Source organism: Bidens hawaiensis, unplaced genomic scaffold (genome assembly GCF_021521415.1).
Source record: "Bidens hawaiensis isolate Kalapana, Puna unplaced genomic scaffold, B.hawaiensis_p1.1 tig00069869_1, whole genome shotgun sequence".
Lineage (NCBI taxonomy): Eukaryota > Viridiplantae > Streptophyta > Magnoliopsida > Asterales > Asteraceae > Bidens > Bidens hawaiensis.
The window spans coordinates 1-52,511 of record NW_027502285.1 but is presented as its reverse complement, the minus strand read 5'-3'; the positions used below and the strand labels follow the sequence as shown (position 1 = coordinate 52,511).

At 35.9% G+C, this 52,511-nt stretch overlaps 3 protein-coding genes, 1 non-coding gene and 1 pseudogene across 4 annotated transcripts; 3 read left to right on the top strand and 2 right to left on the bottom strand.

Annotated features, from left to right (window-relative positions):
- The first annotated feature begins 15,646 nt into the window (after positions 1–15,646).
- LOC143605491 (3-ketoacyl-CoA synthase 4 pseudogene) lies at positions 15,647–17,293 on the top strand (annotated as a pseudogene).
- Positions 17,294–17,805: 512 nt separating this feature from the next.
- On the bottom strand, positions 17,806–22,490 carry LOC143605489 (sugar transporter ERD6-like 6). The gene is made up of 18 exons (XM_077081582.1): positions 22,280–22,490; positions 22,098–22,160; positions 21,256–21,345; positions 21,079–21,138; positions 20,940–21,005; positions 20,782–20,847; positions 20,617–20,692; positions 20,403–20,467; positions 20,228–20,320; positions 20,047–20,130; positions 19,881–19,965; positions 19,592–19,638; positions 19,437–19,499; positions 18,625–18,684; positions 18,475–18,540; positions 18,333–18,392; positions 18,143–18,257; positions 17,806–17,926 (listed from the first exon to the last, which is right to left on the bottom strand). Exons 1-18 carry the CDS (start codon positions 22,478–22,480, stop codon positions 17,814–17,816), a joined length of 1,473 nt encoding a protein of 490 aa, XP_076937697.1. The 5' UTR covers positions 22,481–22,490; the 3' UTR covers positions 17,806–17,813.
- A 3,189-nt stretch (positions 22,491–25,679) lies between these two features.
- TRNAI-AAU (transfer RNA isoleucine (anticodon AAU)) lies at positions 25,680–25,753 on the top strand. Its single transcript has one exon. It is a non-coding gene; the product is annotated as a tRNA-Ile (tRNA).
- Positions 25,754–32,496: 6,743 nt separating this feature from the next.
- Positions 32,497–33,105, top strand: LOC143605492 (uncharacterized). Its single transcript, XM_077081584.1, has one exon. It carries the CDS (start codon positions 32,497–32,499, stop codon positions 33,103–33,105), a length of 609 nt encoding a protein of 202 aa, XP_076937699.1.
- Positions 33,106–45,218: 12,113 nt separating this feature from the next.
- On the bottom strand, positions 45,219–50,297 carry LOC143605490 (bifunctional nuclease 2-like). Its single transcript, XM_077081583.1, has 10 exons — positions 50,113–50,297; positions 48,752–49,042; positions 47,841–48,011; positions 47,448–47,497; positions 47,292–47,348; positions 46,996–47,061; positions 46,823–46,897; positions 46,611–46,729; positions 46,387–46,478; positions 45,219–45,280 (listed from the first exon to the last, which is right to left on the bottom strand). The coding sequence occupies exons 2-10, from the start codon at positions 49,035–49,037 to the stop codon at positions 45,228–45,230; spliced, it is 969 nt and encodes a 322-aa protein (XP_076937698.1). The 5' UTR covers positions 49,038–49,042; positions 50,113–50,297; the 3' UTR covers positions 45,219–45,227.
- Positions 50,298–52,511: the final 2,214 nt, after the last annotated feature.

Sequence of the window (52,511 nt, the reverse complement as noted above, 5' to 3'; positions counted from 1 at the left end):
CCTATATCGATGTTCTGCCTTCGTTCAGGAGATGAAAATAAGCCCAGATCATAACGACCTTCAGAAGCATCAAGTCCTTTTATCTCTGACATGATTCTATCCGCAATACAACTTACTCCAAACTGATATTGGACCTGTTTGACAAATAAAAAAAAGTTAAATTTCTTTTTAATAATTCATGATGACCGCAAAGAATACTCATGCTCATGGATTAATTAGAAAAGAAAAAATAATTAGTTTCAGACCAATTAAAAAAAATGGCCTCTGTGTAAATTAATCCCAAAAATAACCAAATAAACATTTGCTAAATGGTTACAACCTTCAAACACTAGAAACTTGCAAGCCTTAACAATCAACTATTTAAAAACATCATTCGAGTAAAACTACGAGCTAAAATCTCAAAATTTCACACCAGATCTGATCCCAAAGAAACTTAAACATTAAAAAAGAAAAATAAAATGAAATTTCTTATACACATGTCAACAACCAAAAGCCCTTTCATATCAAAGCAAACAAACACAAAATTAGTACCGATCGAGTAATGTTACTTGTAAAAGCACAAATATCGAAGGATTTAGCCGATCAACACCAAAAAAGAGGTTAAATTTATCAATCAATAGTACAAGTAAACAGTCCGATCATCTTCTAGTAATTTATGTTATAACACTATAAAAAAGTTGAAGCAAAATATATATAAACCTTGAGAAGGAGGTTTTGGAAGTGAATTAGCAGTAGCGGAGAAACCTAAATTGGCAATGGAAGTAGCAATTAAAATGTGAAGGCTAATAATAATAATATATACAACATTTAAGCGTTTGGAAGACGCAAATTGTCTAATAATAGCAAATTGAGACGGTGATCAATGTGACAAGTGGAATCAATCCGAATGCAACCTGGCAGCATTGTAAATAATCATAATCATGATGATGAAGTCGTCAAATTAAAAGCACTTAATTACTCTTGAATTTAGGCTTTGCAAGTACTGCAGTTTCATTAAACTCATCATTTCCCCGAAAACACGCTGGTTTACGGGGAAATAATATTATTATTTCAGGCGGTTTATATGAAAAGTGTGGTGAGTAACTGGACATGGATTAACAATGGTGGCCGGTGTCGGTTGGTTCTCCGGTGAGGAGACTAGTGTGGGCGGGGAATTGGGGTTTGGATTATTATTTTATTATTATATAAACATCACTTTCTATGGTATTTTATATTGGTACCTTTGTAATTTAATTTGATGTTTTGAGTTTCATCTAACTAGCTTGGTATAAACGGTATTCGTCTGATACAGCTAGGGGTATTTATTTGGATGAATTTTTTGGATCGGACTATTCGGGTTTTGTTTGAGAAAAAATGAAAACGACCCATTTAAGGTTGGGAATGGTTGGGTTTAGTATTTGGGTACGGTTAAAAAACACATCCCTAGATCAGCCTATGTTTCACTGAAATTGTAGACTAATATGTTGTTCAGCATGATAGCCGTTACGTTTAGGCTCGTACATATTTACAACATTATTGTTTGTTTCCAAAAACATAATTTTAGTTTTTAAAGATTAAAGATGTGCATCAAACAACTATATCTCCACATATCTTCAGTCCTAACTTTCCTTACTAATTATCTGAAAATAGTTTAGAAATACGTTAGCACAATTGATGGTGAATAACGCTGACTAATTAGAAAACATTTTCATAATTCTTTACAATTCAAAGCTCTACTTAAAACTACTTTGTAGAAATTAAGCGTCTGAAGCCTTATCAACTAAACATATACACAAAACCATTCCCCTAACGACATACTTGACTCCGGATTTCAATGAGTTGGGAAGGACCAAGTGTGGTATGGTATGCCCACCGTTAAAACACATATGTAAAGATACAGACAAACATATACTTTTACCTGAGTACATTGGCGAAGCTTGGACTTTTATTTTGAGGAGTGGGGGGGGGGGGGTCCCTATGATGTTGTGCCCCTGTCTAAGTGCCAACGATTAGTTTGTTCATAAAGTTTCAGGGATTTACGTGTCCCATGCAAACTTTGACTCGTTTAAATGATTTATAAAAGGTAAGGGCATAATCACTTTATAGTATATGTTCTTTAATTTGCAACATAGTATGATTCCTTGATTATCTAAAACTTTGACTAGTTAGAAGTAGGTTCATGTCAATTATCTAGGTTGTCTTGGGATCTAGCGTCAGACTCCTATGGTTCAACACTATAGTTTCAAACCTAGTATAAACGCTTATATCTCAAACCTATAGTTAGAATTAGGTTCATGTCAATTATCTAGATTGTTTTGGATCTACCTTCAGGCTCCTACGATTCGACACTATAGTTTCAAACCTGCTATAAACGTTTATTTTGTTTTTATAGTTTAAAATTGTTTTTCCCCAATATAACATATAGGGCTTTACTCTTTTTGTTTGATTATTCTTTAAAAAGTTTACGATGAAGAAACATTCATTTTATCAAAACTTTTGTATGAAAAGGTAAGTTTGTCTACTGAAACCTTTCAAAGTTCGACTATACCCCCGGCTAAGATCCAAGCTAAATAATGTATTCACAAAGGCAATAATCTATACCTTCATAACTGCTAATGTATTCAAAAAAGTTATATTGGTGTTTATTAATCTCAATTATCTTCTTTTGGTCGTTGTCACTCCAACTAACGAATTGGCTGCTGACGGTCCCAACTTTTAACGTATTTGTTCCCAATGGTCCGCGACTAATGAAATCCTCACCCGTTAGTTGCAGGTCGCCGAAAAAAAGTTTTGTTGGAAAAGTAATTTTTTCCCAGAAAAACCACCCGAAACACCGCCACCACCACCAATTGACTCACCACCACTTGAGCACCACCAACCGATTTCAACATTGGTTCTAGGGTTCCGATGACCTCGATAATTTGAGTTTTTACTTTCCTAAAAGTCTGATACAAAGTTACAAAGATGTTTGGTACAAAAATGTTGAGTTTTCCGAAAAAAATGTGAGTTTTCCGGCCAAAAATGTTTTTTCTGGTGACCTGCAACTAAAGGCGTTATGATTCTGTTAGTCGCGGACCGTTGGGAACAAATGCATTAAAAGTTGGGACCGACAACGACCAAAAGGCGATCGTTGGGATTAATAAAAACCAGTCTACCTTAAAAAAAATTATTTATCCTGACAACATGTCGTCGGGAAACGCTTTCAAATTATTTTAATGTTTTTCTGTCTTTTAGTTATTCTTAAAGATCATTTTATTATTTATTTATGGTTATCAATCCTGACGATGGTTAGTTAATTTTTTATTATTTATTTCTTATATAACATGTTTTAAAAAAAAGAAAAATAAAATATAAACATATTATTCCGACAAGAGATTAGGTAGTTAATTTTTCATTATTTATTTCTAATATAAGATGATTTTAAAGAAAATAAAAAATAAATATATACACTCTATTCTGACAGCATGTCGTCGGGAGAAGCATCGAGTTAAAGGTTGGTTTTGTCAAGTTGGTCTCGCATATAAATAAATAAATAAAGTTTTATAAAGTGAGTTCAACACAACAACCATAAAAAACTCTTTCGAAAATCAAAGAATATATATCATAATATCAACATCAACAAAAACAGCATCTTTCCAGTAACAAAATTAAACCAAATAATTTGCCCGATCAACACAAAAAACAATTGAATGCAGATTAAAATATATCCATGATCAACGAATGGTGCATATAAACTATCCGATCGATCCTCTTCTAGTATATATGTTATAAAACTATCAAAAGTTGAAGCTATATATATATATATATATATATATATATATATATATATATATATATATATATGTTAACCTTGAGATGGAAGTGAATTATGATCACTTTCAAGTAGCTAGCGCCTAGTGGAGAAACCTAAATTTGCAATGGTAGTACCAAATTGTTACGGCGGCAATTTGCGTACACGACGTTGGTGTCGGTGAGGAGTGTGGGCGGGGGATTTATTTTTATTTTTTTTAATTTTATTATTTATTTATTTAATTATACTTACTATATAAACATTAACCTCCCCTTACTTTCTATGGTATTTCATCTTGGTCCCCTTGTGGTTTTATGTTTTGACGAAAACTAGCAAATTATTATTCACGTGTTGTGGCGGATGGTTTTTGAAAATCATAACGTAGATTAAACAAAACCACTTGGTTTTTGGCTTAATCAACAACCAAACCTGGAAATTCATAAGTAAAGCAATTACCTGATTAAGTGTCAGTTATCGTGAAAATTCTAATAAATGTTCACAAAACGGGGGTAAAATTATACAATAAAGCTGCATAAGTTATGCAAATCATGGGTGTAACACCCCGACCAAAGGCGGATTATACATCGGGGCGCCACATATTGTTTCATTACTCGTGACACTATTGGGTGTCAATATTTAATAAATACATTCATTCGCGCACGCGCAAAGTAAACAAGATAACATAAATCATCATAAATCAATATATTATAAATCATAATATTCGAACAGCAAAAACTTGTCTTGATACATTTTAATCTAGGTCCAAAATAAAGAAAACTTCCTACGTGTCCACAAGCTCCAAAACAGCTACTGCAAACCTGAACATGTGTTAAAATAAAACGTCAAACACTTGCGTGTTGGTGAGAAATCAAGTTTAATACAATACATAGATAACAATAAATCTGCGCGCAACATGTGTATGTCTAGTTTTCAACAAGGGTGTAATCCGATCGGGACCAACTCTAAGATTCATAGACTGCCAGTGCTCACAATTGAGCTCACAAACAAGAAAGACTGTGCAAGTGTAAACAAAAGAGAAAATCATAAACGATAGTTCTCCGGTGTTCATCTAATGGTACCATGAGAACTGCGGAATAAACCGACAAGACGGTTAATGATCCACACATACAAACAAACAGCCAAGTCTACGTCCTCAACACATGGGATACTGCGCGACTAAAGTTCATAAACAGTTTAAGACTCTAAGTTTGTATGAACACATGAACATCCCAAAACATTAAAAGCAAAAAGGGATTAGATACGAGATTACTCACTTGATAAACGATGCGGTGTAAGATAAAGCAAGAACCAACTTTAAACAAGCACAAGTTAACCTATAAATAAGATTATTGTTTTAACGATTTGATTTAAGTCTTGATTATAAGTTAGCATAATTAATAAGTAAATTATTATATATAATATATATTACCGGAAAAGCAGGGCAGAACAGGGAGGAAGACGGAGGCAGAGAGGAAGACGGCAGAGAGAGCAAGGAGGAGGTTAAATTAAGTGTTTGTGTGTGATGTGTTAGGAAAAATAATATTATTATTTATAGAGAAACCCTAGGGAACACAATCCCTAGAAAAGGGGAAAAGATCTCCAAAAGTAAAAGATATCAAAAGATATGGCAGCTGCAGGGGACAAGAGAAAGCTGACAGGTAACAGTAAACAGGCATGGGCGGGTCAGATAAAGGTACTGGTCAAGCATGGAAAAGCAGATCTCAAAAGATAATGTCAGTCACTTTTTCTGTCAACCAATGGGGTTGGTGCGCATGCTGCGCCGAAAGTGGCTTTTCAGACATAAGATAGGTCAGGTCAACAGCACAGAAGATAAGACAACACAAAAGTAAACGGCTAGATTAAACAGAAGAAAACTCAAAGGGTTTAGCGCGAGAAGGCTTAAGCGCACGCGCGAGGGCGAAGGCAGACAGAACGATCCTTAGCGCGCCGCGGGAAGGACTATTATCCTTAGCGCGCCGCGGGAAGAACTACCATTCTTAGCGCGCTGCGAGAAGAACTACAATTCTTAGCGCGTCGCGGGAAGAACTACCATTCTTAGCGCGCTGCGAGAAGAACTACAATTCTTAGCGCGTCGCGGGAAGAACTACCGTTCTTAGCGCGCTGCGAGAAGAACTACAATTCTTAGCGCGTCGCGGGAAGGACTACCGTTCTTAGCGCGCTGCGAGAAGAACTACAATTCTTAGCGCGCTGCGAGAACAGTTCGCCTCGCGTATCGCAGGAACAACTGGTCTTCACGCAGGCTTCCTTGTAAGGAGTCTGGCGCGTGGAGCTGCGCAGACAACCTTAGGCGGGAAGAACCAAAGGACAAGCAAAGAGTTAAGAAAAAAAGGGGGGTTCAAGACTTAAGGGCGGGACGGCGACAAGAGAGAAAAGAAGGCGGGACGGCAACAAGAGGGAAAAGAAGGCGGAAAGAGAGAAGAAGAGGGACGGGACGAGGAAAGGAAAAGAGAGGAAGAGGCGGGAAGGAAAATATATTATTATTATTAAAAATAAAGTATAAGTATAAATAAATATTAAATCATAAAAGAAAGAGATCGGATAAGGGAAACGGGTACCTGGGTCGGGTCGGATCGGGGCAGATGTCACAGTCTCCCCTACTTTAAGAAATTTCGTCCCGAAATTTATCTCGAAGTAGGCTGCGCAGAGAACAGGTGCGGGTACTTGATCTTCATTTGATCTTCCCTTTCCCATGTAAACTCGGCTCCGCGCTTGGACTCCCAGCGAACTTTCACGATAGGGATGCGACTGCGCTTGGTTTGCTTAACCTCGCGATCCATAATCTCAACAGGCTTCTCAACGAAATGCATAGATTCATCAACTTGAACTTCATCAAGTGGAATGTGAAGGTTCTCGTCAGCTAAACACTTCTTGAGATTGGATACATGGAACGTTGGATGCACATTACTGAGCGCCGGGCGGCAGGTCAAGTCTGTAGGCAACTTTTCCTACACGCGCGAGAATCTTAAATGGTCCAACATATCGAGGAGCAAGCTTACCTTTCTTCCCAAAGCGGACAACACCCTTCCAGGGCGACACTTTGAGGAGAACAAGATCACTAACTTGAAATTCGAGAGGCTTCCGCCTACGATCTGCGTAACTCTTCTGTCGGCTTCTGGCAGTCAGCAGATGATCACGGATCTTGGCGATTTTATCGGTTGTCTCTTGAACAAGTTCGGGTCCTGTGATTTGAGCTTCTCCCACTTCGCTCCAACAAATCGGGGAGCGGCATTTACGACCGTAAAGTGCTTCAAATGGGGCCATACCGATACTGGAATGATAGCTGTTATTATAAGAGAACTCGATCAAAGGCAGGTGTGAATCCCAATTACCTCCAAAATCAAGAACACAAGATCGGAGCATATCCTCAAGAGTTTGAATAGTTCGCTCAGACTGACCGTCAGTCTGAGGATGATATGCCGTACTCATGTCCAAGCGAGTTCCTAGCGCAGATTGGAGAGATTTCCAAAAGCGGGATATAAAACGGCCATCGCGATCGGATATGATGCTCAAAGGAGTACCATGACGGCAGACAATCTCTTTGACATAAAGCTGCGCGAGCTGCACAACACGGTAGTTTTCACGAATGGGCAGAAAGTGAGCAGACTTAGTCAATCGATCCACTATTACCCAAATGCTATCATGTTTGCTTGCTGTCAAAGGTAACTTGGTAATGAAGTCCATCGCTATACCTTCCCATTTCCACGTAGGAATTTCTGGTTGTTCGAGCAAACCAGATGGGCGTTGGTGTTCAGCTTTTACCTTAGAACAAGTCAGGCATTTAGCTACGAACACAGCAATATCCTTTTTCATGCCGGGCCACCAATAAGTAATGCGCAAATCCTTGTACATCTTATCAGCGCCGGGATGAATAGAATACCGAGATTTATGCGCCTCACTCAGGATATCAGCGCGAAGATTCTCATCAAAGGGAATCCAGATGCGATTGAGATAGCAGAGAATCCCACTCAGATTGGGCACAAAATGTGCTTCCGCGCCACACGCTAACTCGGCGCGAAGGTTACCATTACTGATGAATGCGCGCTGGGCGTCACGAATGCGCGATTCAAGGTTGCTTTGGATCGGCGCGAAGTGAAGCTGCGTGCGCGACAAGATACAGTTAAGCTGGCAGGGTTTTCGGCTGAGCGCATCGGCTACCACATTAGCCTTACCAGGATGATACCGGATCTCACAATAGTAATCGCTGATGAGTTCGTTCCATCGGCGTTGCCTCATGTTAAGTTCCTTCTGATCAAAGATATGCTGAAGGCTTTTATGGTCAGTGTAGAGGATACACTTAGTACCATAAAGGTAGTGTCTCCAGATTTTCAAGGCAAACACAACTGCACCAAGTTCGAGATCGTGAGTTGTATAATTCTTTTCATGAACCTTGAGTTGCCTCGATGCGTAAGCGATAACCTTGCCTCGTTGCATAAGAACACAACCGAGACCTTGGTTGGAGGCATCGCAGTACACGACAAAATCATCATTACCCTCAGGTAGCGCAAGGACAGGAGCTTCACACAACAAACGCTTGAGCGTTAGAAAGGCTTCTTCTTGTTTCAAGCCCCAAATATACGGTTTACCTTTGTGCGTTAGAGCTGTTAAAGGCAAAGCGATCTTCGAGAAGTTCGAAATGAAGCGCCGATAATAACCAGCTAAGCCCAGAAAGGAACGGATCTCGGTAGGAGTGGTCGGCGTAATCCAGTTCTTGATTGCTTCAATTTTGGATGGGTCGACATGAATACCCATCTTGTTCACAACATGGCCAAGAAACTGTACTTCATCAGACCAGAATTCACACTTGGAAAGCTTAGCATAGAGCTGCTCGGTTCGAAGCTTTTGCAACACCAACCGAAGATGTTGCTCATGCTCGGCCTTGGTCTTAGAATAAATCAGAACGTCATCGATAAACACAATCACGAATTTATCCAAGAAAGGCCTACACACCCGATTCATTAGATCCATGAAAACGGCGGGTGCGTTGGTTAAACCGAAGGACATGACCAAGAATTCAAAATGGCCATAACGAGTTCGAAAAGCAGTCTTCGGAACATCTTCATCGCGGATGCGCAACTGGTGATAGCCAGAGCGGAGATCAATCTTCGAGAAACAAGAGGCACCTTGGAGTTGATCAAAGAGGTCGTCAATACGCGGTAAGGGATACCGGTTTTTAATGGTGAGTTTGTTTAACTCGCGGTAATCAATACACATGCGAAACGATCCATCTTTCTTTTTAACGAACAACACCGGAGCACCCCAGGGCGAAGAGCTAGGGCGAATGAATCCTTTAGCAGTCAACTCTTGAAGTTGGCTTGCCAATTCTTGCATCTCAGCGGGCGCAAGACGGTAAGGAGATTTGGCTACGGGGGAAGCACCAGGGACAAGATCAATACGGAACTCGACTTCACGAGCGGGAGGGATACCAGGAAGATCATCAGGAAAAACTTCAGGGAAATCACGCACAACAGGGATATCGCGAAGCTTCTTCTTTCCTTCATCGGGTTTAACCACATGGGCTAGAAATGCAATACACCTTTTCCGCATGAGCCTTCGGGCTTCGGCGCAAGACATAAGTTTAAGACCGCGGGAGGGTTTCTCGCCGTAGATATGAAGATCACCATTTTCTCGAGGTATGCGAATCATCTTCTTGGCGCAAATAACTTCGGCGCGATTATGCGTAAGCCAGTCCATACCAATGATAACATCAAAGCTTCCAAGAGGCATGGGGATGAGGTCGATCAGAAAATCGTTTTCGTTAAGGTTAAGCGTGCAATCTTTAATCACGGAGTTAATTAAAACAGTTTCGCCATTAGCCAATTCAACTGAAAAATTTTCCTTTAAATCGTTGCGCGGTCGCGCAAGCTTCTGCTCAAACGCGCGAGAAATAAAACTCCGATCGGCGCCAGTATCAAAAAGTACAGCAGCATAAAATCCGTTAAGCAAAAATGTACCATTAACTACGTCATTATTCGCTTGCGCTTGGTGCGCGGTTATGTTAAAAGCTCGTCCGCGTGTCACTTGGTTCGAAATCTGGTTCACCGGGTTCGCTTGCGTAATCTGAACTTGTAGTCTCGGGCACGCGTTCCGGAAATGACTGGGATCACCGCAGTTAAAGCACGATCTGGGTCGTGGGTTTTGGTAGGTTGTTGTGGGTTCTGCGGGTAGACTGGTGGTGTTGGCGCAATTGGATTGGCGGGAAGGACTCTACAGTTTTCTGCAAGGTGACCAGCGCGGCCACATCGGTTACAAAGTCGACATGGGACTTGAGGTGGGTGGTGGAGTCTACAGGTTGGGAAAAAGGGGTGGTTTCCTGTGTAAGGTTTCTTAGTTGGCGGGGCAGGGAGTGCTGGATTGGTTAGGGTATAGTTGTGGACTACAGGAGGTGTTGGGTAGGCTGACAGGGGTTGAGGGGCGTATACTAGAGGTTGGTAGGCGGGTTGCTGGACTATGGGCGGGCTGGTAAGCGCGTAAGCTTGTCTGCGCCTACGTTTCGGGTTGTTATGGTGTGAGGGTTCAGGTTTGGTTTCTGTTGGTTCAGGGACAGTCTTGGTGAGTTTGGTCTTCTCAGATCCCCGCAGGAACAGGGTTCCTGCTCTGACATGGTTGTCGCTGAGCACAGCGGCCAATTCGATAGCGTCAGAGAGGGTAACTGGGTTTCTGGCCCATACAGAATCTTGAATTTCCATGGGGAGACCCCCAAGGAATTTCTCTATGGCTCGGCGGGAAGGGGTAACAAGGTGAGGGACAAGCAGGCTTAGTTCATGGAAGCGCGTCGCGTACTCGCGCGCTTCACCGCTGTATTGCTTAAGATTCCAAAATTCCTCCTCCAGGCGCTTAACTTCGTTGGGAGGGCACAATTCTCGCGTCAGAATTTCTTTGAATTCCTCCCAGAGCATGCTAGAAGCAGTTTCTGCGCCACGCGCATGAGCTACTCCATTCCACCATGTAAGCGCTCTAGATTCCAGGACACTGGAAGCATATAGGGTTCGTCGGTCTGGAGGGCATTGGGTATGGAGGAAAGTGTTTTCTATTTTCTCAAGCCACTGGAGCATCACGGTGGCTCCTTCAAGACCTGTGAACTTTGGAGGGTTACCCGCGTTAAAGGACTTAATGTTGTAACCAGAGGTGTTAGCATTGTTTTGGTTTAAGGCTTGGGCTATTGCGGCGGCCATTTCCTGGGAACGTTGCAGCGAACGTCTGCGCGCGGCTTCTTTCTTCTTGAGATGGCGAGCTGATAGCGGAGGCATTCTATAAAAGTTTTAATTTTAGTTAATATCTTGGTTTTAGCGCAAAGTATAACCTCGAAAAGCTTGGTTTCGCGGAGTCAGTTACTGTCAAAAGTTAAAGTAAAATAAATGACCCTAAATGCAGACTTAATAAAGGTAACAAATTCGAATCAAGAATCGACAATTCATGTATCACCATGACTTTCCGAATTCCCAATTTAAAATATACGAGCAAAGAGTATTGGAGATTGACGATTCATGTATCACCATGACTTTTCAATCCTCAATATAAAATATACAAGAAAATGAGTATTCGAGGTTGACAATTCATGTATCACCATGACTTTTCAAGTCTCCAACCTCAGAACATAATCGTAAATGGAATTTGAAAATCAACTATTCATGTATCACCATGACTTTTCGGATTTTCAAATCCAACAAACGAATATGCAAGTAAAATCAATAAAAATCGAAATTCAACAAAAATCGAAATATCGCGGAATAAAACATAAAATCATATACTGCGCAGGCGCGAGCATATTCATAAATAACGAGTAATTAACAATAAGCGCGCAAACATGAGATTTCTCTCATGCGCGAGAAGGGACTCTTAGGTATTCTAGGCCGTTACGTCTAACCACCTATCCTAAAGTCAACGAGCTCTGATACCAATCTGTAACACCCCGACCAAAGGCGGATTATACATCGGGGCGCCACATATTGTTTCATTACTCCTGACACTATTGGGTGTCAATATTTAATAAATACATTCATTCGCGCACGCGCAAAGTAAACAAGATAACATAAATCATCATAAATCAATATATTATAAATCATAATATTCGAACAGCAAAAACTTGTCTTGATACATTTTAATCTAGGTCCAAAATAAAGAAAACTTCCTACGTGTCCACAAGCTCCAAAACAGCTACTGCAAACCTGAACATGTGTTAAAATAAAACGTCAAACACTTGCGTGTTGGTGAGAAATCAAGTTTAATACAATACATAGATAACAATAAATCTGCGCGCAACATGTGTATGTCTGGTTTTCAACAAGGGTGTAATCCGATCGGGACCAACTCTAAGATTCATAGACTGCCAGTGCTCACAATTGAGCTCACAAACAAGAAAGACTGTGCAAGTGTAAACAAAAGAGAAAATCATAAACGATAGTTCTCCGGTGTTCATCTAATGGTACCATGAGAACTGCGGAATAGACCGACAAGACGGTTAATGATCCACACATACAAACAAACAGCCAAGTCTACGTCCTCAACACATGGGATACTGCGCGACTAAAGTTCATAAACAGTTTAAGACTCTAAGTTTGTATGAACACATGAACATCCCAAAACATTAAAAGCAAAAAGGGATTAGATACGAGATTACTCACTTGATAAACGATGCGGTGTAAGATAAAGCAAGAACCAACTTTAAACAAGCACAAGTTAACCTATAAATAAGATTATTGTTTTAACGATTTGATTTAAGTCTTGATTATAAGTTAGCATAATTAATAAGTAAATTATTATATATAATATATATTACTGGAAAAGCAGGGCAGAACAGGGAGGAAGACGGAGGCAGAGAGGAAGACGGCAGAGAGAGCAAGGAGGAGGTTAAATTAAGTGTTTGTGTGTGATGTGTTAGGAAAAATAATATTATTATTTATAGAGAAACCCTAGGGAACACAATCCCTAGAAAAGGGGAAAAGATCTCCAAAAGTAAAAGATATCAAAAGATATGGCAGCTGCAGGGGACAAGAGAAAGCTGACAGGTAACAGTAAACAGGCATGGGCGGGTCAGATAAAGGTACTGGTCAAGCATGGAAAAGCAGATCTCAAAAGATAATGTCAGTCACTTTTTCTGTCAACCAATGGGGTTGGTGCGCATGCTGCGCCGAAAGTGGCTTTTCAGACATAAGATAGGTCAGGTCAACAGCACAGAAGATAAGACAACACAAAAGTAAACGGCTAGATTAAACAGAAGAAAACTCAAAGGGTTTAGCGCGAGAAGGCTTGAGCGCAAGCGCGAGGGCGAAGGCAGACAGAACGATCCTTAGCGCGCCGCGGGAAGGACTATTATCCTTAGCGCGCCGCGGGAAGAACTACCATTCTTAGCGCGCTGCGAGAAGAACTACAATTCTTAGCGCGTCGCGGGAAGAACTACCATTCTTAGCGCGCTGCGAGAAGAACTACAATTCTTAGCGCGTCGCGGGAAGAACTACCGTTCTTAGCGCGCTGCGAGAAGAACTACAATTCTTAGCGCGTCGCGGGAAGGACTACCGTTCTTAGCGCGCTGCGAGAAGAACTACAATTCTTAGCGCGCTGCGAGAACAGTTCGCCTCGCGTATCGCAGGAACAACTGGTCTTCACGCAGGCTTCCTTGTAAGGAGTCTGGCGCGTGGAGCTGCGCAGACAACCTTAGGCGGGAAGAACCAAAGGACAAGCAAAGAGTTAAGAAAAAAAGGGGGGTTCAAGACTTAAGGGCGGGACGGCGACAAGAGAGAAAAGAAGGCGGGACGGCAACAAGAGGGAAAAGAAGGCGGAAAGAGAGAAGAAGAGGGACGGGACGGAGGAAAGGAAAAGAGAGGAAGAGGCGGGAAGGAAAATATATTATTATTATTAAAAATAAAGTATAAGTATAAATAAATATTAAATCATAAAAGAAAGAGATCGGATAAGGGAAACGGGTACCTGGGTCGGGTCGGATCGGGGCAGATGTCACAATGGGATAACTATAAATATATTATAAGTTGAATATCACAAGCTCTAGCCATCTAAAGTCAAGTAGTCGTCGTCCACTCCCTTCTCTTGTTCGACCAACGACCAAAATAAGAACCTAGACCCTCGGCTTGGTGATTGTGTCCGACGCAGGCAAGAACATACTAAAATATTTGGGGCAATCGCTATGGGTAAGAATTTTTAGGATTTTAGAAATAAGGATTAGGCTAAGGATCCTCTTGATATATCAGGATCCATAATGTAAGATGTTATCCTAAGCTAATAATGGTGTTATTTGACACGTTACGTTTCATGTTTGACTTAGTCTTATAGGCAACGATTAGTAATCAATTCCCAGCTAAAGACTCACTCAATTAATGAATATTAGGGCACTGGAGTTGTTATAACAGTCGATTAATTGAGATATTAAAATATGTAATGACTATAGGATCCTCGCAGTGCATTATTCATGATTGCCATTATAACTATATATAGAGGTGATATAATCGCTTAGAACACATCTTCACACACTGATCACTCACACTTGTAACTAGGACAGTAATCATAAGCACTTCCAACCTTGTAATTATCGTTATTACTTAATAAATTCTGAGGCAGCAGGATAGTTTTCCCCTTCCGAGGGATTTTGTCGGAAATCTTTAACGAATCAAGGGTTTTCTTCTCTAACTTTACAAGCATCCTACCTCACATTCAAAGTTTGGTTACTTGATTATCATTGTGTAAAATTTGACCAAAACAATATCTTCCACTACCACCCGATACATAGTATACATACATGAAATTACACTTCATAAACATAACGACATTTCATATAATGATTCCAGGCACTTAATATACTTAGGGGCTGCTTGGCAACCTTTGCAGGCCTGATTAGGTAAGAGACTTTAAGCTCGTAATTGATGAGCAAGTATTGATGTTTGGTTACTTGGTTAGCCCTCTGAATGACATTTTATCCCTATAAACTAATTTTTGCTAATCAAGTAGACCAACCAAAGCATCTTCATTATATTAAAATAACCTAATAAAAAATAATTTCCATAGACCCCATCTTTTAAAGGTGACATTGGTAGTAGCTTCCAACGTTACAGATAGTTGGTTGGTTGTGCGCAGTGGCGAAATTCGAAACTGGAAAACGGTAGTGGCGTTATAACAGTTTGCCACACTAGTTATCGGCGGTTGCGACAGTGGTGCATCGATGGCTGGTGTGACGGAGCTCGGGAAGCAACAACGGTGGTGGTGGAAAGTGCGGTGATTTCGGCTGAGGGTCATGAACACAAGTGAAGGAACAAAGGGGTAAAATTTTAATTCGACATCATTTTAAAACCTACCCATTTAGAGGCTTGCTAACCAATTCAAATGTGTTATTCTAGTGAACCAAACACACTTAGAGACTGATTGATAGCCTCTTAATGATTCCATTAAAAGACTACATCTGAATTAGTCAGATGCAAAGTGTGTTTGATCATGCATTTTAATGGCTTTAAAAAAAATCTTAACAGTTAAGTTTTAGATACATGTTGAATAATTCAGATAATACATTAATCAATGTGATCTCTTATTAATTTAACACGTAATCGTCCAACAACCCTTTAACGCTGACTGATTTAGAGAGTAATAAAACGTGTTAGCTATAATTTGTGAAAAATAGAAAAAAAAACCATAAATTAAAAGAATATTTTGAAAGTGGCCATTCTACTCCACACTTGTTTAATAGATTATGCCTTTTCCACTTTGGTGTCTTATTACGTACCCACTCCCAATCATCTCCACTTCACTTCCACACATTTCCGATTATTATAATTATTATTATTATTATAATCCATGCACATTCAAACTTTACTCAAATTATTAGTATTATTATTATTCCCAATGTTTATATTTTATATTCAAAATTTTCACCCATTTCTATATAAATAACTTTCCCAATCTTTGACCATCTCCACCCACCCACCCACCATCCACCATGGCCGGAGCCGATCTCAACACCACCGCCACCACCCCCACCGCCGCCGCCGCTGTCGGAGTTCAGATCAACTACCACCGCCGCCTGCCGGACTTCCTCCAAAGCGTGAATCTCAAGTACGTGAAATTAGGTTACCATTATCTCATCTCTCACTTATTAACCCTATGCTTAATCCCTGTTATGATCATTATCTTAATCCAAGCCTCACAAACAAACCCTAACGACCTACGTCACTTATGGGCCCACCTCCAATACAACCTCGTCAGCGTCATCATCTGCTCCGCCGTACTGGTATTCGGATCCACCGTCTACATCATGACCCGACCCAAACCCGTTTACCTCATCGATTACGCCTGTTACCGCCCACCGGATCACTTAAAAGCCCCGTACGAACGGTTCATGAAGCACTCGAGATTAACCGGTGATTTCGACGAATCGGCGTTGGAGTTCCAGCGCAAGATTCTCGAACGATCCGGTCTCGGTGAGGAGACGTATGTCCCCGAGGCGATGCATTCGATACCCCCGCGCCCGTCAATGGCGGCCGCGAGGGTTGAAGCGGAACAAGTGATGTATGGGGCTTTGGATAATTTGTTTTCCAGTATCGGGATTAAACCGAAGGATATTGGGATTTTGGTTGTGAATTGTAGCTTGTTTAATCCTACGCCTTCGTTGAGTTCAATGATTGTTAATAAGTATAAGTTGAGAGGGAATATTAAGAGCTTTAATTTGGGGGGTATGGGGTGTAGTGCTGGTGTCATTGCTATAGATTTAGCTAAGGATATGTTACAAGTTCATCGGAACACGTACGCGGTGGTTGTGAGCACGGAGAATATTACGCAGAACTGGTATTTCGGGAACAAGAAGTCGATGTTGATCCCGAACTGTTTGTTTAGAGTTGGTGGATCGGCGGTGTTGTTGTCGAACAAGTCGGGTGATCGGTCACGTGCTAAGTACCAGCTCGTTCATGTGGTCCGGACGCATCGTGGGTCGGATGAGAAGGCGTTTCGGTGCGTGTACCAGGAGCAGGATGATAATGGGAAGACAGGGGTTTCGTTGTCGAAGGATTTGATGGCGATTGCGGGTGGGGCGTTGAAGACTAATATCACGACGTTGGGTCCGCTCGTGCTTCCGATAAGCGAGCAGCTTTTGTTTTTCTGCACGTTGATTGTTAAGAAGTTTTTCAAGAAGGATATTAAGCCGTATATACCGGACTTCAAACTAGCGTTTGATCATTTTTGTATTCACGCTGGGGGTCGGGCGGTGATTGACGAGTTGGAGAAGAATTTGCAGCTGTCGCCGGTGCATGTGGAGGCGTCTCGAATGACGCTGCATAGGTTTGGGAACACGTCGTCGAGTTCGATATGGTATGAGTTGGGGTATATTGAGGGGAAGGGTAGGGTGAGGAAGGGGCATAGGGTGTGGCAGATTGCATTTGGAAGTGGGTTTAAGTGTAATAGTGCTGTTTGGAAGGCTTTAAGGAATGTCAAAGCTTCTGATCATAGTCCTTGGGCTGATTGTATTAATAAGTATCCTGTTGAGTTAGCTATGTAGGGTGGTTGGTTAATTGTTGTGGGGTTTTTGTTTTGTTGTTCATTGTACTGGATTTCATCATTGACATGTTATTGGGTTTTTGTGTTTTAGTAAATGAGTCGTGTTTAGATCGGTCATTGGTGAATGATCAAAGCGCTAAAGTAGAAAAGTTTATAATGATAATCACACATGTTTAGAAGTTTACTCTAATTGATTCGCTGAAAGGCGAATACACCACATTCAGGGAGTGGGTCTGAGTCGCAATCGAACATAAAACTTTTAGAATCATATTCTTGAGAATGAATCGTAACACCATCGACGTGGGGTTACTTAACTTAACTTAACTTAACTTTTAGAATCATATTCTTAGCAAAGTATATCCAACCTGCTTATTATGAACAAGCTCATGCAATATCACTTATTCTCTAGTTCCTTATATTAGAAGATTATTAAAAGAAATGATGTTCTTCTAGGATGGTTAAACATTGCATTTCAATACAAGAATCACAAATTCCAACTGGATTAAAAGAAATGATGTTCTTCTAGCGATCGAGTGTATTATCTCAGAGAAAACTGTATCTCCTCCAGTGTTTTTCCCTTTGTTTCCGGCACCAAAATGGCCGCAAACGCAACAGTAGCAGCACACGTTAACATGTACAAAGTGAAGGTTCCTGTCAAAATGAAGACAACCATAAAATACCAACTAAAGTAATTAAAATTTGTATTAGTGGTGTACAGAACTTCATATGGTTACAGTTTGAAAAACCAGGTTTAACGGTTCGACCAATAGTCAGGAGGTGTATCTGACTGTGTAAACCACACTGACTGCTTAACCATTAGTATTATTCGATCCATTAATTGTTTAGAGATAGAGGAAGTAAATGAACCTCCACCGCTCCATGCTAAAAGCAAAGGTGCAGTCATTGTAATCAACCAAGCAATAAACCAATTGGCTAATGTTGCAATACTCCCTGCAAGTCCTTTAATATTCACAGGAAGAATCTGAAACATAAGTAAACTCATTAACCAATAAATTTGTAAAAACAAACAAAACAATTAACAACTAAATATAATTACCTCAGACATTATAACCCATGGGATGGGCCCCATTCCAAGTGAAAATCCAATCACCAGACCCTATTTAAAGAAGCTAGTTAAATGATGTAAGTTGGCTAAAAACTTAAAATCATATATTTTGAAAGAAAAAGCAAAGGCGTACGACGACTCCAACCACTGATAAGATACCCATTGCTGCATATACCGAAGACCTGTCTTCCACAAAACCCTAAAACATTTAAAAAAAAATTAAAACGATTGTGACGCGGGTTTTATTTAAATTGTATGAGAAATATACAGGACATAAATAAACCTTAATGAAGAAGGAAGCTGCAACAACTACAAGACTGAGAGTCATTCCAACAGAGGAAACCTAAAACAAAGAATGTTTATTTCCCTTTTGAAATGGTACTAAATATATATCAGAGGTGTAAATTTCAACCCGTATAGTTATGCTTTAACTCTAACATGTCAAACCGGTATAGAAAATATAAAAAGGAAATGGGTCAAAACTCAAAAGGCACTCAAAGTGTATATTAATGCATATAACATCATATTTTAATCATATTCAACAGCACTTAACTATTTTAAAAAAATTGAAATGTTGGGCAAACTGTCTCACGACCCGTACCAAAATGTTTGGCAAAAGGCACTCAAAGTGTATATTAATGCATATAACATCATATTTTAATCATATTCAACACCACTTGACTATTTTAAAAAAATTGAAATGTTGGGCAAACTGTCTCACGACCCGTACCAAAAAGTTACCCGCATTGCCCAACTCACCCAATTTAGGGGTGTGAACTTATGACACGACACAAAATTCGTGGGTTTGAGTTTAGTCTAAACGGGTTCGGGTCAGTTTCGGTTCGAAACCACAAAGCTAGATGGGTCAGGTTTGTGTTGACCCATAACTTAAACCGATTAGGTATTTTATGCAAAAATTTTAAAGTTAAATCAGCACAAAGCTTTATAATGTTAACATAACTGTTTTATACAGATTTGTACATTTTGTTGTAAATTTATGATTTTAGAGTATTAATATGCTAAACAAAATCAGGTTAAACAGGTCATGGTCACGTGTTAGAAATGTTTGCTATAAATAGTAATTGATTTGCTTACAGTTAGCAGAATCCTACGTCCTGTTTTGTCAACCAACCATGTAGAGACCGCAGTCGCAATAACCTAAATGGTGCAATATTTTTTGTTAGAAAGTCATTTAAATTAAAAAATGAAGTTAAGATAGAAAAAAGTTACGAATAATTATTGATGCTTACTTGGATAGCACCAAGTCCTAATGTAGCAGCATCGCTGCTAGCAATTCCTGTTGATTTAGAAGAACCAAATTCAAATTAACATATTTTGAAAAGTTCATAAACTGTTTTGTAAGCGTTTAAAACGGGTTGTAACAAACGGGATTTAAGTAGTTTTAACGATCGTAAACGGGTTGGTGGGTTGACTTGTTTAATTAAACATGTTTAACTAATATTTGAAAATTTCAGAATCAATTTTTAAAAATAAATATTTTTGTATTTCACATATATTAACCATGTAAATAATATTAACCTGCAGACTGAAAGATGTTACTGGCATAGAACAGAACACCATTGATTCCACTTAACTGTTGAAGAACAAGTAATCCAATTCCTATCTGCACAAATTAGCATTTCAAAAAAATCATTTTCATTGTCACAACATTTTCATGGTCACAAAAAATAAAAAAACTAAATACCATCAAAGGGAACCAATATCTTCTATGTTTAAGATCTGAAAACTGAATGGCAGCCGCCCTTCTGTGTGATGACGCTACCGCCCTCTAACAATATTAAGTGTTTGCCAATATTCAAAAAGACGACAACAAATTCATAAAACAATTTTCAGCATCAATTGGTGCATTATTATTTATTATTCACCTTAATTTCATTTACTTCAACGGTAATATCAGTATCAAACCCACGAAGAACTTGTAAAGATGATTCAAAATCATCAGTCATACCCATCTTTGCCTGCAAGATTTATTTTTGACACGATATTGCTCAGAAGTTACTAATATTAGAAAAAATAAAAAATAAATAAAACTAATCTTACGAGCCACCGAGGTGATTCGGGTATAAAAAAGAGGCCTGGAATCAAAATTAAGCAGGGCAAAGTTCCTGCAAAATGAAAATAATCAGGTCTCGGGTTGACATATATAACCAATATAAAAAAGGGTCGTGTTTGGGTTGTGCCTTGTTTAACCGTTTTGTTAAACAGCTTAACAACCCATGTAATTAAACGGGTCAAACCACTAAATCAAAATTACCCAAAATTGCAAGTATTCTCCAATTAACAAAAAGTCCCAACAGATAAGCAAGCATTATCCCAATTGTGACAGATAGCTAAAATCACAAAAAAGAAAGTCCAAATTAAGAAAGTCAAAGTCAAAATCTTGACTCACAGTACCACAAAAAATCACATATAGAATTACCTGATTGACAGAACCTAATCCCCCTCTCATATTTTGAGGTGCTATTTCCGCTATATAAACAGGAACCTTTGTAACAAATCCAAAATTATTAATAATTTTTATCATGATTTTGTCACAAACATATCTTTGTAAACAAATTTTAAACAAATAAACGTTACCGTATACGATATAATCCCAACACCAAATCCTTCCAATAATCTCCCCATATAAAGAAATGATGTGTCCTACAAAACCCACAGCTGTTTTTAAATATGACCGTAACTTTGACCAAGTTTGACCAGGTTATTAGGAGCTTACTTTGGCAAATGATATACAAAGCCATCCAATAATATTAGGAATTGCTGCAATCATCAAAGACTGCAAGTTTGACCACACAAATTACACAATTTGTATTAACATTCTTTTTTCAATATTACATTTATAAAAGCAAGTATATATTTTCTAAAATTTAGAAATAAAAAGAGAAAATCATACCCCTTTTCGACCGATATACTCTGCAATTTGACCACTAGCTATGGCCCCAACCATGGCACCCACATTTGACAAAGACCCAAACAAAGAGAACTGAAACCAACCAATCCAAATCACTTAAATTCATTATAACAAATCAAAATCCACAAAGGCAAACCGGCGCACAAGGCTCCACACACGCGGGTCCCGGTCCAACTTGGGCTTGATGCACGCATCCTTACTAGGGGTGTGCACACAACCGAAATAATCAAAATCAAAATAACCGAAATAACTAAATCCAATAAGAAAACTGACGGTTTGGTTTTATATATTTTTGTAAATCGATTTTTTGGTTCGGTTTTGCTATCAACCGAAAAACCGTATTGAATTGTAACTGGAACCGACGTAACCAAACCCAACAAAAAAAAAACTTAAGGTTTGGTTTTATATGTTTTCCAAAAACAGATTTTTCAGTTCGGTTCCGGTTTTGCTATCATCCGAATCGAATCGTAACCATAACCGGAATAACTGAACCTAATAAAAAAACTGAAGATTTAGTTTTATGCCTTTTTTTCTCAAAAATAGATTTTATTTTTTGGTTCGTTTCAGTTTTGCTAAAAACCGAACCGACTGAAACTGAAAATTTAGATCCGAATGCGTAATAGCTGATTAATCATTAATTAACAAAATTCACTATTTTAAGCCATTTCTCTCAAAATTTTCGAGCCCACATGGTAAAACAAAAAAACTGAAACCAAATTCAGTTACTGGTTCGGTTTAAACCCAAAACCAGCCCGTAAATTTTTATTAAACCGGTGACCCCTAGATCACATTAGATCAATGTTAGAGTTGACCATAGGGCTGACCTCAGATACAGTGAGTTTAAGATCTCTAGTAATAGCAGCTTGTGTAGGTGAAGAATAACCACCCTGAATCAACACCAAATTAACTTCATGTCACAATTCCGGATATTAAAACTTAATGAAGCAGTAAAATATTCAACATTTGATAATAACATTGAATAATAATAATAATAATATATGCTTACAGTGAAACCGAACTGAATAGGGCCTAATGCAACGATGATGACGCAAGCAACAACAGAAACAGAGCGGTCTCTGATCATCTGGGATGACGTCATCATACTGGATTGTCTGGAACCCATACGGTACCAGCTGCCTGTGTGAAGAAAAGGTTTCTTGAGATCTCTGTCTGCTCTTCCTTCTTCGATTTCGTCCCTGAAACTCATTTTTGATTTTAATGTTATTGTTAATTAATCTGTGAATAAGAAGGAGTATTATGTTTAGAGAGATTGTATAAGTAGTGAGAGTAACGGTCACGGTGAGCACAGGTGGACGGTGAAGTTGCTGATTAGTGACAGGGGACTACTACGGAAATCATGATGATGATGATGTGGAATCAAGTCAAGGATGGTCATACTCTCATGAAGTCCATGACTATTATTTAAATAGTTTTGTATTCTTCTGATTTTTCAAATTAAGACTATGCGTTATGAGTTAACGGCTGTCACCACATCTGCGGCATTTTCTGGGTGTCAAACACCGCTCCGTGACATCAAGGAGGGGCGTCAGATCATGATGATCGGTCTAATAACCGCTAATAAATTTTTAAAAGTCAATTCTAAATTTATATCAACTAAAAAGACGGTTAAAATTTTATGTTTTATGTATATCCTTGATAGTTCGTGATTTAGGCATTACAATATTTAAAAAGTTATATTTACAATTCTGAACTACATTAGTAAAGTTTTAAAATTTTATCGGTTCTGAAATAAGGACCACGGGCGTTACGATTTCAAACTATTGGGAAGCATAGGTGTATTTTTGCAAATTATGTACCAAACTTGCAATATGTGCATATCACATGGGTCATCCGTGTAATTAACTCTAAGTATTAAGTTCTATTTATGTCGTTGGGTTTGATCAAATATGACACTTTAATCTAAAAGTTTGTTTTTTATCAGGGAAACATTGTGGTTTCCAAAACTTGTTTCAATCGGACTGTTAATAATCTTCTGATAGCTTGTTACGAATTGACCAAAATACCGATACTAACAAATAAAAAAACAATAGCAAAACTAACACTAGTTGCAAATAAAAGTATGAGTTCAGATCCCATTGGTTGTGTTTTCATTTTATAGAAAAAACTTCTCATTGTGTTTTATATGAGCTATTTTTGTAACTTTTTATTATTAGATTTTTACTCTTTGGTTCGTATTGAGCTTTGGAAATGCAACCCAATTGAAAAAATTGTCAAATTATTTATCACATAATTAAATACGTGATTTCAGAGATCATTTTTTATGCTCGTCCTGAGTCCCGAAGTTTTAAGGAATTTTCGGAGATAACCCTATATGTAGTATGAATTTGAAAGATATGTATAGATTTAAAGGTATAATCATAATTTTATAAATTCCAAACCAAACCATATTTCAATGATAAAAAGAGGGGGAGTCCACTTTACCTACTTTGTGGTTTCTTAATTCGGTAAAATTGTGTACCATGGTGTCGAGATGTTGGACGATGAGTTGTTTATGTAAGTGCTAATCATGTGAAAAGAAGTTAGCCACCAATGAGGTGTTTGGTCGTCAAGAGAGCGGGATTAGGTCCCATTTCAACCTATTCAAAGACAAGTTCATAGATTAATACAAGTTAGGCATACATCTAAACATATTTTTGTCCTGATTTTCACTATATGTGTTTTATGTAGCTTTGAGCAAGTTGTTAAAGTTTAGCTTAATTAAATTTGCATTAAATAAGCAAGAAAAATAGCATAATCACAAAAATTTTTGCAACAATCCGGTTCTAATTTAAAAAATATATTATTTCAAGAGAACCATAATAATCATATGATTTTACTGGTAATTTAGTTGACATATTATGGAATCTTATATGTTGACCCGGTGTTAAATATATACACTATAACCTCATATGTAACACATATGCAAAGGCGTGTGTAGCAGGCTTTGTCTAATAACGCAATATTTATTCTTCAAATATTTCTTGAACTTGTCTTTCTTTGCGCCTTTGGATGAGGCAGCATGACGTCTTTCACTTTATTGTTGTCGACTTCATAGTTGTCTACTGAAAGAGTGTCATCTCTGAAGTTTGTGTAAAATTGTGATATGCTTCCTAGAAACACACAATTTTGTTTTTCTTGTGGTTTTGAAAATCATATCGTTTCTTCCATTTTGGCTCTTGATGTGCTTCAAATTATACATGTTTTTATCACATAATATTCCTCATTCTTAACCATTTTTATTGCATTTTCACACGATTGGATACTAAATTTGATTTGTGAATTTTTAGGAGTAATATTTGTGGAAAAGGAGCTAAAATTGGACGAGAAACAAAAAAAAATACCAAGTATATATGATCACAAATGGTCGTGTATGCCCTTAGGCATGACCGTGCCATTCAAAACCAAAGACAGGAGCATGAATCATGCCACGACAAACACGGGCCACACATATCGACACAACCGTGAGGATACAAGAGCACAGTTTAGCCGACACGATTTTAGACCAGGAGCATGTTAGGCTGACAAGATTTTAAAGAAAGCAAGATTGTGCTTACCATCTGGTGACAAGTTGTTTGATCTTACTACCCGTAACTGTGTGTAATTCCATTTACAAAAACATAAAATGCTCCCGTGTTAATCATTCATCACTTGACAGTTGGGCTTATCCATCCACTAAATTTTAAAATAATATTAGACCAATATAATGTTATAAACGAACATAGATAAATAAACATAATTAAAAGAGTTATTAGAGCTGCTAGACTGATGTTTAAGATAAAAGAATAATGAAAAGAATTTAAGTACTAGTGAAGTTGATAGAAAATTAGGACTTAGGAGTCAAAATATATTTAAACACTTTATAGACAATCGGAAAACATCACATTCCTAATATCATTTGTTTTGAAATCCAACCAATTGGGATGTAAAAGATGTTGATGGAAATAATATTATTGCCTACTTTCGGAAGTCTTGTCAAGGAAACAACCAAATGAAATTGGGACGTGAACGTCTCAATCATATGAATATACGGCATGTGTTTTAAGCATTACAAATGTTTTTTTCTTAACAATTAATTTGTGAAAGAATACTTATTCTTTTATTTTCTAGTATTCTTTATATTAATAATACTAAGCTAAGTATCATCTCCTTATACAAAATCTATAGAATATCAATTTGTTGACCCGCCACGAAATGGTCAAAATACACGAAAACAAGATGATGCGGTATCGCAGTTGGGGAAAATCGGGTAAATAGATATTTACTATGAATTATCAACACCCATTATTTACTTTCTAGGCTTTTGCATTATGATTAAGCAGTTTCGACACTAAACCGGCATGAAACAAAAAACTCATGTACATCTTGGTACACGTACTAAGTTGGAAAAATCCAAGTTTATGACATCTGGCCTATTAGTTCAGTTGGTTAGAGCGTCGTGCTAATAACGCGAGGGTCGTAGGTTCGAGACCTGCATGGGCCATATCAGTGTTAATTTTTTGTATGTTTTCCTGGCTTCTTACAGTTTATATTAATAAATGTATACTTTGCTTGTGTTATTTAATAACTATTTTTTGTTTTATAATTTATATTTCCTGGCTGCTTACAATTTTTATTAATAGATGTATACTTATTTTTTATTATAATTAATATTCATGTATTGTGTTACAAGATATCATTTAATAACTATTTTTTTGTTATATAAAATTCCAACTCAATTACAAAGAAGATACGAGGATATTAGAATCTCCTATTTCAAAGAACCGATATTCTGTCTTAAGTCTTTACAAGAGCAAGCAAGTTAAGGGGAAAAAAACCCTCTGATAATCATAAATTTAAAAATTACAATTCATCATTTACAAACATGATGTAGAACTGTAGATGATGGATTCAAAAAAATTGCATCCATGATTCATGAAAGGTTGAGATAAAGAATAAAAGATGATGCGTCAAAGTTAAAATTGCAAGTTTGCAACGTTGGCTTTCTAGTCTCTAACTAGGTCTTTTACGTTCGTGGGTCGTAGACTGGCTCAACCTAGTTGAAGCAGAACCAAGACCGATAGCAAAAAAAATCCAGTCCTTGAATAGGACGAATATATCATTGCGGTTTTTGATTGGTCGGTTCGAAACTGAATAAACGTTTGACTGAAATTCTGGTGTTAGTTCAACTCCTAGATATTAATTTTTTTTTATCATGTGCTGTAAATTCAATAAGCAGAATTGCAGCAACTATTAAATTTTCATGCATAATGCATTATGTGGTGATTAAAAAAAATAAACTCGCAAAGAGTTCAACATGGGCTTTCTATATCCAACGGTCCATCATGTTATGGGCCATGAAAAAGAGAAATAAAGCAAAATAATTCAACATGGGTGATTGTGATTCACATCTTTTTTCTTCTATCCGCTTCTAGTCTAGGCTATAGACGACTAGACCGAGACCGAAAACAATAAGCATTTAATTAGCAGACCGGGTTTGATCATTAGTCCTGTTGGTTTGTGGATGGTCCATTTGCGGTTTTGGTCATCCGGTTCAGACTGTCTAACCTCAAAAACGCCAACCCAGGTATAACAATCGCGTACTTAATAAAAATTCGCACTAAATAGAGGATTGAACAATTTTTTTTAGTTAAAAAACATAGAGACCTTTTGGAATAGAAAATGGTGTATTCTGTATACTATCACTTTCTCTTTAGAAAAAAATAAAAATAAAACTAAATTTAATACATAATATTATATTATATTATATGTATAAAGTAGTAGTAGTAGTTATAATAATAATAATACAAAAATTCAAATGTATTAACGTAGAAGTTAGTGATCTCCGATTCAAGTGGTTGATGTGAGACACCTAAAGATCTTGGGTTCAAGTCCCACATCTGACCGAAAGAGAAAAAAAAATAAAAAATTAGGGGGTTCCATGTTGGGCGAGAGGGTTTTCTTGTCTATTATCAGTTTCCTCCTAAGAGTGGAAATGTGAAATTAAGATGATTTGGTGGGTCAATGGTCCGTCAGTAATCCAAATGACCGTTAAAGACAATTGTATTAAAGCGGAAATGTGAGCGTCCACCTAAAAACTAAAAAGTTGATCGAAAGCACATTTGGCAATTGGCGTCATGAGGTACCCATGCAAATAAAGACTAAGTTTTCACGATTATCCACTTTTAAAGTTTTGACTTTCCAACTACTTCCAAATTTCCATCACCATTCTCATTCAATTCAAATAATCTTTTAGGTTCGCTACTTCAAAAAAAATAATAGTTTTCTAGGTTCACTAGTTTATTAACATTTACTAATAGTAACTGTAAATATAAGTATATAACCAACACTTTAATAATTGATAAAAATTGTTACTTCGTGTATCCATTGCTATGTTTTAGCCTAATCTTCGGCTTTGATTGAAAGGTTATACAACAATATTGTAATAAAAATGTGGATTTCGACTAGCGAGCGCATAGTTAGGGTAGAAAACACGAACTTTTCTACTGTTGTCCTAAAGAGTCAATGTGTCGACAAACATTGTGTTAAGTGCAAACTTGTAGTTCTTCATTCGATTAATGAGATCTAGGTTCGTGTGTCTAGATTGCTAGTTTTGTATGTGTTTCAACTGTGTCCTTTATAGTATTTATTCGATTTCCGCTAGGTGCAACCTGTAGTTCTTCATTCTATCAATGAGCGTTATGAAAAAAAATATATAGTTCATTTAGTTTTAAGTAATCGCTCCCTTATACTTTCATCATTATTCAATTCTAACATATATGAGATCAATACACTATGTCAAAAACCATTACAAGTTTACAACATTATGCTAAACGTTACATGTTTAACAAACTAAAGGAGATTTGACACATAAGTTTAGAACGTTTCAAACATTTTACAACGTTGCCTTCAACTTAATGCAACACTATTGTTATAGGTTTTGACACACGAATCTATAATGGTGACTGGTGAGTCAAATTAATTACAACAGTATGTTAACCTTTTAAGTTAAAAGTTATAACACATTTTTATAATTGGTTTTGACGCATACGTTTGTAAGTGTGCAACAAACACTTCACATAATTGGTGAATATCCCACTTACAGATCGGGTACTAGTACCCACTCTCTCCTCTTGTACTACCTTTTTTAAGTACCCTAAGTATGTGTCATTAGTGAACAAATACCTTAAAAAGGATACCCGAATGATGCCCCATCCCCCTAATAATTAACTAGCAAAACTTAGTTACTACCAAATGGATTTTTTCTCTACATTTTAAAAGAAAGCTAAAAAAAATTATCCTGAAACAAAAAGGAAAAAAAAAAGGAAAATGATACATGGACTTTTTCAAAAATATGTGTTAATAAATAAAATTATTTATTAAATTCATTCGAAATGGAATGTGGTCCAACATTCGTGGAGTGGCACACCTATGATATGACCTGATCAAAGGCTTCGGACTGCCACCTGCAATTTTGTCGCGCCACAAATCCTGCAAATGCTTCGACGAGATTGTCGCCAATTATATACGGCACTAGTAATTAAATTTGTAATTTTATACCTTTGTCAAAACTATTTAGTTTTATTTCTGTCAACTAATTTTTTAGTAACAATTAATGTATAGCTAGTATGCATATTTATATTTATATAATTTTATTGATTATTATGTCTTTATTTGATTTTATTCAATTGAGTTAATCTAATATCATTAAATATCAAAGGGTTAGACAATTTGCAATAGTTACCCCGCTACATGCACAAAGGGTGACTTGGCACTGCCACGTTGGCTTTTCATGACGTGGAAGGTGATGGAGTGTGGGGACTTTCGCCATAGAATGAAGAAAACACATCAAGATGCTGAAGGAGAGGTTGTGAAAACGTTAATCTTGAATTTTGGAGATAAAGATCAAACATGTTGTAGATAATTCTTGGTGAATTATTTTTTAAGTATTTTATAATTAAAGTAGAGATAATTATTAGTTTTAACTAATAAGGTTTATCTAGGAGTTTATTTGTTTATTAAAATAGAGTTTGTGTTGGGCTAGGATTAGAATGAGTTTAGTATAAATAAATGGTTAGAGGTATTATAATTTGTGTGCTTGGTTTTATAATATTAAAAAGAGGCTGAACAAGTTGTTCAATCTCGTGTTTGTGTATTCGATCAAGGGCCTGATTTCCAACAATTGGTATCAAAGCTTGGTGTTGGCGGTTTTGAGAGTCGTTTTTCGAAAAGGGAAGCAGCCCCTCGCGGGGTTGCAATGGCGGTGAAACCGGAAGTAGTGATTTCCGGCTGTAAAGAAGTCAATAGGAATTAATTTTCATGGAGGTCCAAAGTTTGTGGAAAAAGTCAACAGGAAGTTTTTAATACTTTTGGATAGGGTACAACAGTTGTGTTGGCGAGGTGTTGAAGACTTGATGGTATAGGCAACAAAGATGATTAATCATGTTCAGTGTTTGAAAAACTTCTTAGTCGTGAATAAAAAACAACGGGTGTCACTTATTCTGGCAGGTAACATACCAACGTGCTTGGTTGCGGTAGAAACATGATCAGCAGGGGCTGAAGGGGTTTTGTTTAGCAACCAAGAAGACATATAGCGGTGGCTTGTCGTGTTGGCGATCGATAGCCATAGGTGCAGATCGATCAGAGGAGGTTTAATTGTTGGGTTCAATATGGTTTTTTTTATCGTGTTTTATTGTGTCGGACACTCTTTCTAGCCAATGAGGAAAATCGTAGCGAGGAGTTCGATTTTTATGGCGGAAAAACCAACTGGCGTGTCGCGGAAGAAACGAAAGAGCGAGGAGCTAAGGAATTCGGGGACGACCGAAAAGGCGGAATAGTGGGGTGTTATTGTCTTTGTTGGTGGTTGATATTAGTGTGTGCATATCAAGGAAGAGTGTGACAGGGTGGTAAAATTACGATCAAATAAGGGTTGAATCTATTAGCAGAGATTTGCGGGTAGGCAGGCGGAAGAAGATTCGTCAAAGTGGAGGCTTTGAAACTTGTCATGTCTAGCAAAGGAAGAAGAAAATGGTAAAAGTAGCAAGCTTGTTTTTTCTTTGTTCGGTGGTCAAGAACGGTGTAGTTCTAGGATAGAAAAGAGGGATTCGATTTGTCGATCATGGTATGGATGTCAAGAAACTGGTTCAATTCAAAATTAATGGGGAGAATGAAGACATTAATCTTGAATTTTGGAGATAAAAATCAAACGTGTTGTAGATAATTCTTGGTGAATTATTTATTAATTAAAGTAGAGATAATTATTAGTTTTAACTAATAAGGTTTATCTAGGAGTTTATTTGTTTATTAAAATAGAGTTTGTGTTGGGCTAGGATTAGAATGAGTTTAGTATAAATAGATGGTTAGAGGTATTGTAATTTGTGTGCTTGGTTTTATAATATTAAAACGTCTGAACAAGTTGTTCAATCTCGTGTTTGTGTGTTCGATCAAGGGCCTGATTTCCAACAGGTTGTTGATGCGAGACATAATCTGATGTCGAGGGTGTTGGGGATGTGGAAACTCCACCAACCTAGTGCAGTGTGTGTGCTATGTAGACCAACCGTATCTTATGCCTTTGTTTTTATGAGTGGTGAGGTTCAAGTCCTTTGGTTGTAAAGAAATGTCATTTAGATATTCTAAAAATAATATAGAAATGAAAAAAAAACATATTAACTTTAATTTTATTTGAGAACGACAAACTAACTTATTCTTATTCCTAGATGCATGTACTCCTATAAACCACTTAATTAGTAATTAAGGGTAAAGTTATAATAACAATAAAAGTTTTATGGAATAATGTTAGTCCCAGATTTAGTTATATTTTATTTTTTATATGTTTCTTGTTCTTCCTTGCATTAACACAACATGTTCTTTTAGGATAAAAACCTAAAAGGATCTTAGAATTGAGAAGTTAAGCAATAAACTGAAGACATGTCATCGGATACTGTATTATCTTTTATCCCTTTTACATGTGCTATTTACCATTTTATTTCTTTTTATAGTTAGACATTCTGATCAATCAAGTGAACATAATGATCTACTTGACTTAACACAATAACTAGCGACTTGTCTCTAACGTGTAGCCATGTTGATTTTCTTGATAGTGGATTCAAGAAGGTACCTGGATTCAATTCTCAACTTTATTAACAAGAACCTCATTTAAGAGACCAAATTATTGAGTTACTATATTTTTCTTGTCATAAGCCTTGGTGGCTCGGGTTGGGGTTGCTTAGGGATGAGCAATAACCGATTATCCAAATCGAACCAAATTCAAATCACATATTCAAGTGAAGATGAAACTTCCCGAATTAACCGACAAAACCATACCAAAATAACCGATATTCAGTTTAGTTTTGGTTTTCAAAAGCAAGAGTTTATGGTTCGATTTCAGTTATACTTGTTCCATCCTACTGAACCGAATTTCAGATCTGGTTCCATCCATGAACCGCAATGAACTGAACCAGATTATGCGTTGTATAACCTTTTTCTAATGTTAAGTAGTTATAAGTCTATAACAAATCGTAAAATCCAAAAAATTTAGACTAAAACGTGTAACAATAGATTAACTGGTTAACAAAAAATTCTAGTTTAAAATTCATTATTTAGGAGCATTGTTTCTTTAGACAAACAATTCAAGCTCAAATATAAAAGCGATTAACTCAACCAAAACCAAACCGAACATATACATTATACTCAAAGGCAAAAAACAAAAACGGCCAAATTCCAATTTTGTATCATTTGAGCCAAAACTGACCCTTACACATATTAACATATTAATTATTTTTTCAGGTCTAATTTTAACTAAATTACTAAAAGTAGTGATTACATCGAAACAGGTAACAATCAGGCAACAAGCTACGTCGCTATTAATTTTTGAATTGCAAACTCAATCTTTTAAAACTACATTTGCTGAACTTGAAGTAATAAATCATAACATTTCTATACATGACCTGTACAACTCGAGCAACTAACTTCATAACATATTATTAAATTCTTTTGAACTTGTTAGTTATTTATTGAAGTCACATGAAAAAGTTAAAATAAACAGAAAGTGTATGGGTGGGGTATGGTGGGGGTGGCACAGCAGAGTAGTGGCTCGCTCGGTCTTCATGTTCTGGTTGGTACTAATTTTCCTTCCTTTATAAATTCGCACCTCCATTTTGAAACTTTCATACACACACACACCAACTTCTCAATTAATTCTTAAAACTCTCCTCTTCCATTATCAATCACAACAAATTCAAAAAAAATATGAAAACTTCTCACGATTTTGTTGACGGTATTAAAGCCGAGAAGGCGAATGCGCTAGCGCGATACCGTATGTTCTCCAACATCACCAAATTGTTTCAGTTAATAGAACTATTCGTTGCGGTCACGTTGATTTCTTGGTCTTCGACTCAATTACCTCTCGTTATCAAATTCTCTAGCGAGTATGTACTCGCATACTCGTCTTACTTCACCAACCAACACGTCGTGTTTGTACTTGGAAATGTAATTGTCGTTGTTTGTTACATGCTTTCTCGAGATCCAGATTCCAGTAAGATAGTACTGGAATCTGGATCTCAGAACGACGTCGTTAAGTACATTTCAAATGACTTAACGACGTCCTGTCATAAACCTGTTATTGGTAATGAGGAAAAGGAAATTAAGAGATTTCAGAGGACGAAATCGGATAAATTGAATAGGAGGATGCCGGTTAAGGAGTTAAGGCGGTCGGTGACGGAGATGAGGAGGAGCGAGGATTCGATGAAGGCGGTGGAGAATTTGAGTAACGAAGAGTTTCGGATTGCGGTTGAGACGTTTATTAAGAAGCAGCAGAGGTTGCTGAAGGAGCAGAGTATGGATGAAGAAGATAGTTAAGTTTGAAATGGATATAGTAATGAAAGTTTTAGCAGTAATTACTACTACCACATTGTTGAAAATGCAATTTGACTGTTGTTATATAAGTCATGCATTTTTTTATAAAATTTGAATAGAAATTTAAAGAATATTGTATAAGTAATTTGATGTTTACGGGTATTTCGTAAATCGGTATTAGGGAATTGGTGTCACTCGAATGTAAGATATATCATATATGAATGACACATGAAAACGAGTATCTTGTGTTACATAAGAAATCCATGTAATATAAATTATTCGCTCTGAATTAGTATCGTCGAATGTTATATTTATATAATTAGATGATATCAGGTACATATAAAATTAAAATTCAAAATTTATCCTTCTTATTAAAATCTTATAAACATCATGCAATAAAATTTTATAAACATCATTCAAGATAACCAAACCAATACATTAAATGTAAGCGTAAGCAGAAGTAATGAGTTATAACCTATGAATTCAAAAAATTACAACCACCAAGACATGGAACTAAATATCATAGTATTCATTGTTTTCATATGTTTGAAAACTTATTTGTTTGTATATTTATGAGACAGATTCATTTATACTCCAAAAATTATATTTACCTAAGAATGTTTTATATACTTTAATTTTTGAGAAAATTCCCAAAATAGCCAATTAATAGAATGTGGTTCCAAGTTTGTCCTCCCAAATTCAAGTTTTCAATTTTGTCCATTTGGTATCTCGTCGCCGGCGACATGTTAGTGAACACCGACGATGTGTTAACATAACATAGGGTTGACAATGCGTTATGTTGCTAACATAGGGTAGCGGCGATGCATTAATGTTTAAAGCAAGGGTTCCACGATGCGTTAGATGATAACGCATCGCTGCTACCCTATGTTAGCAACATAAACGTATCTCATCGCCGGCGACATGTTAGCGAACACCGACGATGTGTTAACATAACATGGGGTAGACGATGCGTTTATGTTGCTAACATAGGGTAGCAGCGATGCGTTATCAACTAACGCATCGCTGCTACCCTACGTTAGCAACATAACGCGTCGTCAACACAGATTCCGGCCACGTGTCGTTATCCTATTTGTTTCAGTAACGCATCGTCGGTGTTCGCTATCATGTCGTCGACGACAAGATACCAAAGGGACAAAGTTGGAAACTTGAATTAGTGAGGATAATCTTGAAAACATAAATTCTAAATGGGCTATTATGGGAATTTTCCCTTAATTTTAACCTTTATCAATTTTATTAAATACAAATTATAATATAACTATTATACCTTTGTTTCATGAAAAAAAAACTAACTCACGTAGTCACTATTTTTACTCTTAGATCTTCATCTTTGTTGATCGTGTGACTCGAACCCACACAATCTAATTTGCCTTATTAAATACGCATAGTATTTTATAAAATTGAAATATATATATGAAATTATATATTTTAGTCTTTTTAATAATTATAATTCACACTCTATCTAACTCGACTTCTACTTCTAAAATAAGTTTTTATTTCTATGATGATGAGCCTTAAACCCTTTAGTTAATAATTTTATAAATATCACATCTTACATTATATTTAATTAACGTTGTTTCCCCCATTTTGTTTCTTATTAGTAGTTAACATGTACGCTTGCCCTTTTGATTTTCTCTCATTTGCCATCTCAATATTATTTTAACAAATAAACAAATGTCTTTTGATGCCATTATCCATTTGCACTTGAGAAAAGTGTGAGAAAAACAAAGACCTCATTCAACTAATTAACTTAATATTTTGGTTTTGTTTTATTATCATTGATTAATTAATAAATATCTTTTTCATTGTTCTTTTTCTTCCAACATATCACCAACTTATAATTATTAAGGGTGCCGCACAGCTACTTAGCAGCTGTCTATAAGCATTTAGGGAGCTTGCAAATTGAAGGACGTTGGGAGGTGATTTATATTTTAATCACTTAAGTATCTTTTATTTCACAGAAATTGATTTTCAAGTATCTACTAACAAAACATTGTTGGTATCTCTAATAAATAAATAAATAATATATGGATTTTTTCAATTGGTTGTAAAAAAAAAAACTGACTGAATTTTGATCTTTTGTAATGTAGAATATCCAAAAAGAAAATACACAAACTCTAATAAGACCTGTTTGTTGATAAATTTGAGCTGAAAAAATGTTTTTTAAAAACAACCCCAGTGATTATATTCAATAAAACTATAGTGGCCAAATCAACACTTTTCATTAAAGGATCTTAAGCGTTTAACTTCTACTTGACAAAGTACTCGGTTGGGAGAGGGTGGTTTCTCCAAACTACCCGTCATACCCGGACAACCACTCGGCCCAGCCAAGTAGTCGACCCCGTCCACCCTAATAAAAGAAATATTTTGATGGTTGGTATATAGAAGTATAAAGGCACGCATAGAGTTGAAATGGAATATAAAAAAAACGAAAGGTTGATGAAACAAAAACTTGAATATGAAAGGAAAAAAGGGTCCATAAGAAAACAAAATAATTTGTGGATTTATTAAAGGCAATTAATGAGTGATGATTAAAATAATCAACACATCAAATTAAAGAGAGGACAAACTTTTAGAATTCTTGCATAAATGGATAATGAAGTCCATTTTTATCTTAATCAAAAGTGTTTGATTTTATTTATTTTATTTAAGAGAAAGTTAGCGTACAAATAAAATTAATGTGTTTATTGTAAGAATTAAGTAGAGTAATTATATGTATAAATAGAGTAATTATGTAATTACTCTATGATGTAATTACATAATTACTCTAATTGTATATATAATTACTCTATTTGATTCTCACAATTAACACGTTAATTTCATTTGTATTTGATACAAACCTCATGGGCGTTTTTAGAGTTGTTCAACAAATTGGTATTGTCGGAACCAAATCGGAATTGAAATTGACAAATGACTAAAAAACAAAACAAGAACCGGACCTATTAACAGGTTCGGTTCCAAAACCACTAAAATTAATTAGTTCTCACTGATCGGTTCTCATTAATTGATTAGTGTTCAACAAGGGAGACACCATGATGGATTGTTGTTAAAGACGCAATCATATTTATGTGACAAGGATGATGCCCTTATAATGCAACGGATAACCAATCATATATCAAATAGTGAAGTAGTGAACCATTTTTGTTATGTTAAACATCTAGGTTTGATTGCCTGGTTGAAGTTAATCTAGTTACCAAAGACACATCTTACATTTTATATGCTCGAGTTACTTACCACCTTGGCTTCCAATTCATTTTTGGTACACAATCATCACCATACCTTTTGATTTGAGAATGGAATGGTGATGGGCATTGGCAACTCATTGTTGTTTGGTGAGCATTTTCTATATATATATAGCTGGACTTGTCTCTTTGGGGCACATTTTATGATTGAAGGTTTTGGAAATTGGTCTGTGGATATTGTAGAAGTGGATGCATATGTGTTTGTTTTATGCGATAATAAACAGTATAATACTCCCAAATGCCAACCTCTTAATGGGATCAAGATTCTAATTAAAAAGCAGTTGACCTGGTTGAAATGATTGGCTAATGGTTCTATTGGATTTATTCTGCTGAACGATATCATTATTACTATAAGGCTGTGTGTACACAACGTGGATGAGCTATATAAAATGGGACGATTTATGACATTTGATACTCAGTCAACAAAATAAATAATTTTGGTTTAAGGGTGTAGTGATGTATACATATATGCTACACACCTGCACACAAAAGAATATAATAATATTCTCAAACGAATCATGGCGACAAAAACTTGCCCCCTGTCGCCACACATATCGCCTGGGGGGGGGGGGGTTTGATATGAATATCGCCCAAAACCTGAGCATTCGCCACCCCATAACGAGCCTCATGTTTTTTTTTGGCTATAGTGTGTTTGAGAAAAGTGTAACAAATGATATCCAGATAACCAATATTAAAAGGGAAAACACTTAAAATAGCTCATTTATTAAAAGAGATCAAGTTTGTCTTTTTAAATTAAAGTTTTAAATCTTGCCTCTTACGTATCTCATCGCCTTATGATGTGTTAGGGAACTCCGCCGATGAGTTAGTAAACAAATAAAATAACGATACGTGGGGGTGGAATACGCATGACTGACGATGTGTTAAGTGCTAATTTATGTTTGACGATGCGCTAAGTATTAATACTTAACACATCGTCAACCATAAATTAACACATTTTTGACCATGCGTTTGGCCTAACACATCGTTGACCATGTTGTAGCTACCTCGACTACCTAACACATCGTCGTCAATACGTTAGAAGAGTGACATCTGGGAAAACGTTCTTAAGGGGTCATATTTGAAACATGTCACCATTAAGGGATTATTTTTGGAATTTTCCCACATTAAAATAGTTAATCTAGTAGCAGTGTAGCACATCATTTTGTTTGAACGTCTCAACATTACCGACCACAAAGAATTTGTACCCGCTACTGATTACCAATATATAATTGATATAGTTTTGCTATAACTTGAAAGTGCTTTAAAGAAATTATAGCCATAGAAGTTGTCAACTTGTCATATAATCTTTTTTGTTGACAACTGCTGTCTGATCAATAAAAAAAGCAAAATAAAAGGTTATGATAGGTTTTTTTTAAATAGTTATGTACGAGAGAACTTGTAACTACTAGTTTTGTCCAGTGACAACATTATATGTCTTATAACTAAATGATTGTGGGCTCTAGTCTTACTTGCAACTTATAATGTGTAATCGGTTTTATAATTTAGCTGCAAAAAAATGTACCATATAACTTTCTTTAGAGATAACTAAATGGTCATGAGTTCTGGTATTTAATTTTGCTAATTGGAAGTACAATGCCAACATCCTACTACTTCTGTTTTTTTTTGACGTTAAATTCCAAAAGTGTTAGGTTCCTGTAATTACAAAAAATGGGACAAATATTTTTATATTTAAAATAAAAAATCGATGAAATGAAAATTTTAAAAACCACTTAAAGTAAAAGAATGTACACAAGAAAACAAAATAATTGTGGAATTATTGAAGGCGAGGAATGAGTGATGATTAAAATATTAACCTAAAAGGAGAACCACTAGACCAACTTCATGAATTCTTGCATGGATGGATATTGGATAATAGATTGCATTTAATAATTTTTTTGAAATGAAGTTTTTGTTTTTATTTCTTTTTATAGCATTAACTAGTTACTGACAAGAATTTGGTGACAACTAGGTCGGCATGGTTCAGTTTGTTACGAAAATTAGTTTAGTAGTTCTGAATTTTTTTACATATTTTGTTTATAGGCGAATGACGGTAGCGTAATGAATTAAACCAATACCAACTATATGGACGCAAATTGTACTTAACTCAAAAATGAATGGAAAAGTAAGGATATTTTCAATTAGAGAGATTCAAATATTTTCAATAAGTGTTACAGATTTTCAATTGCCAGAATTTGCATGTATGTGTTAATTGGGTGCAATATTACACAAATGCCCTTAACTTTAACGCACGTCAAGGGAAACGAACATTTGAGGATAGTATACAAAGTGAAGGCAAAAGTAAGGACATGGGCTCAATGGGTCAAATTATACAAATAAAGTTGCAGGTTGATTCCGTCCTTTCATCATATGAACGTAAATTGTACTTAACTCAAAATTATATAAATGAATTTTAACATTTGATGCTTTTAAAAAATAAAAAAATGTTTTAGCCACAAAATAAAGTTAGACATGATCTCTTGTAGTTTTTATGAATTTTACCATAAGTAATATTAAATATAATAACCACAAAGCATAACTAAAACTCAACTATATCTCTTTGTTACTTTAACCAACGGCATTTAATCAAACACATTTAATCCTTATACTTTTAATAAGTTCGACCATCCATATACTATCTTGAGTACATAAATTAGATAAGACTTCAAATTATACTTCTAATCTATATCAAATTGGTTTAACGTACTCTTCATCAATCAGTTGACGGGCCGTTTGTTTATTAGAACCCTTTTCTGTAAGCTGATATCTAAGTTTAAGCGACCCGTTGAAGTTAATTCGAAAATCAAGGGTGCACGCCTTATAACTTTACAATCTCGGGTTACTTACCGTATGGGTTTTGAATTGGTTTTGGTACAAAATGCTTTTACGAAAATCATTGATGTTTGGTGAGCATATACTATAATTGGACTTGTCTCTTTGGGGTATACAAGTTATGATTGGAGGTAGGTACCGCTTTTAATTGGTTTGTATATATTGTAGAAGCGGATGCATGTGTGTTTGTTTTTAATGGCAAAAATAATATACTAATACTCTCAACACCAACTAGTTGTATTACTTTGACGTCTCAATAGATCTCTAGATTCTGACGAAAAAGCCGTTGACACAGTTTAAATGATTAGTTAACAAGGTCTCTCTAGTGGGCCTTATTACTCTTAATGGGCCTCATGAAGATGTTGTTCTAGTGGGCCTGATTATTGTTACATCATAATTCATAAGAGGCTTGATGTTTTTGAATCTCTGCTTACATATTTAGGTTGTGTTTGTTTTTGCTTATAAGGTCTGCAAGGAGACTATGTCTGTGGGCGCGCAGACATAAGCTTTTGAAGACCGTTTGTTTTTTTTTTAAAAAGATATTAAAACTGCTTTTACGGTCTTAAAAAATAATCTAATATCAATTGTCTCCACACTTCTTAACATCATACCAACACCCAATGTTCAACACCACCACCACCCACCGTCCGTCACCACCACCATCCACCGTCCGCCGCCACCACCACCCACCACCACCGTCCACCACCACCCATCGTTCGCCGCCACCACAACCCACCATCGCCGTCCACCACCACCACCACCCACCGTCCGCCGCCGCCACCACCCACTGTACACCACCACCATCACCACCCATCGTCCGCCACCACCACCGTCAACCACCCACCACCACCACCGTCCATCACCACCACCACCCCCGACGGCCACAACCACCGTCCGCTACCACCACCATTCACCGTCGGTCGCCACCACCACCACACGCCACCGCCACCGCCACCAACCACTCTCTGTCGGCCACCATCCACCACCACCCACCGTCCCCCCACCCCCACCCGCCACAACCATCCACCACCACCATAGTCCACCACCCACCACCACCGTTCATCACCAACACCACCCATTGTCGGCCACCATCACCGTCCACCACCACCACCATTCACCGTCTACCACAATCGTCTACCACCACCCACTTCCATAGTTCGTACACCACTACCAATTATTTTAGTAGTATACAAACGTTAAATGACTTTTATCTACTGTATATATATGATATGTAACTAATTTTCAGCTTATGCAGACGATATCCAGTTTATAAAACAAACAGTATTATATTTTCAGATTGTAGACCTTTAGACCACATCTTCAGTTACAGACATTAAATCAGATGAAATCAGATTGCAGACAATTTTTGTCTTGAAAAACAAACAGCACCTTAAAGAATTGATTTCTACATTTCGTTTAATCTATTACATCTTATTCTCCTTCTCGGATTTTATCTCTCACTCATAAATATTTGTTTTATTATTTTTTTCTATTTGTTATATACTCACAAATCACAATAATCACAATATTTATAAACATTGATGTATAGAGAATCTTTATATTAGTAAATTGATATTCATTTTTTCCCTAACGATCTAATACTAAATTTTAAAGATAGAGATAAAGATACCCAAACAAGAATGCAAAATAGAGAGAATTTATAGGGATTTTAGAATGAAGATAGAGATCCTGTTATGATTCTTTTGAAAGCTCTCAAGCTATCACTTGCATGCAAGAGTGTGAACAAAATGGAGTTTTTTTAAGAAAAAAAAAACTATTTACGGGCTCTGTCAAAATCAATTTCAGTTAGAACCGGTCTAATAGAAGCCGGTAGGATAGCGTTTGAAACCGACTAGGCTCTATTTTATTTATTTATGATTTAATATTATAAAAATGTTAAAAAATAAAATTCAGCTCTATTTTTTTTATTTAGAGATTATAAAATATAACTTGAAAAACACTATAAAAATACATTAAAAATTACAACTACATTATTTTCTTTTGGTGTTTAATCGTCTTCACGTCTAATTCTACGTCGTCCTCGTGTAGTTCTACACATAGTCCTCGTGTGCTTCTACACTATTTTGCTAAGACTTGAAATATGTTGTAATTCAACATCGTCCTCGTGTGGTTTTACACATTGTCCATGTGTGCTTTCAGTGGCGGATCCAGGATTTTTTTCAAATGGGTTCACTGTTTTTAAATGCTATAATTTTTTACGACCGGTCATAAAAATTTCGGTCGATTCGAAGGTTTAGGTCGGTTCAACGGTTCGGGTCGGGTAAGGCCGTAAGGTTTATTACATAACATAAATACGATAAATTAACAAAAAACAAACATCGTCATAGAAAGGATAACATACATAATAAAGATCCCACGGACGGTTATTCAAATCTATTCTTAAGGGTTGTTTATTGAAGATGATGATTGAATGTTTGATGGTTCACTTGAGAAATATCTTTTAATATTCATAATGCCTACAAATCAAATTTAAACATCACTAATTTTCTAATTCAATCAACAAACTTCAACATAATCATTTTACAAACTTCAACATAATCATTCTTTCTAATTGTAATTTTAGTAAACAAAAAAACTAATTGAAGCAAAACATCAAAACTTACCTTACTGTGAAGACCGGAGTGAAGGAGAGATAGAGGCTAGGGATGGAGAGGAAGGCCGAGAACGGTGTGGCGAAAAGAGAAGCGGCCGGCGGTGGACTGCGGCGGCAGTGGGGTGTTAGGGTTTGACCTGCGATGTGGACCTGTGGTGGGGAAGTTAACTTCTGTGATGTTTTTTGTGTTAGCGCTGCTGGGTAAAAATAAATAATTAACCTTATAACCTAACTTGCTGGATAAAAAAAAAGAAAAAAACTGGAAATAACAAAGGTAAAGTGCTGCGGATGAGAGTCGAACCCGGGTGGATTGGAGGGTTGTCGCGATTTAAAGGAGGAGTTTTGCCACCAGACAAAGTTTCAAATTGTATATGAGTTCACTCTCAAAATATATATGGGTTCACTCTCATAAATTATACCTAAATTCTATATAAATTTCGAAACTCAGTGGGTTTCCGTCAACCCGTATATACCTATATAGATCCACCCCTGTGTGCTTTTACACTATTTTTGTTATATAAATAACATACACCATACACTCATAAGGACTAGCGCAACCAATCAGAATTTGGGGGGGAGGGGGGTTGGCGGGCCCCGATAGTGACCTAATTATGTATACAAAAGTGGTACAGATAATTTTGGTTTCGTATAAATTATGTGACCTAATTTATATCCTAAATAATTATTGAGCCCGAATAATTATAATTGTCAGTGTTCAAACCCCAAATTAATTCAAAACAGGCTAACAATTGCTTTAATGTTTTTGGATCATCATACACGAACGGTTCAAACTTCAAAGCATGATATTAATCATGCATTTTTTCCTTAATATTATTCATGATGTACTCGAGCACCCAGTTCAAGCGAAATCGCATGACCACCGGTACGGGATGCAGTACGTTCGGCCATTGTTTTTTAAGATCAGAGAGAGGAAAGTATACGTTATTAGTATGATCAAAACGTTCAGGTGGAAAATGAAGAATGTGAAGGATAGTTACTGGGACCAGCTGATGACTTTTTCTCAAAAATGATGTTTATATATCTATGCTATATATAATACATTAAACAAAGGCAAATTAAGATACCTTAATTTTAAGGAATTTACAAATTTTAATGTATGATATACACATTATATAGAGGAACAAATTTGTCCATTAGAAAATATGTCTTGAAATAGTCACAACATTTTCCCCTCAACTTTAAGCAACTTTTGTAAATTTAAGAAATAGTACTAGTTTGGACCTTTATCTTTACCTATATATTCATTTTAATTTCAATTGTAAATAACTTCCCACCAACCTTTTTCCAACGGCCATAACTTTTACATACGTTAATATTTTTTATAAAAAATTGCACCATAAAAATGAGCATTTTATTATCTTTAATTTGAGTATGGTATTGCTATAATTTTTCAAATAAAAAAAATTAACATGTTACATATGGGTGTTACAGTTTGGTTTTAACGGTTTCTAAGTTATATCGTGAGCCAAACTGTTGGTTCAATTTTTTGTCATTGAGAACCGCAATTGAACCGTAGAAACTTTAAACTTAATCGTTACTAATGGTTTGGTTTCACGCATTGAACTTCAATAATAAGTTTACCGTCCAGTCCGGTTTTATATTTTCTGTATAAACCATAAACCAAACCGGTTGCTATGGTTTGGATATTCGGAAACCGGCTGACCAAAAGTGATGATTGGTTCAAACGTTTTTACGGTTTCAACCAAACCTTGAACATCCACAATTATTACATAATTACTATAACTTTTGTTCCCGCCGCATCGCGCGGGCACCGGTCTAGTATACATATATATGGTTAGTTTCATTAGTTTCCTTTATGATGTTTTGATAATTATTATTCTGTGTCCTTATAACTAGATCAAGCATGCTATTCTAATTGGATACTCTTTAGATAAAAGTACTCTTAAAATGACTTCATTTGTTGATCAAACCCGTGGTTGGACCTCGAACCGCATTGGATACACAAATGACAAGAATTACGTACTGTAAAGATGTTATTTAAAATACCAGTGAAAACAAGACATCAAATAAAGGTGTAACGATAGAATTGATGTCTTTGTTTTGTGCATTTGAAAAAGCTTTGTGTATTTGAGTGTAGGGTGGGGCCAAGTAATGTAATAAAGTTAAAAGTAGTTATTTGTTACTAATATAAGTATTTTAATTTTTAAGTAAGACAATAAACCTTTAGTGACCTCTAACCGCCTTGGATACACAAATGACAAGAATTACGTATTGTAAAGATGTTATTTAAAATACCAGTAAAAACAAGACATTAAATGAAGGTATAAAGATAGAATCCATGTCCTTGTTTTGTGCATTTGAAAGAGCTTTGTGTATTTGAGTGGAGAGTGGGGCCAAATAATTTAATAAAGCTAAAAGCCTAAAAGTAGTTAGTTGTTACTAATATAAGTATTTAAATTTGAAGTAGGACAATAAACCTTTAGTGACCTCTAACCGCATTGGATACACAAGTGACAAGAATTACGTACCGTAAAGATATTTAAAATACCAGTGAAAACAAGACTCAAATAAAGGCATAAAGATAGAGTCGATGTCTTTGTTTTGTACATTTTAAGAGTTTTGTGTATTTAAAGCGGAGGGTGAGGCAATGTAATGTAACAAAGTTAGAAGTAGTGAACACAATATTCTTGTGTTTGACATCAAACTAAAGCAAATCAAATTTGCAAGAAGCATGATAACCTTCACTATTAGATTAACGTAACATCTGTGTTACGTACATTGTGGTTCACTCTACCAGTCGAATACGGATCAATAATCGTAAAGATAGACATTTCGCTCTTGTAGGTATTTGATTTTGCTGTAACTCTGCTTTTAATGTTTGTACATTCTAAATTCGTTTCGAGTAGCTATACAAGTTTTTAACTAGACTATTTATAAAAATTAAAACAACTTATTCAGTCTCAGCCATTCAATTACACTTATAGGTTTTTCGATAGTCAGTCATACAAACATATTGTAACAGATATAAAAGAGTAGCTAATAAACAGATTTATTCTTCTTTTATATGTTTTGCTTCGGTTTTTATCCTTTGCAAACTACTCGCGCTTAGGCTTAAGGCGATATTGTGAACATACAAATGCGCTTGTTTTTGCTCCAACAAGTAGAATGAAACAGGAATGTTCACGACAGTTATATTGTGCTACAGTTTACAACACATATTTACATTACAAACCTTTATAGTTATACTTACATATTTTCAACTAAAGAAACGCCCATAATAATAATTAAGGGCACCAAATTATGTAACATCTTCCTGCAACAAATACAGAAATACAGCAAAATGTTACCCGCAAATTAGGCATTAACGGCATTAACGACATAAGGAAAATTGTGACGGATAATTGATGATGAGCAAATGAAAGTGGCCTATATATTACCTGTTATGCTAGGTTTTTCTTGGACCGAAGCTGAGTCAGCTTGTCCCTCCATTGTGCTGTAAGATACCACAAAAACATACATCACAAGGGGAATAAAAGTAGAGGCGGTTTACCGCCCGACCGGTATATAGGGAAGCAGGTCGATTTTAGGTTATGCTTTGTCACCAGAAAGTCAACCAGTATTACATATAATTAGTTGGAATGGAAGCAGTTGAACACGTTAAATGGGTTGACAGCCACCTAAATTGTTTTATCTCAGAAGTTCGATTATCATTCTAATAGTATAGTCTCTTAAAACATTAAATGTTAATTATATGGGCTGTGAGTCAACACAAATGTTGTGACCACCAGAACTGACCCGGTTTGACTCATTACCTAACACATTTTGCAACCCTTAAGTGAACTCATACAGAAACTTCATATGGAATTGTTTTCTAGGCAAAAAATAAATGAATAAACCCTCAGCTATTTCAAGATTCACTAGCTAAAAACCTTAATCGCGCCGAGCTTAAGAGAGCTCGAGCTTTTACGGAGGCTCATTCAGTAGACAAACTCAAGCCCAAACTTCACCTATTGAGCTCGCGCTGGCTCGTGAGCCTAATGGAGTTTTTCATTTATATAATTCTATTTAATATAAAAATTATCTGTTTATTTTATACCTAATATTATATATATATATATATGTAAATAATTATAAAAATATAAAAATAAAAAAACAAAAGAATATATAATAAACACGCCAAGCTCGAGTTTGAAAAATTAGTCACAAGCCTAGCTCGAGCTTTGTAAACGAGCCGAGTTTGAGCTTTGTAGCCGAGCTTTCTAAATGAGCCAAGCTCAAGCTCAAAAACCTACTCACAAGCCTAGCTTGAGCTTTCTAAATGAGCCAAGCTCAAGCTCAAAAATCTATTCCTGAGTTGAGCTCGAGCTTTCTAAACGAGCTGAGTTCGAGCTTGAAAAATCACTCATAAGCTGGTCTCGGGCCTGAGCTCTCTTATACGAGCCGAGCTCGAGCTTGAAAAACTACCCGTGAGCCGAGCTAGAGTCCAAGCTCTCTTAAGTTAAAACAGCTGAGTTAAAGCCTAAGCTTGGGCTCGGCTCGGCTCGTTTACAGTATGAAAAGGATAGCTCGTTTACAGTATGTAAAGGATATAAGACACACCAGCATCTCTGTATCGTTCCTCAACAGAAGCAATAAGCATGTTCCGAACAAGATTAAACTCCTTGGTTTCAACACAAGGCAGCCCACTTGGCCTGTAACCAACACACACAATCTTGGTTAAATTCATTTATATACCAATTTATGCTCTATGACTATATTAATAAACTGAACTTCTATTAGTATCATGCGTAAGACAAATAATATAACCCTGTTTCAAAATAAACCTGTCAAGTTCTTTGAATATCAGCCCATCTGAAGAAGATCCTTGAATTGCAGGCTTTGCAGATTCAACAACCTTCATTCCATCACTATGTGCCAAGAATTTGTTCACTTGTATCGGCACCTACACACGTATGATAATAATAATAAATCTTCTCATATGTGTAACGATATTAAATGAACAAAATAAAGTATTAAAGATGCCATCCGCACACACCTTGCACCTAACAGCGATATTGATGGCGTCTGATGGACGAAGGTCAAAGCTGATACACTCAGTTTCATCATCCACCTGAAATTAAAAAACAATCTCAATCAAAACAAAAATCCAGAAACATCTGTAAATTGAATATTTCAACAGTTAAATTGCTAGTTATTAAAAGTACATGCCTTTGTGAGATATAACCGAGCAAAATACGCCTCATGTATTCTCTTGGTTACCCGGACAACTTTGACCTGAAGTCAATATAAACGAAATGAATGAATTAAGATTCGAAGCCATCAATACTATGTACTCTAAATTGAAATGTTTCACTTTATGGAAATTTATTAATTGTGGTTTGACTTATCATCTCGGGTTAGAATAACATTAATTAAATATTGTATTTTATACTTGGTCAATTTCCGATTTCATATAACTTCAATACTTCTAACATTTGAGGGGGAAATGACCAAAAGCCCCTTACTTTATAGCCCATTTTATCGACCATTTCCCGCACCACTTGATACATAGTTGGCCTAGCCTGAAACACAAGACAAAAATTTCTATTACTTAACGAACATACATGAATAAGTCAATGAAAAAGTAAAGTCAATTAGTTAGCGGTAAGGATTCAGCATACGATTTGAACATTGCGAATTGCAGCCATGAGCAATACACTAGGCATCTCCACTGCAAGCAAACAGAAATCCATATTAGCAACACAAATTAATATATGTATGTAATTCCAAGAAACATATCAAAATACTCCCTCCGTCCCATTATAAGTGTCTTAATTTGACTTTTCAAGTCTTTCTTTTGCAACTTTGACCGTAAATATTTTTGTTCGTGTCATATAATACTTGATGAAAATTATATCAATGTAAAATACATTAAAAACCCAATCCATTCATATATTTTACATCAAGTATTATATAACACAAAACAAAAATATTGTTGGTCAAAGTTAAACAAGAAAGACTTGAAAAATCAAACTAGGACACTTATAATGGGACGAGAGGGAATATGTACTTACAAACAATTATTGGAAGTAATAAGCCTGTATCGTCTTCCATCTTCAACACAATTGCAGGATGAGGGGCATAATCGGGAACTTGTCCACCTTGAGGATTGTTATGTGCACATCTTAGATGCCTACCATCCCTCATCTTAATCATAAACCCTTCTGTACTGCTCTTCACTTCAACTGTGTAGAAAACAAAACTTAAGATTTCCGACAATATATATCTAGGCCTGTTAACAAACCAAACACGAACTGAGCATGTCCGCGTTCGTTCTTTTAACTTGACCATACAAATGATCAGACACAGTCAGTTAAAATGAACAAGGTTTTCTTGTTCATGTTCTATCATTAAGAAAATGAGCTTGTTTTTGTTCGTTTATGTCCGTCTGCTAATAATATTAATGAATGATTCACGAACCTAAACGAATGATCATAACTGAACATAGATGGAATGAATATAACAGACAAAACTGAGTGCCCACCAATTAAAAGTAAACATAAATATGTTGGGCTTAAAAATTTATTAAAACCAAATTAAATTGTAATGACAACTATTTTAATCATAAAACTATACTAAATTGTAAAGGGCCTAGAAAATTTATATGATCATGTAAAACGAACAAATGTAAATGAACGAACGTAAATGAACGAACAGGACAAGTGTTCATGTTCGTTCGCTTAACCAAGTAATCAAAAAGTTTGTTGATGTTTGTTTGTTTATTAAGTAACCGGACACAAACGATCTTCCCGCCGAACTATTCACGAACTTCACTGAACGTTCTGTTGATTTACAGGCCTAGATATATCAAAATAAGTACATCACAGCTTGTTTTGGTTAAAAATCGGGGAAGATATTTGACAAAAACAATAAATAAACAATAGATATTTGAGAAACGTTAACTTGAAAACTAAAACTATCTTACCAGCTTCAACTACAGTGGAATCCACATAATCAGAGTCATTCTCATTGAAGCTTTCTGCCATGCTACCACTGCCATTTGAGGACGAACTAAAGGTGCATGTGATGGTGCTTGACTTAGGTTGACTACGGATATGCACAGGGTGGCGGTTAACACCTCTAAATCCCCATATCCCACTTCTAAGAGTTTTAGCCTTTGTTATAGTTGCATTAACTGCAGGGACACCACGAACACCACCTTGCTTCTGATGTACAGACTGGCAAACAACCGGTCCTTGTAGATAATTCATCGTTCCTATTACCAAAATCCAAACATAGCAATATTAGTTCAGTATTCTAAACCAATAAAAACTAAATAAATCTAGAATTTATAAATTTAAACTATTTTCATCATTTTGTCCTGCAATTGGCATGTCTGATTTTCATTTCTTGATCACGTTTCAATCATAGTACATTAGTACATTATCAATAAGTCACAAAAGAAAAATCATGTCACAATAAATGATTCTCATATGTCATCTAACTTCTCATTAAAACATATTTAAGAAATAGTAGTTGGATGACAATTTAAGTCCTGTTTTCTTTTGCCATTCTAGGAGTTAGGTGTAGTTATATTAAAGATATTCCCCAATTATATATGAAGGATTAAGATTGCACTTAACTTTCTGCTCTCTTAAATTGAAATTGAACCTAATTTACTTTAATTCGTAATCAAATCCTGAAAATAAACAATGACCAAATCATAATTTCTGAATCATATCTACATACAAACAGATCATCCCTAAATGAGTAAATTCATGTTCAAAAAAAAATAAAAAAAAAATACATGCATACCACAATAAACATCATTTAATAAAAATAACCAGACTGTAACTCATAACTCCACCAATTTCATAATCAATCAGCATAAATTTGTTCAAATTAATATCATAAACATCAAAATATCAACCAAATTGAACTCATAATTTAACCAACTTCATAACGAATCAGCATAAGCTGTTCAAATTGATACCATCAACATTAACACATCATAAATACATGCAATTATATATGCATCATATCTCAGTAAACATCATTTCATCAAAATATCAACCAAATTGAATTCATAACTCCACCAGTTAATATCATAAACATCAAAATATCAACCAATTGAACTCACTCATAATTTAACCTATTTCATAATCAATCAGCATAACCTGTTCAAATTGATACCATCAACATCGATACATCATAAATACATGCAACTATATATGCATAATATCTCAATAAACATCATTTAATTAAAATATCAACCAAATTAAACTCATAATTCAATCAGCATAAATCTCTTCAAACTAACATCATTAACCTAAAAAAGGAGGTCACCTGAACAATACGATTATCAATCTAAATATGCAGAAAAGCCTTCCGTCACCGATCGAGAAATCAAACGGATAAAAGTGATCGATCGTACGTCAAGTTGCCATGTATTATATGAAACGATCGGTTGAGATTGAATAATAGTTACCGGCGATGAATATTATTATTATTATTATTATTATTATTATTATGAATGAGAATGAGAATGAGAATGAGAATGAGAATGAGAATGAGATTTTTTTTGTTCTCTATTAACGGCAAGTGTTTGTTTATAGATACTTTTTGGAGTGGGACGTTTAGGTATGTTTGGCATGAACGTTTAGCTACAAGTTTTAACCTTTTAAGAAAAAGCTCATACTCAATTAAAAGCTCTGTTTGGTTCAAGGAGCTTGAAGCTTTTAGGTTAGGAGAAAAAACTTAAAGCTTAAAGCTTCTACTAGTAGCGTTTAGAAAGAGCTACAAGCTTTTAGTATGATAATTTACTTAAATAACCTTCCAAAATAAATACATTTACTATTATTGATTTTAGTTATGCCCATTTTAGTAATTTTATACGTTTTATTAAAAGCTCCAGCTACTCTGCCAAACATCTAAATATATCTAAAGAGCTACAGCTTCCAGCTACCAGCTACAGCTTCCAGCTACCAGCTTCCAGCTACAGCTACCAGCTAGTTTTGCCAAACATACCCTTAAGGTCTATCCTTTTTCTTTTTTGACATAGTAGAGTGTCATTTTAGTTCTTGTGGTTTGGCAAATAATATGAATTTAGTCTAAAAAGTTTATTTTTTGTATATGAACCCTTCACGTTTCTTAGTTCTTGTCAATTACATCCAAATAACTAACCCCGTTAAATTTTATCGTTAAGTCAGGGGTAGACATGTCTTTTCACTATTTCTTTATTACAATAATTGTTTAAGTAAACTGTGGTTTTTGTCCCCCTGGTTTGTCAAAATCTGCAGTTTTAGTCCAGTAATTTCAAATTTGCAATTTTCTTCCTTATGGTTTCATTTCACTTGCAATTAAACCCGAATTTATTAACCTTGTTAAGTCTTGTCGTTAACCCATTTGCGTGCCCCTCATGTGACAATCAATTTTGTCCTTTTTCTCTCCAAATAAACCTTAGCCCTAAATCGCAACTCCCTCACGTGAGGGGCTGGGGTGTATTTGGTGGAAATGGGAAAAAAATAAGGAACAAAATTGCCCCTCACGTGAAGGGCACACTGATGGGTTTAACAACCAAACTTAACGAGATTAGGGAATTCGAGTTTAATTGCAAGTGAAATAAAACCATAGGGAAGAAAATTGCAAACTTAAAACTATTGGACTAAAACCGCAGATTTGGACAAACCACAAGGACGAAAATCGCAGTTCACTGAAATAAGTATTATAATAAAGAAATAGTGAAAAGACATGTCTATCCCTGACTTAACGATAAAATTTAACGGGGTTAGTGATTTGGATGTAATTGGCAAGAACTTGGAAACGTGAAGGGTTCATATGCAAAAAATGAACTTTTTGGACTAAATTCGCATTATTTGCCAAACCACAAGGACTAAAAGGCACTTTACTCTTTTTGATATTATTATTTGTAAAATTAAATAAGATAATAATAATAATACGTTAATAATGTCATAATAAATGGAAGGTTATAGTTTTGAGACCCTTAAACAATGTTAGTGTTAAATATGAGCCCCTCAGTGTTGAACTGTTGATCATAATAGGTTATAAAAATTAATTATTCGTTACATTATATGTTTATCTAAAATAAAGTTATGATGTTAGCTTCATAATAAAGATTGTACTAAATGATAAACGTTTTGAGATTCAGATCATGGTGATGAGGTGGTTGCTATGACGGATTTATGCCTGGAGGAAGAAGGTGATTTGTTTGAAGATCTCCACGTTGTATGGTGAAGCCTTATCGCAAATTGATGTGGAGCAGTGGACAGACGGTGTCTACTACCTTGTTGCGAGGATCTTCACGCATAAGTGAAGGAGGGTGGTGAGTGGCGGTATCCACGCCTCCTAATCTCATTGTTTGTTCTAATGTTTTATAACACACAAAGTTCTTGAGACTAATCAAGAACAATTTTTTTTCATTAAGTAAAACGAATACAAACAAAATTTGCGTACCTTTATTTATGTTCATTTATGTCAAACCGTATGAAAATTCAAAAAATATTTTTTACCAATATGCCCAGGCTAGTGAAGTCAAATTGGATAATCATTCAATTAGAATTCTTTTCTTTTATATATATATATGCGTGCGCGCGCGCGCGTTATTATTAACGACGGAATAACGAAACACAAACACATTTATTTTTAACAAGCAAATACAATTGAATACCCCCGTTTATTTTATTACTTGTATTCAAGCATTTGTTTGGTTAAAGTTAAAAAACGAC

Bases quoted from the DNA above. Each gene is read 5' to 3' on its own strand.
- LOC143605489 (XM_077081582.1), bottom strand. From the start codon at position 22,480: ATGAGTTTCAGGGACGAAATCGAAGAAGGAAGAGCAGACAGAGATCTC. The intron at 21,346-22,097 runs GTCAGCCCTATG...GGTTGGTTTCAG, and splicing joins TTAAACTCACTGTATCTGAG to TTCTCTTTGTTTGGGTCTTT. The intron at 17,927-18,142 runs GTTCATTTACTT...TCATTTTGACAG, and splicing joins TTTAGCATGGAGCGGTGGAG to GAACCTTCACTTTGTACATG.
- LOC143605492 (XM_077081584.1), top strand. From the start codon at position 32,497: ATGAAAACTTCTCACGATTTTGTTGACGGTATTAAAGCCGAGAAGGCG.
- LOC143605490 (XM_077081583.1), bottom strand. From the start codon at position 49,037: ATGAATTATCTACAAGGACCGGTTGTTTGCCAGTCTGTACATCAGAAG. The intron at 47,062-47,291 runs GTAAGGGGCTTT...TATTGACTTCAG, and splicing joins TCGATAAAATGGGCTATAAA to GTCAAAGTTGTCCGGGTAAC. The intron at 45,281-46,386 runs GTGTGTCTTATA...GGTATCTTACAG, and splicing joins GGAACGATACAGAGATGCTG to CACAATGGAGGGACAAGCTG.